The 72,089-nt window shown below is 44.6% G+C and overlaps 4 protein-coding genes and 1 pseudogene across 4 annotated transcripts; 3 read left to right on the top strand and 2 right to left on the bottom strand.

The window, feature by feature from the left end:
* Positions 1 to 7,843: 7,843 nt before the first annotated feature.
* On the bottom strand, positions 7,844 to 8,791 carry LOC135890513 (olfactory receptor 52E2-like). Its single transcript, XM_065417936.1, has one exon. The coding sequence runs from the start codon at positions 8,789 to 8,791 to the stop codon at positions 7,844 to 7,846; it is 948 nt and encodes a 315-aa protein (XP_065274008.1).
* A 9,297-nt stretch (positions 8,792 to 18,088) lies between these two features.
* Positions 18,089 to 19,036, bottom strand: LOC135895166 (olfactory receptor 52E4-like). Its single transcript, XM_065423237.1, has one exon. The coding sequence runs from the start codon at positions 19,034 to 19,036 to the stop codon at positions 18,089 to 18,091; it is 948 nt and encodes a 315-aa protein (XP_065279309.1).
* A 12,749-nt stretch (positions 19,037 to 31,785) lies between these two features.
* On the top strand, positions 31,786 to 32,784 carry LOC135887432 (olfactory receptor 52E4-like). The gene has a single exon (XM_065415199.1). The coding sequence runs from the start codon at positions 31,786 to 31,788 to the stop codon at positions 32,782 to 32,784; it is 999 nt and encodes a 332-aa protein (XP_065271271.1).
* Positions 32,785 to 53,852: 21,068 nt separating this feature from the next.
* On the top strand, positions 53,853 to 54,800 carry LOC135892997 (olfactory receptor 52E2-like). Its single transcript, XM_065420785.1, has one exon. The coding sequence runs from the start codon at positions 53,853 to 53,855 to the stop codon at positions 54,798 to 54,800; it is 948 nt and encodes a 315-aa protein (XP_065276857.1).
* A 13,396-nt stretch (positions 54,801 to 68,196) lies between these two features.
* Positions 68,197 to 69,143, top strand: LOC135874001 (olfactory receptor 52E2-like; annotated as a pseudogene).
* The last annotated feature ends 2,946 nt before the right edge of the window (positions 69,144 to 72,089 follow it).

Here is a 72,089-nt window from a genome sequence, read left to right as displayed (position 1 = left end):
AGTTGGATTAGAGATAGGTTTGCTTGTTTTATTTTATTTTGCTTGGTAACTTACTTTGTTTTGTCTGTTTCTAATTGAAACCAATTAAATCCTACTTTCTGTATTTAATAAAATTACTTTTTACTTATTAATTAACCCAGAGTATGTGTTAATACCTGGTCATAAACAGAGAGTTAAGGGTTAATGCCTCTTTTACCTGTAAAGGGTTAAAAAGTTCACCTAGCTTAGCTGACACCTGACCAGAGGAACCAATGGGGGGATAAGATGTTTCAAAAGGAAGGAGGGAAGCTTCCTTTGTTTAGTATCAGAGGGGTAGCCGTGTTAGTCTGAATCTGTAAAAAGCAACAGAGGGTCCTGTGGCACCTTTAAGACTAACAGAAGTGACGATGGCAGGAAAGCAGGGTGAGAAGTAGTCTTGGCACACCGGGTGGCAGCTCCCAAGGGAGGTTCTGTGATCCAACCCATCACAGTTATTATACCACGGCTTGCGTTAGAAAAGTTTGGTTTGCATCTGAAGAAGTGAGGTTCTTACCCACGAAAGCTTATGCTCCCAATACTTCTGTTAGTCTTAAAGGTGCCACAGGACCCTCTGTTGCTTTTTCCTTTGTTTAGTTTCAGTTTAAGTTTTGACCGGAGTGGGAAAGCTCCAGAATTCAGCCTCTTATCTAGTAGTGAGTATTAGTGAAGGAAATAAATAGGTTTATGTTTATTTCTTTGTAACTTGTCTTGGGCATTACGGAATAATCAAATTCGGTATTTTTTGTGTAACTAAGTTTTAGCCCAGGGGAACATCCTCTGTGTTTTGTATCTGTTATCTGTGAGATCAGCTTTTATGCTATCTCCCAGAGGGTTTCTTTTACCTTTCTTTTCTTTAATTAAAAGCCTTTTTTTTAAGAACCTGATTGATTTTTCCTTGTTTTTAGATCCAAGGGAGTTGGATCTGGACTCACCAGGGATTGGTGGGGGAAAGGAGGGGGGATGGTAAAATTCTCCTTGTGTTAAGATCCAAGGGTTTGGATCGGTGTTCACCAGGAAATTGGTGAAGAAGTCTCTCAAAGCTACCCAGGGAAAGGAATTAGAACATGGGAGTGGTGGCAGCAAAACCAGATGTAACCTGTAATTCAGTTTAGGGGTTCACATGCAGGTTCCCAATAGCTGTACTCTAAAGTCCAGAGTGGGGGTGAAACCTATGACACCTGGGTTGGCAAAGAGCTGTGCATATCTCTCTATCAGTGTTATAGAGGGCGAACAATTTATGAGTTTACCCCGTATAAGCCTTATACAGGGTAAAATGGATTAATTTGGGTTTAGACCCCATTGGGAGTTGGGCATCTCAGTGTTGAAGACAAGAACACTTGTGTTAGCTGCTTTCAGTCAAGCCTACAGCTGTTAAGGGACGTGATTCAGACCTGGGTCTGGGTTTGCAGTGGGATAGCAAGTCTGGCTCAAACCAGGCAGGGCACTAAAGTCCCAGGCTGCCAGGGCAGGAAAGCAGGGTGAGAAGTAGTCTTGGCACACCGGGTGGCAGCTCCCAAGGGAGGTTCTGTGATCCAACCCATCACAGTTATTATACCACGGCTTGTGTTAGAAAAGTTTGGTTTGTTCAATTCCAGTTGTGCCTTTCAAATCCTTCCTAAACCTTAACATGTATTTAACTACTGGTTTTCCTTTCCTTTCCCCCCAGTAGGGATCTCAGACTAAGGCCTGGTCTACACTAGTCGGTTATTTCAGAATTAGCTGAGTTAATTCGAAAAAAAATGATTCCATCCACATGACCAAACCGTTTTTTTCCATTTCAAGGGCTCTTTAATCTGATTTCTGTACTCCACTTCGGCAAGTGGAGTAGCGCTTAAATCGAGATCGCAATCCCAGGTTAAAGGTATTGTGGACGCAATTCGACATTATTGGCCTCTGGGAGCTATCCCAGAATGCTCCCTTGTGACCGCTCTGGACAACACTCTCAACTCGGATGCACTAGCCCGGTGGGCAGGAAAACCACCGGGAACTTTTGAATTTCATTTCCTGTTTGGTCACCATCAGCACAGGTGACCATCAGCACAGTCCACCATCACAGGGGACCATGCAGAGTCCACCATCACAAGAGATCACACAGTCCCAGATTCACAGACAATCTCCAGCATGGTCCGAATGGGAGGTACTAGATTTCATCACATGCTGGGGAGACGAGTCTGTTATGGCAGAACTACATTCCAAAAAAAGGAAGGGCAAATACGTACACTAAAGTCTCCAGAGCCATGACGGAAAGAGGCTATTCCAGGGACACAGACCAGTGTCATACAAAAGTCACGGAGCTCAGGCAAGAGTACCAAAAAGCCAGGGAGGCGAGTGGGCGCTCTGGGTCACAGTCCCGTACATTCCGCTTCTACCATGAGCTGCATGCAATTATGGGTGGTGACGCCACCACTACCCCTCCACTGTCCGTGGACTACTGCAAGGGGGAAGTTGCACAAAGGGAGGAGGAAGAATCATTGGAGGATGAAGAGGAGGAGGAGGAGGGAGGAGGACAGTGCACAGGCGGCAAGTGGGGAATCCTTTTTCCCTCCTAGCCAGGAACTATTCTTAACACTGGAGCCAATAGCCTCCCCCCACTCCCAAGGCGGGCTCCCGGACCATGCCCCTGGAGAAGGAACTTCTGGTGAGTGAGGGGGGGGGCGGGAGGGAAACCCAGCCACGCTGGGCTGTTTGCGTTAAGTTTAAAGGGCTCATCCCTGCTCACAGCCTCATCGGAGCCATGCGGTGGGTGCGGGCTGTGTATGTGTGTGTGTTCTGTGAAGCGATCATCCCAGAGAGCCCGCAGGCCCTCCTTTTATATGGCAAGCCCACCAGGCATTGCTTGCTATGGGAAAGGGGGCCCAGCAGTTTGAAAGCATTGAAATGAATGTAGAAGAAGCAGAACCCCATGAGCCCCTAGGCTGCCTGCAAGCTGAATTCTGTTGCCCGCCCGTGTGTGATGGCTTACTCACACCAAAGTGGCAGGCACTTCAGTATAAGAGGCAAAATGCTAACTTGTACAGAAAGAACATGTGCTGTGTACTATGAATTGCCAGTTTCACTGAGAAGGAGTGTCCCCTTTGTTCTCTGAAATGTATCTTTTAAAATACTACCCTCCCTTTTTCTCCTCCCGCAGGTGCAAATGTTTCAACGTGACCCCTATCTACTCCGTCCCAGAGGCTGGTCCAGATTAGAAGGCAGAAAGAACTCGGGATGACATGTTCGCCGAGCTCATGCAATCCTCCCGCACTGATAGGGCCCAGCTGAGTGCGTGGAGGCAAACAATTGCGGAGTCCCATAAAGCATTACAGGAACACGAAGAGAGGAGGGACGTGCACGTTTAGAGCAGGCAGGATGCTATGGTCAAGCTGACATGCTCCGCAATATGGTGGATCTAATGCGGGAAAGGCAGCAAGACCACAGACTGCCGCTGCAGCCCCTGTATAACCGCCCTCCATCCTCCCCAATTTCCATAGTCTCCTCACCCAGATGCCCAGGAACACGAGGGGGGGAGGCTATGGGGACCCACACACTCAACCCCAGAGCATCGCCCAAGCAGCACAAAGCTGGCATATGCGAACCTTTGGTTTGGTTTCTGGACTTGTCCTTCCCTCCTCCTCCACCCCACTAACCCAATACCCCCCCCCCCCCACTCACCTGTCTACCTTCTAATTTCTCTCAATGTGTTGTACAACAAATAATAAAGAACGGTATTTAAACAATTTTGACTTTATTTCCTTTCATATACATAGGGGGCAGGTAACTTCAAGAGAAACAAACACAACTGTCACACCGTACCCTGGCCAGTCATGAAACTGGCTTTCAAAGCTTCCCTGCTGTGCAGCACGCCCTGCTGTGCTCTTCTAATTGCCCTGTTGTCTGGCTGTGCAAAATTGGCCACCAGGCGAGTTGCCTCAACCTCCCACCCTCTCATAAACGTATCTCCCTTACTCTCACAGATATTGTGGAGCACACAACAAGCAGCAATTACAATTGGAATATTGGTTGTGCTGAGATCTAACCGAGTCAGTAAACTGTGCCAGCGCACTTTCAAACATCCAAATTCACATTCTACCACCATTCTGCACTTGCTCGACCTATCGTTGAACAGTTCGTTACTACTGTCCAGGGTGCCTGTGTATGGCTTCATGAGCCATGGCATTAAGGGGTAGGCTGGGTCCCCGAGGATAACTATAGGCATTTCAACATTCCAAACAGTAATTTTCTGGTCTGGGAAGTAAGTCCCCTCCTACAGCTGTTCAAACAGACAAGAGTTCCTGAAGATGCGAGCGTCATGCAGCTTTCCCAGCAATCCCGCGTTGATGTCAGTGAAATGTCCCTTGTGATCCACCAGTCCTTGCAGTACCATGGAAAAGTACCCCTTGCGGTTTATGTACTGGCCGCCCCGGTGTGCTGGGGCCAATATAGGGATATGTGTTCCGTCTATCACCCCGCCACAGTTAGGGAACCCCAGTGCATTAAAGCCATCCACAGTGGTCTGCACATTTCCCAAAGTCACTACCCTTGATAGCAGCTACTCAATGATTGCATTGGCTACTTGCAGGACAGCAGCCCCTACAGAAGATTTGCCCACTCCAAACTGATTCCCGACTGACCGGTAGCTGTCAGGCGTTTCAAGCTTCCACAGTGCTATGGCCACTCGCTTCTGAACTGTGAGGGCTGCTCTCATTTTGGTATCTTTTTGTGCTTCAGGGCAGGGGACAGCAAGTCACAAAGTTCCATGAAAGTGGCCCTATGCATATGAAAGTTTTGCAGCCACTGGGAATCATACCAGACTTGCAATACTATGCGATCCCACGAGTCTGTGCTTGTTTCCTGGGCCCAGAATCGGCGTTCCACGGCATGAACCTGGCCCAACGCCACCATGATCTCCCAATTGCCACATGCTGTGCATCTAGGAACATCTGTGTCCATGTCCTCATCAGTATAGTAATACACTGTCGTCGCTTCCTCGCCCGGTTTTGGAGGTACTGCACATACTACTGGATAATGCGCGAGGTATTTACAATGGTCAAAACTGCAGCAGAGATCTGAGCGGGCTCCATGCTTCCTATGGCGCCTGCATGGGTAATCCTGGGAAAAGGGTGAGAAACGTAGGAGAGCTGTTCAGTTCAAGATGGCCAATAAAAGGCGGTAAATGGTTGTCTTCTGTAGCTTTCACGGAGGCTGGAAGCTCGCTAGAGCTGCAAGAGCAGGAGAGCAGAGTTTGCGGCGGAAGCTGTGTGGCGCAGTTCACGATGGCCAAAAAATGGTGGGGAATTGTTGCCTTCTGTAGCTTCCACGGGAGCCCAGGACAGACAACATGGAGAAATTAGGTAGCGATGCAAGAGAAGGAGATCAGAGTTTGCGGCAGAAGCTGTGCTGCTCGGTTCACAGTAGCTGAAAAAAGGCAGGAAATGGTTAGAAAAAAGAGTAGATGGAAAGACGAGAGGACATGCGAGGTGGATTCATAGTACCAGGAGACAGGCGGTGCACCGTACTGCACCATCTCCTGGCAGTATGGTGTCTGCTGTAGCTTTCACGGAGGGAGGAGCGAGTGACGACACACACCCAGAAACACCCGCGAGAATGTTTTTGCCCCATCATGCACTGGGAGCTTAACCTAGTATTCCAATAGCTTCCCGCAGTGCACCGCTCCGACATTCTATGCTAGCCTTGGTACTGTGGACGCACTCCGCCGAATTCACCCACTGTAGTGGGGACACACAACACCGAATGTATAAAATTGCTTCAGAAAATTCGAATAGAATAAGTTCGAATTAATTTCGTACTGTAGACGTACCCTAAGATCATCTTTGGGGTCTTGGTATACCAGTGTCCAGTGAGATAAAGATGTAAGCGAACTTCCCGTGCTGGCTAGGCCCCTCTGGAGCTGCTTCCCAAACCCAGGGTATGGCCATGCAAAAAACCCACCTCTTCTTCACCTTGGTCACTGACTAATGTGGAGCAAGAGTACCAGAGACACTCTTTAGATTTTGAACATGTAACTCCTGTGTGTTGCAAAACTGTAATTATAGTGTTACCCACAGGTGTTCTTTTAAACTTCTGTTTACCTTTTAACGCTGTGTAGATCAGCCCTCTTTGTATCTGTGCACATTGTTAACCATTCTGCTTTTCAAACTGGGGATATCTCAATAGAGATATTCATCAATGCCATGAGACACTGTTCCTCAGTTTCCAATTCCATACAGCAGACCAGGTTTATCATAGTTTCCCTTCTGTGATAAGCTTTGAGCCTGTTTACTGGTATTAGCTGAGAAGCAGTATCCCCTAGGGATTCTTGTTTACTACTCCTAGTGTTAGACCTGCAATAGAGGTCTCCCTATGGGATGGGGAGCAAGCAGATTCCAGACACAGTGTTGGTATATAATACTCTAAATGCTTTTTATTGATTATAAAACAAACCTTACTCACTCCACATTCACACCCCAAACATACTATTCCAGGGTCCAAAGGTCTGAATGGTCCTGATGGCCAGTCGAGATTCCCTCTGACCATAACTTCATAAGATGTGGAGACCTGGCGAAAACCACATCTATATCCACATGGGGCTCTGGATCAGTAAACGACTCTGATTTGCGGAAATCATAGGCAACCATTTATAGTCCATTCCGTCGCGTCATTGGTTCTTTGCCTTTGTTTCCTAGGACTTTTACCCACACAATTGCAAAGAGACAATCGTGGGAGGGCTGCCATGGTCCAAGGGGTGCCATTTCCTCCAATTCTTATGCTATTTTATATCAGTACAGATGGTGTTGTGTCCTTTTCTGCCTCAATGACCTATAACATATTAAATGGATATATAAATCACTATATATATAGTGAACTTTTTCCATGGGCATAACCCTGGGTTGGGAAGCAGCTTCAATGAGGGCTAGCCAACATGCAAAGTGCCCTTCAATCCTTACCTATTCAGACTGTTGAATACCAAGTACTCAATGATGACCTTGAACTGAGATCCCTACTGAAGGGGACACAGAGGGGTAAGGAAAACCAGTAACTAAACATATGTAAGGTTCAGGAAGTAGTTGAAAGCCAAAATGCATTTTCAACAATATATATAGTGATTTATATATTAATTTGATATGTTATAGGTCATTGAGGCCTGGTATAAATGACGCATGCTTGAAATGAAGCCACTCAGTGTAGTACACATAGAATGACTCCCCAGTTCATCACATTGACACAGCACAGTAAGGACAGGGAAGGGTTTAATGTGTGTCTGTCTGTCCAGTAGGTGTGTGATGAAGTGGGACTATTCTTAATGTTTCCTCTGAATATTGTAGTGGTGCCTCAGTTTCCCCTATGCATTTCTTAAGTCTCTAGGTGGTGGGATAAAGACCAATATGCATAAATGGCTGCCACTCTCTCTCCTGGCAAATAATGGCCGGAGCCCTTCCCCCCCGCAAGGTGATAGCTAAAGGTGTTGGAGAACAAAGGAATCGGGTGACCTCCTGTCCCAGAAAGGGACAAAGGAAAGGAGGAGGGGCTGGAGGGGAAGTCAGTTTGGAGCTGGCTGGGGACGTGGAGTGGGCACAGACGTGGGTGTCCGTCTGGCTCACTGCACCCCATAATGCACCTGGCAGAGGGGTCCCATTCTCTGTACCTACAAGCTCTGTTTTAGACCGTGTTCCTGTCGTCTAAATAAACCTTCTGTTTCACTGGCTGGCTGAGAGTCATGGTGAATCGCAGGATGCCGGGGGTGCAGGGTCTTGTCTCCCCCAACGCTCCATAACAAAGACCCAGCACCATGGACCAGCCAGCTCTGCACAGAGCTCAATCTGAGAGCCAGAGGACAAGGAGAAAATATTTAGGTTCCTTTATGAGTAAGGAGCTGGAGCAGCCTGCCCCAGATCTGTTTGGTCCTCACCCCATAAATGATGGGGTGTAGCATGGGGGGAACCAGCTGGTACACACTGGTAATGAGAATGAGGAAATGCCTTGGCAGATTGTGGCCAAACCGCTGAATGAGAGAGGAGAAAAAGTCTGGGATGTACAAAGCTGAGATGGCACAAAGATGAGAGATGCAGGTCCCAAAAGTTTTGAGCCGGGCATCCTTTGTGGGGAGGCGGAAGATGGCCCGGAGGATCAGAGTATAGGACACGGCGATAAAAAACACATCCATTCCGATCACAGAGAGAAGATCAAACAGGCCATAGTAACTACTGATACTGATGTCAGCGCAGGCCAGCTTCACCACAGCTATATGCCCACAATAGAAGTGGGGGATGATGTTGGTTCTGCAATATGGCCATTGCCTCGCCAGGAAGGGATAGGGTAATGCGAGTATGCCACTGCGCAGCACCACGGCCAGGCCTATCTTGGCCACAACAGAGTTTGTCAGGGTGGTGGAATATCTCAGAGGATTGCAGATGGCCACATAGCGATCAAAAGCCATGGCCACAAGGATTCCAGACTCCATCCCTGAGAAGGAGAGAACGAAGTACATCTGGGTGAGGCAGGCACTGAAACTGATCTCCCTGGAATTGAACCAGAAGATGCTCAGCATTTTCGGTATGGTGGATGTGGACATGACCAGGTCGCTGACGGCCAGCATGCAGAGGAAATAGAACATGGGTCCGTGGAGGCTCGACTCCCTCTTCACGATGAACAGGATGGTGAAGTTCCCTAACACAGCTATGGCGTACATAGCACAGAAGGGAATGGAGATCCAGATATGGGCTGCCTCTAGGCCAGGAATGCCAAGTAGGATGAAGGTTGAGGGGTTGGTGAAGTCGGTTGTGTTAGAATCTGACATGGCATGGGGAAAAAGTGTCCAACTCTGAGGCATAAGGGTGTCTCCTGCATTTACTGTATGCTCCCCTGACTTTCTGTGTGTTCCCAGGACTTTCTGTGTGTTCCGGTGGATGGTCACAGCAGAAATGCCTGAATGGAGAGACAACGTTAATATGAGACACTGCATGCACTAGTGGAGGCTGTTCTCATAGGAGAAGCAGATTGATCATTCTTCACACACTGAAAAATTACATTTTCATAATCCCGAGAAAAGAACTATGAACAATGACCTTACTAAATCCAATTCCATAATTTTATTCTGCTCCCTGCATTAATAATTCCTGCATTTAATGGTGGGGGAAACTTAAGAGGCCCCATCAGGAAACACACGTGTGGATACCGTTTATCCATCATTGTTTTTTAATGTAATGAGAGCAAGGACAGGGAGTCCAATCTTAAGGGCGTTCCCCATTCATCCAGTTGCTCAAAATCAGAGAGGGGAAAAAAACAAACTTTTGCGAATACATGTGCTAAGAGAAACATCCCAACTAGAACATACCTCAGGGAAAAGATCTGAGTGCCATTGATAGCAGCTCAAGAGAAACACATGCTCATTAGCAGCCGTGGACAAAACAAAACAATGTTCAGATCCCTAAGATATGGGACGGAGCATAACATGTTCTGTTTATTTGGTCAGTTTTGGTGACGCAGTCTCTATTAAGGATAGAAAAGTCTGTGACTCTTTAGTTTACGCAAGAGACAAAGATGAGAGCATATGATATAGGAAAGGAAAATAAAAAATGAAGGATTCTAGGACTGGAAGGGACCTCGAGAGGTCATCGAGTCCAGTCCCCTGCCTTCATGGCAGGACCAAATACTGTCTAGACCATCCCTGATAGACATTTATCTAACCTACTCTTAAATATCTCCAGAGATGGAGATTCCACAACCTCCCTAGGCAATTTATTTCAGTGTTTAACCACCCTGACAGTTAGGAACTTTTTCCTAATGTCCAACCTAAACCTCCCTTGCTGCAGTTTAAGCCCATTGCTTCTTGTTCTATCCTCAGAGGCTAAGGTGAACAAGTTTTCTCCCTCCCCCTTATGACACCCTTTTAGATACCTGAAAACTGCTATCATGTCCCCTCGCAGTCTTCTCTTTCCAAACTAAACAAAACCAATTATTTCAGCCTTCCTTCATAGGTCATGTTCTCAAGACCTTTAATGATTCTTGTTGCTCTTCTCTGGACCCTCTCCAATTTCTCCACATCATTCTTGAAATGCGGTGCCCATAAATGGACACAATACTCCAGTTGAGGCCTAACCAGAGCAGAGTAGAGCGGAAGAATGACTTCTCGTGTCTTGCTCACAACACACCTGGTAATACATCCCAGAATCATGTTTGCTTTTTTTGCAACAGCATCACTGTTGACTCATATTTAGCTTCTGGTCAACTATAACCCCTAGATCCCTTTCTGCCGTACTCCTTCCTAGACAGTCTCTTCCCATTCTGTATCTGTGAAACTGATTTTTCCTTCCTAAGTGGAGCACTTTGCATTTGTCTTTGTTAAACTTCATCCTGTTTACCTCAGACCATTTCTCCAATTTGTCCAGATCATTTTGAATTATGACCCTGTCCTCCAAAGCAGTTGCAATTCCTCTCAGTTTGGTATCATCTGCAAACTTAATATGCGTACTTTCTATGCAAATATCTAAGTCATTAATGAAGATATTGATCAGAGCCGGTCCCAAAACAGACCCCTGCGGAACCCCACTTGTTATGCCTTTCCAGCAGATTTGGGAACCATTAATAACAATTCTCTGAGTATGGTTATCCAGCCAGTTATGCACCCACCTTATAGTAGCCCCATCTAAATTGTATTTGCCTAGTTTATCGATAAGAATATCATGCGAGACCATATCAAATGCCTTACTAAAGTCTAGGTATATCACATACACAGCTTCTCCCTTATCCACAAGACTCGTTATCCTTATGATATAGGAAAGGAAAATAAAAAATAAAACTGGATTACATTCAGATGGACAGTTCCCAACCAGTACTATCGATAGACACTTAGTGCTCCAAAAGGACTAATTCCCCAGAGGTGAGGGAAATAGCCAGCAAAACTGATTGTGAGGAAAAATTTAGACAGAAAAATATGAATGAATATGGGTAGTGCTTTGATAATATTTTATTAGATATTGAAAACCTAATGATTCCAGAATCAACAAAGTGAACAACTTTGGGTAAAAACTCAGTTTACTGGTAAAGTGAAGAAGCAATTAGAGGCAGGGAAGCAATATGTAACAAAGAGGAAAAAGGGAAAATAGATAACAAGAATAGAAATCGGAAGTAAGGAAAATTGATAGGGAACGTTAAGGCATCAGGGAAAACTCCTTGTTTGGCAGGGTTATGGATTTCAAAAAGGGGCTTTTTGAACAAATGAAATCCTAGAAAAGTTTTATGTCAAATCCTTTGTTAAAATTAAAGAATTAAAAAAAAAGGGAAAGGTTTATTTATAAAAGAATTGACAAGATTAAGAAACGATGGAAAAGCTGGTATGAGATTAGTTAAAAAAAATCTAGAAATGTAAGTAATGATAGTCACCAACAGGGTTTAAGCAAAGCAGATCTTGTCAAATAAAACTCATTTCATCTTTTTATGAGAGTACACATTGGTTGATCAAGGGTACACATTTGGTGGATGAAGGGAACAACGCAGATGTAAACAATCTTGATTTCTCAAAGGCATTTGATTTAGTAGAGGAAAATATTGAGTTGATGAGTAATGGGCTCTGTAATCTACCAGAGAAAGGCTGAGCAAGAGCGAAGGGCTCGAAGCCAAAGCCAAGCAAATTCCAGGTCGAAATTAGGCCCAAATATTTAGCAGTGAGGGTGATTAACGATTGTTTGTGTCGATTTTCACCAAGAATGTTGGTGGTTTTTGGACACCTAACATAGAGAATGACAAGTGAAAATGGGGTAGGTTCAGATGCTAAAATAGGGAAAGAACGAGTTAAAAGTTACTTGGACAAGTTAGATGTCTTCAAGTCACCAGGGCCTGACAAAATGCATCCTGGAATACTCTTAAGGAACTGACTGAGGAGATATCTGAGCCATTAGCTATTATCTTTGAAAAGTCATGGGAGATTCCGGAAGACTGGAAAAGAGCACGTATAGTGCCTATCTATAAAAAGGGAAATAAGGGAATCCCAGGCAATTACAGACTAGTCAGCTTAATTTATGTATCAGATAAGATTATGGACCAAATAATTATGGAATCAATTTGAAAACATCTAGAAGATAGTAAAGTAATAAGTGATAGTCTGCATGGATTTGTCAAGAACAAATCATGTCAAACCAACCTAATAGCTTTCTTTGACAGTGCAATAAGCCCTTTGGATGGGAAGAAACAGTAAATGTGGTATATGTAGACATTAGTACAGCTTTTGATACAGTCTCACATGACCTTCTCATTAACAAATTAGGGAAATACAAGCTAGATTGAGCTATTATAAGGTGAATTCATAACTGGTTGTAAAACCGCTCCCAGACAGTAGTTATCAATGGGTCACAGTGATGCTGGAAGGGTATAACAAGTGGGGTGTTGCAAGGATCAGTTCTGGGTCCCCTTCTTTTTAATATCTTCATCAACGATTTAGATCATGACATAGAGAGTACACTTATTAAATTTGCAGATGATACTAAGTTGGGAGGGGTTGCAAGTATTTGGAGAATCGGATAAACATGCAAAATGATCTGGAAAAACTGGAGAAAAGGATGATTAGGGCTCTTAAAAACACGACCTATGAGGGAAGTATGAAAGAGATAGGCTTGTTTAGTCTGAAAAGGAGAAGACTGAGGGGGGAAATGATAACAGTTTTCAAAAACCTAAAAGGTTTTATTCAAGGAGGGAGAAAAAGTGTTTATCTTAACCTCTGAGAGATGACAAGAAGCAATGGACTAGGAAAAATGTTTCAAAAAAGGCAAATGTAATGTTAGGTTACATTAGCAGAAGTATAGCATGCAAGTCATGGTACATGATAGCATTCCTCTACTAGGTGTGGGCTAGGTCTCAATTGGAGTTATGTGTCCAATTTTGCTCACCAATGTATAGAAAGGATGTAGAGAATCTGGAAAGGATCCATAGACAAGTAACAAATGTTACACAAGGGATGGAATGCAAGCCATATGAGCAAGCCGAGGGAACCAGTATGTTTATTTGGAAAAGAGGAGATTAATGGGGGACATGATAGTGGTCCTCAAATACTTGAAAGGCTGCCATAAAAAGGTGGAGGAAAGTTATTCTGTCTTACCACAGAGGGGCAGGACAAGAGGCAATGGGTTCAAATTCCAGCCTAGCAGATATAAATTAAATTTCAGGAAAATCTACCTAACTTTAAGCACAGAAGGCCAATGGAACAGACTCCCAGGGAAGTCATGGAAGCTCATTCTATGGAGGTTTTCCAAAGATGTGTGAATAGCCATCAGTCTTAGGGCTTGTCTTCACTACCCGCCTGGATCGGCAGGTAGAAATTGATCTCTCGGGGATCGAATTATCGCATCTCGTCAGGATGCGAGAATCAATCCCCGAATTGATGCGCGTACTCCACCAGCGCAGGTAGGAGTAAGCGCCGTCGACGGGGGAGCCGTGGCGGTCGATTTGCCACCGTCCTCGCAGCGGGGTAAGTCGGCTCGGATACGTCAAATTCAGCTACGCTATACACCTAGCTGAATTTGCGTATCTTAAATCGATCCCCTCCAGTGTAGACCTAACCTTAGATGACTAAGACAAAACAAATCCTGCATCTTGTCAGGGGGATAGACAAGCTGTCCTTTGCGTTCCCTTATAACTCCATGGCTCTACCATTCTATGGTGTAAAATCCTAGTGTAGACCGGGCCTTAGTCACACACAAGTCTTTTGGCTCAATGCAGGGCTAACTGAGTGAAATTTAATGGGCCTGTGTTTTACAGGAGGTCAGACTGGATGATCAAATGGTCCCTTCTGACCTTAAACCCTATGGATCTATTGATAAAGAAAGTAGATCAGGCATTTATATTTAACGTGTCTCATAACATGAACACAGGAACATTTAGTTAAATTTAAAGTAGTCTGAACATATAACATCGAGAAAAGGTAATTGCTACCGTAATTCATATTTGCCCTGTAGAACTCCTTGCTACCAATGTTATTGGCATGAAGAGTACAGAAGAATGGGATTCACAAATGGATTGGCCATTGTAGGTGGTGCTGGTGGCATCACCTGTACTTAAGTCTGTCTGACATCTTCCTTTAGAAGACCTCATTTCCAGTTGTTTATAAGTTTGCCAGTTTTTAGTTGTTTGGAGTGAAATTTCCCATGCTGGGTGTCTGCTTTGAGCAGAATTGCTTTTTTTTTTCTTCAGGAATTACAGTTCAGCAGACTTCTCGAATGAAGCTAGGAGAAAATATGTGTTACCCATGTTGAAAAATTCTCATTATTGTTCTAGCGAGGAGCCCTAGCACCTCCAAGTTTCCCAGCAGATAAACGTCAGGTAACAGCCCTTGTCCCTCTGCCCGTTTAACAGACAGAGCCCTGATATGCAAGAGGAGGGAGTGACAGTGTATGTGTATAAGCACACAGCTGGCTCCTGACATCTGTACTCAGCTTTTGCTCCAAGGGGAGTTTTGACTCACTGGGGCCTGAGCAAACCACGGGCCGTGGTCTCAGAATTTGGCCTTGTATTGCACATCTGCTAACATCATTCATCCTGAAGGATTCATTGAGCCACTGAAATGCACCACTTCGGGGCTGGAGTCCATCAGATGGGATGCGCAGGGGTGCACGGAAGAGAGTAACATTTTGGCCAGTGATTCTTTAGCAAACTCATCACTTATGGCAAGGGTCCTCTGATATTTCATGGTTGTGCAGAGCGGAAAGGACCACAGACTTACTATCTCTCCCACCACACCTGCGTTGCACAGGGTTTGTCAATCAGGTGAGCTCCTCAGCAAGAGATGGGTACCTGTGAATTCTGAGATGGAAGTGTCTTCCCTGGGAATCCCCCTCTGTTAGCCGTGTCCCACACCTCTCTCAACCCAGAATGTGCTGCTGCATTCTATGCCGAGAGCCGACACACTGTGTGCACAGTTTATAATATAGCTCTGTGTATTCCCAGTGGGGTTCGCTCAGCCTCTAGAGGAGAAGGGAGGATCTGAGTGTAAACAGGCTGTAGACAAGCATGTCTCCACTTCTGTGCTAATTATCCAACTTTAGGAGTAAACAGTAATTAAGGAACCTTCCCAAAGGGAGATGAGAACTCTTGGGCTCTGTGCTGAGTCAGAGAGGAATTGGCTGCTCTGTACGTTTGTGTGTATATATTTAAAAATTATAGTTGATGAGTAAGAAAACTAGGGATAATGCGTAACTCTCCTGAGGATCTGATATCCTGTAAATTCTCAGGATAGATGGGTAGATAGTAGACAGAGAGATCTGGAGAAAGTTGACTAAGATGAGACAGAAGCAGTTAGTGCAAACACATGGGCTGTCACTAAGGGATCAGAGATCAGTACTTCTCATCAGTAACCATCATCATACTGTGTAGCACCTTTCATTGAGTGATGTTCAAAATACCTAGCAAAAAAAATCACTATGAACCATCCCCATTTCACTGATCGGTAAACTGATGCACGGAGAGACATGACTTGTCCAAGGTCACACAGAGACGGACTGACAGAACACAAGTGTCTTGACTTCCCTTCCATAACCACGGTCTCTCTGTCAGTAAGTGACTACATGACAACAGGGAAATGGAATCATGGTCGTCCAGGGCCTGTTCACTGGGCAAGGGGGGAAACCAATTCCCTAGGGTGCAACCTGGAATAGGAGACGTCCAAGCCCTCTGGCATACCAATCTGGGTCTCCTCTCACACTGTGAGGCTATGACAAGCTGCAATCCTCTTAGGTCTTGCACTTACGTAGCTATACACAGACAGGGACAAACCCAGCTGCAGTTACATGGAAGCTTTCACTAGCCATCCATGAAACAACAATAGAAAGGCTCCAGCCAGTTCCCCCAGCTCCCCGCCCTAGGACTCAAAAGCTGTACTGTCTTGCCCTGGCCAAAAACCTGCCCAGTATAAGTTTATTTCCCAGTCTGCCCCTCCCTCAATTGGAGAGGACAATGCATCAGCCTGAGCAGATTTCCCTTTTACATTTCAAACAACATCCTGTACTAAGTAAAAAAAAATATATAAAACAGATTTATTAACTACAGAAAGATCGATTGTTTAAGTGATTATAAGTAAAAATGCAAAGAACAAAGTTGAAATATGAAAAATAAACAACATCACAATGTAAGTTCTATACAAGAGAAAGGCTTTAAATCAAACAGCGTGTCACCCTGATGGTACAAACAATACAACAATCTTCCATACACAGGCTAGAAATCCCTTCAGCCTGGGACCAAAGCCCCAATTCAGTCCCAGGTTCTAACGTCTTTGGTGTTCAGTTGCTTGGGGAGTGAGGCCAAGTGATGATGTCGCTTCCACATTTTATAGCTTCTGCCATGTAGAGGGAGCTTCATTTTTCCAAGCAAAGGCCCCCAGCACAGTTAGTGGAAAAGTACAGGCACAATATGGAGTCCAGAGTACAGGAGCTGGTCACATGCCCTTGTATGCTTTCAGAACGTTAGGTACAAAAATGATATATGCATACAAATACGGTAATCATATTCAGCAAATCAGACCTTTTCCATTGATATCTTACATGACATATTTTAAATACTTTCTAAAAATCATATTCATAATCATATCACCATGGCAAATGTGGGGGTGACTGGGTGTTGCTTTGGGGCATAGAATGTCACCTCTCCCCTTTGTTACTACAGAAGTGTTATTCACTGACTGATGCAGAAGCAGTGTGTTCAAGGCTCTCTTTACTTTTTCACCATACAACTCCCAAGTGTTGTAATGTTTATCCACAGGTGTTCTAGCAAACTTCTGTGTACCTTTCAACACTTTGCAGATCAGCATAGTGATCGCAAAAGTCAGCAAGTGTGTTTTCTATACAGCATTGTTAAACATTGTGCTTTTCCAACTAGTTGTAACTCAATCCATATATTCATCAACGCCATGAGGTGTTGTGCCTCAGTTTCCCCCTCCAGACAGCAGGCCAGGTTTATTATCATTTCCCTCCTGTGACAAGTTTTGAGCCTGTGAACAGGTGTTCTCTGAGAAGCAATAGCCATGAAAGGCTTCTCGTTGATTACTCCTAGCATATCCAAACGCTTTCTCCCTAAATCATGCCTGCTACACCTTTTCATAGGTTTACCATCAGTACAAAATTTTTATGTCATAAGATTTACCATTACCAACTAACTTTTCATTATGAGATTTAATAATCATAGAATCATAGAATATCAGGGTTGGAAGGGACCTCAGGAGGTCATCCAGTCCAACCCCCTGCTCAAAGCATGACCAATCCCCAACTAAATCATCCCAGCCAGGGCTTTGTCAAGCCTGACCTTAAAAACCTCTAAGGAAGGAGATTCCACCACCTCCCTAGGTAACCCATTCCTGTGCTTCACCACCCTTGTAACTCAATCCATATATTCATCAATGCCATGAGGTGTTGTGCCTCAGTTTCCCCCTCCAGACAGCAGGCCAGGTTTATTATCATTTCCCTCCTGTGAGAAGTTTTGAACCTGTGAACAGGTGTTCTCTGAGAAGCAATAGCCACGTAAGGCTTCTCGTTGATTACTCCTAGCATGTCCTAAAGCTTTCTCCCTGTAAGGAATTTAACCTGGCCGACCCCATTGACATAGGCCTAGCCCAGGCAGACAATTACAGGCCGCAAGCCTGAACCAACCCTAGCACTGTATTACTAACAGTCAGGGTCATGGCCAGAGGAGGGAGGGGGGCAGAAGAAGGTGAATTGGGAAGTCCCAGCAACTACAATAGGTCATTGAGGCAGAAAAGAAAACAACACCAGCGGGACTGATATAAAATTCTGTAAGAATTGGAGGAAATGGCACCCCTTGGACCATGGCGGACCTCCCAGGAATGTCTCTTTGCAATTGTGTGTGTAGAAGTCCTAGGAAACAAAGGCAAAAAAATGATGGCTATTCACACATCTTCATAGAATGAGCTTCCATGACTTCCCTGGGAGTCTGTTGCATTGGCCTCCTGTGCTTAAAGTTAGGTAGATTTTCCTGAAATTTAATTTAAATCTGTTAATTTATATGTAACAAAGACATTGAGGGAAGAGGCCCCAGCAACATGGACCAGCCAGCTCTGCACAGAGCTCAATCTGAGAGCAAGAGCACAAGGAGAAAATATTTAGGTCCCTTTATGAATAAGGAGCTGGAGCAGCCTGCCCCGGATCTGTTTGGTCCTCACCCCGTAAATGATGGGGTGTAGCATGGGGGGCACCAGCTGGTACACACTGGTAATGAGAATAAGGAAATGCCGTGGCACATTGTGGCCAAACCGCTGAATGAGAGAGGAGAAAAAATCTGGGATGTACAAAGCTGAGATGGCACAAAGATGAGAGATGCAGGTCCCAAAAGTTTTGAGCCGGGCATCCTTTGTGGGGAGGCGGAAGATGGCCCGGAGGATCAGAGTATAGGACACGGTGATAAAAAACACATCCATTCCGATCACAGAGAGAAGATCAAACAGACCATAGTAACTACTGATACTGATGTCAGCGCAGGCCAGCTTCACCACAGCTATATGCCCACAATAGAAGTGGGGGATGATGTTGGTTCTGCAATATGGACATTGCCTCGCCAGGAAGGGATAGGGTAATGCGAGTATGCCACTGCGCAGCACCAGGGCCAGGCCTATCTTGGCCACAACAGAGTTTGTCAGGGTGGTGGAATATCTCAGAGGATTGCAGATGGCCACATAGCGATCAAAAGCCATGGCCACAAGGATTCCAGACTCCATCCCTGAGAAGGAGAGAACGAAGTACATCTGAGTGAGGCAAGCACTGAAACTGATCTCCCTGGAATTGAACCAGAAGATGCTCAGCATTTTTGGTAGGGTGGATGTGGACATGACCAGGTCGGTGACGGCCAGCATGCGGAGGAAATAGAACATGGGCCCATGGAGGCTTGGCTCCCTCTTCACGATGAACAGGATGGTGAAGTTCCCCAACACGGCTATGGAGTACACAGTACAAAAGGGAATGGAGATCCAGATATGGGCTGCCTCTAGGCCAGGAATGCCAAGTAGGATGAAGGTGGAGGGGTTGCTGAAGTCAGTTGTGTTAGAATCTGACATGGCATGGGGAGAAAGTGTCCAACTCTGAGACATAAGGGTGTCTCCTGCATATACCGTATGTTCCCCTGGCTTTCTGTGTGTTCCCAGGATCTCGGGTGATGGTCACAGTAGAAATACCTGAACGGAGAGACAACGTTAATATGAGACACTGCATGCACAAGTGGAGGCTGTTCTCATAGGAGAAGCAGATTGATTACTCTTCACACATGGAAAAATTACATTTTCATTATTCTGAGAAAATAACTATGAACAATGACCCTACTAAATCCAAGTCCATAATTTTATTCTGCTCTCTGCATTAATAATTCCTGCCCCTTATGTTGGGGGAAACTTAAGAGGCACCATCAGGAAACACACGTGTGGATACTGTTTATCCCTCATTGTAATGAGAGCCAAGATAAGGAGTCCAATCTTAAGGGAGTTCCCCATTCATCCAGTTGTTCAAAATCAGAGAGGGGAAAAAAACAAACTTTTGCCAAGACATGTGCTGAGAGAAACATCCCAACTAGAAAATATCTCAGGGAAAAGACCTGAGGGCCATTGATGGCAGCTCAAGAGAAACACCTGCTCATTCACAGCAGTGGACAAAACAAAACAATGTTCAGATCCCTAAGATATGGGATGGAGCATAACATGTTTTGGATATTTGGTCAGTTTTGGTCACACAGTCTCTTAAGGATAGAAAAGTCTGGGACTCTTTAGTTAGTTTGCACAAGAGACGAAGAAGGGAGCATATGATATAGGAAAGGAAAATAAAAAATGAAACTGGATTACATTCAGATGGACAGTTCCCAACCAGTACTATCGATAGTGCTGCAAGAGGACTAATTACCCAAAGCTGAGGAAAATTGTCAGCAAAACTGATTGGGAGGAAAAATTTAGACAGAAAAATATGAATGAATATTGGTAGTTCTTTGATAACATTTTGTTAGATAGTGAAAAACTAATGATTCCAGAATCAACAAAGTGAACAACTTTGGGTAAAAACTCAGTTTACTGGTAAAGTGAAGCAGCAATTAGAGGCAGGGAAGCAATATGTAACAAAGAGGAAAAAGGGAAAATAGATAACAAGAATAGAAATCGAAAGTTAAGAAATTTGATAAGGAACATTAAGACATCAGGAAAAACTCCCTGTTTGGTGGGGTTATGGATTACAAAAAGAAGGTTATTATGTATATTAAGAACAAATGAAATTGTACAAAAGTTTTATGTCAATTCCTGTGTTAAATTTAAAGAATTAAAAAATAAAGGGAAAGGTTTATTTATAAAAGAATTGACAAGATTAAGAAACGATGGAAAAGCGGGTATGAGATTAGTTAAAAAAAATCTAGAAATGTAAGTAATGATAGTCACCAACAGGGTTTAAGCAAAGCAGATCTTGTCAAATAAAACTCATTTCATCTTTTTATGAGAGTTCACATTGGTTGATCAAGGGTACACATTTGGTGGATCAAGGGAAAAACACAGATGTAAAGAATCTTGATTTCTCAAAGGCATTTGATTTAGTAGAGGAAATTATTGAGTTGATGAGTAATGGGCTTTGTAATCTACCAGAGAATGGCTGAGCAAGAGCGAAGGGCTCGAAGCCGAAGCCAAGCAAATTGCAGGTCGAAATTAGGGCCAAATATTTAGCAGTGAGGGTGATTAACCATTGTTTATTTTGGTTAAAAACAAAAAGTAAGTTACCAAGCAAAATAAAATAAAACAAGCAAACCTATCTCTAATCAAACTGAATACAGATACAATCCTCACTAGTTCCAGAATGCTCCCTTTTACAGACGAATCTCCTTTTAATCTGGGTCCAGCAATCACTCCCACCCCTTGCAGTCACTGTCCTTTGTTCCAGTTTCTTTCAGGTATCTTTGGGGGTGGAGAAGCTCTCTCTGTAGCCAGCTGAAGACAAAATGGTGGGGTGTCCCCTGGGCTTAAATAGACTTTCTCTTGTGGGTGGAGACCCCCTCCTCTCTCCTATGCCAAATCCAGCAACAAAATGGAGTTCTGGAGTCACCTGGGCAAGTCACATGTCTATGCATGACTGAGTTCCTTACCAGCCAAGCCACATTCCTGGGAAAGCCCCAATTTGGATTGGTGTCTCCAAGTTCATTGTTGGCTTAAGTGTTTCTTGATGGGGCACTTACTGAGAATAATCTTTTCTCAGGAACCCGACCAACTGCTTCACTACAGCCTACTTAGAATCAAACAAGTATATAGCCAATATTCAATACAAAAATGATACCTACATACAAATAGGATTAATAGATTCAGTAGATCATGACCTTTACAGAGATATGTTACATGGCATATGTAGCATAAAACACATCCTAGTTATGTTATATATATACATACATAATCATATTTCCATAAAGCCTTATGGGTGGCACTGTCACAATAACAATACTTGGAAATGCCAACCTGTAATAAAAGATTTCATGTTATTGTTAAATCTCATAATGCAAAGTTAGTTACTAATGGTAAATCTTATGACAAAAAAATTTGGTACTGATGGTAAGCCTATGAAAAGATGTAGCATGCATGATTTTGGGAGAAAGCTTTTGGACATGCTAGGAGTAATCAACAAGAAGCCGTACATGGCTATTGCTTCTCAGAGAACACCTGTTCACAGGCTCAAAGCCTGTCAGAGGAGGGAAATGATAATAAGCCTGGCCTGCTGTCTGGAGGGGGAAACTGAGACAGAACACCTCATGGTGTTGATGAATATATGTATTGAGTTACAACTAGTTGGAAAAGCACAGTGGTTAACAATGCTGTACAGAAAGCACTCTAGCCAACTTTTGATATCACTAGGCTGATCTACAAAGTGTGGAAAGGTACACAGAAAGTTGCAAGAGCGCCTGTGGATAAACATTACAACACTTGGGAGTTGTATGGTGAAAAAGTAAAGAGAGCATTGAGCACACTGCTCCTGCATCAGTCAGTGACTAAGTCTCCAGCAGTAAACTAAGGGGAGAGGTGTGACGTTCTGTCCCCAAAGCAACACCCTGGCAGCCCCATATTTACCATGGTGATATGACTATGATGTGATTTTTATAAAGTATATAAAATATGTGATGTAAGATGTCAATGGAAAAGTTATATTTGCTGAATATGATTAACCTATTTGTATGCATGTATCATTTTTGTACCTAATGTTCTGAAAGCATACAAGGGCATGTGACCAGCTCCTGTGACACTGGACTCCATATTTTGTCTCTTCTTTTCCACTAATTCTGCTGGGGGCTTTTGCTTGGAAAAATGGCAGAAGCTATAAGATGTGGAAGTGACATCGTCACTTGGCCTCACTCCCCAAACAACTCAACACAAAAGAAGTTAGAACCTGGGACTGAACTGCGTCTGTGGTCCCAGGCTGACGGGATTTCTAGCCTGTGCATGGAAGATTGGTGGATTGTTTGTACCATCAGGGTGACACACTGTTTGAAATCAAAGCTTAAACAAAAAAGGGAAATCTGCTCAGGCTGATTCATTGTCCTCTCCACATTGAGGGAGGGGCAGACTGGGAAATAAACGTATACTGGTCAGGCTTTTGGCCAGGGTAAGATGGTACAGCTCTTGGGTGCTAGGCTGGGGAGCAGGGGGGAACTGGCTGGAGTCTATCTATTGTTGTTTCATGGCTGGCTAGTGAAAGCATTCATGTACCTGGAGCTGGGTGTCCCTGTCTGTGTATGGCTGTTTAAGTGCAGGACCTGAGAGGATTGCAACTTGTCACAGCCTCACAGTGTGAGAGGGGGCCCAGATTAGTTTGCCAGAGGGCTCGGCCATCCCCAGTTCCAGGTTACACCCCAGGGAATTCCGTCACCACCCCGCCCCAGTGAACAGGCCCTGCAAGACCGTAAGTCCATTTCCCTGTTCTCATGTGGTCACTTACTGACAGAGACTGTGGTTATAGAAGGGAAGTCAGGACACTTGGTTCTGTCAGTCTGTCTCTATGTGACCTTGAACAAGTCATGTCTCCCCTTGGCTCAGTTTACCGATCAGTGAAATGGGGATGGTTCATAGTGACTTTCCTTTGCTAGGTGTTTTGAAGATCCATCAATGAAAGGTGCTACACAGTATGATGATAGTTACTGATGAGAAGTAAAAAGCAACAGAGGGTCCTGTGGCACCTTTAAGACTAACAGACTTAAAGGTGCCACAGACTAACTTCTGTTAGTCTTAAAGGTGCCACAGGACCCTCTGTTGCTTTTTACAGATTCAGACTAACACGGCTACCCCTCTGATACTTGATGAGAAGTACTGATCTCTGATCCCTTCGCAACAGCCCCATGTGTTTGCTGTAAATGCTTGTGTCTCCTCTTAGTCAACTTTCTCCAGATCTCTCTGTATACTATCTACCCAGCTATCCTGAGAATTAGGCATTATCCCTAATTTTCTTTCTCATGAACTATAATTTTTAAGTAAATACAAACAAACTTACAAAGCAGCCAATTCCTCTCTGATTCAGCACAGAGCCCACGAGTTCTCATCTCCCTTTGGGAAGGTTCCTTAATTACTGTTTACTCCTAAAGCTGGATAATTAGCACAGAAGCAGGGAGTTGCTTGTCTGAAGCCTGTTTACATTCAGATGCTCTCTTCTCCTCTAGAGGGTGAGCGAACCTCACTGGGATTACACAGAGCTATATAATAATAAACTGTGCACACAGTTTGTCGACTCTCGGCGTGGGATGCTGCTGCAGATGCTGGCTTGAGAGAGGGGTGGGTCACGGATACCTCAGGCGGATTCCTAAGGAGGACATTTCTGTCTCAGAATTCACAGGTACCCATCTCTTGCTGAGGAGCTCAACTTTGCAGCATGGGTGTGATGGGACAGAGAGTAAGTCTGTGGTCTTTCTGCTCTGCACAACCATGAAATATCCCAGGGCTCTTGCCATAAGTGATGAGTTTGCTAAAGAATCACTGGCCAAAATGTCACTCTTTTCTGTGCACCCCTGCGCACCCTGCCTGATGGACTCCAGCCCCAAGGTGGTGCATTTCAGTGGCACAGTGAATCCTTCGGGATGAAAGATGTTAGTTGATGTGCAATACAAGGCCAAATTCTGAGACTACGGCCCGTGCTTTGCTCAGGCCCCAGTGAGGCAAAACTCCCCTTGGAGAAAGAACTAAGTACAGATGTCAGGAGCCAACTGTATGTTAGTGCACAGACACTGTCACCCCCTCCTCTTGCATTTCAGGGCTCTGTCTGTTAATGGGGCAGAGGGACAGGGGCTGTTATCTGAATTTTATCTGCTGGAAAGCTTGGAGGTGCTGGGCTCCTCACTAGAACAATAATGAGAATTTTTCAACATGGGTAACACATACTTTCTCCTAACTTCATTCGAGAAGTCGGCTCAACTGTTATGCCTGAAACTTTCAAAAAAAAAACCAATTCTGGTTGAAGCAGATACCCAGCATGGGAAATTTCAGTCCAAACACCAAAAATTTGGCAAACTTATAAGCAACTGAAAATGAGGTCTTCTAATGGAAGGTGTCAGGCAGCTTTAACTACAGGTAATGCCAGCAGTACCACGTACATTGTCCAATCCATTTGTGAATCCCATTCTTCTATGCTCTTTCCTCCAATAATGTTGATAGCAAGGAATTCTACAGGCCAAATATGAATTATGTTTGCAATTATATTTTCTGAATGTTATATGTTCAGACTTTCAATTTAACAAAATGTTCCCTTGTTCATGTTATGAGACACATTAAATTTAAATGCCTGATCTACTTTTTTTAACAATAGATCCATAGGGTTTAAGGTCAGAAGGGACCATTTGATCATCCAGTCTGACCTCCTGTAAAACACAGGCCCATTAAATTTCACTCGGTTACCTCTGGATTGAACTGAAAGACTTGTGTGTGACTAAGGCCTGGTCCACGCTAGGATTTTACATCATAGAATGATAGCACCATAGAGTTATAAGAGAACGCAAAGGACAGCGAGTCTATCCCTCTGACAAGATGCAGGATTTGTTTTGCCTTAGTTATCTAAGACTGATGGCTATTCACATGTTTTTGGAAAGCTTCCGCAGAAGGAGCTTCCATGACTTCCCTGGGAGTCTGATCATTGGCCTCCTGTAGTTAAAGTTAGGAAGATTTTCCTGAAATTTAATTTAAATCTGCTATGCTGGAATTTGAACCCATTGCCTCTTGTCCTATATCTCTGTAGTAAGACAGAATAACTTTCCTCCACCTTTTTATGGCAGCTTTTCAAGTATATGAAGACCACTATCATGTCCCCCATTAATCTCCTCTTTTCCAAATAAACATACTGGTTCCTTCAGCTTGCTCATACGGCTTGCATTCCATCCTTTGCATAACATTTCTTACTTTCCTATGATTACTTTCCAGTTTCTCTACATCCTTTCTATGCATTGGTGAGCAAAACTGGACACATTACTCCAATTGAGACCTAACCCTCACAGAGTAGAGGAATACTATCACATACCGTGACTTACATGTTATACTTCTGCTAATATAACCTAACATTGCATTTCCATTTTTTGAAACAGCAAAAAAATCCACACCCCAGAGATATATAGCTATACAATAGAATCATAGAACTGGAAGGGACCTCAAGAGGTCATCAAGTCCAGTCCCCTGCACTCATGGAAGGACCAGCCCCATCTATAACATCCCTGACAGGTGTTTTTCTAACCTGATGGAGATTCCACAACCTCCCTAGGCAATTTATTCCAGTTCCTAACCACCCTGACAGTTAGGAAGTTTTTACTAATGTCCAACCTAAACCGCCCTTGCTCCAAATTAAGTCCATTGCTTCTTGTCTTCTCATCAGAGGTTAAGAAGAACACCTTTTCTCCCTCCTTGTTACAACTTTTTAGGTATTTGAAAACTGTTATCATGCCCCCCCTCAGTCTTCTCTTTTCCAGATTATACATACACAGTTCTTTCAGTCTTCCCTCATAGGTCATATTTTCAAGATCCCCAATCATCCTTTTCTCCAGATTTCCCAGATCAGTTTTCCAGATCATTTTGAATGTTTATTCGATTCTCCAAAGGACTTGCAACCCCTCCTAACTTGGTAACATCTGCAAACTTAATAAGTGTACTCTCTATGCCATGATCTAAATCGTTGATGAAGACATTGAAAAGAACCAGACCCAGAGCTGATCCCTGCGGAACCCCACTTGTTATGCCCTTTCAGCATCACTGTGAACCATTGATAACTACTCTCTGGGAGCGGTTTTCCAACCAGTTATGCATCCATCTTATAGTAGCTCAATCTAAGTTATATTTCCCTAGTTTCTTAAAGAGAAGGTCATGCAAGGCTGTATCAAAACCCATACTAATGTCTAGATATACCACATCTACTGCTTCCCCCCATCCACAGGGCTTGTTACCCTGTCAAAGAAAGCTATTAGGTTGGTTTGACATGATTTGTTCTTGACAAATCCATGCTGACAATCACTTATCACCTTATTATCTTCTAGATGTTTGCAAATTGACATCTTAATTATTTGCTCCATTATCTTACTTGGTTCAGAAATTAAACTGACTGGTCTGTAATTGCCTGGGTTTCCCTTATTTCCCTTTTTATAGATAGGCACTATATGTGCTCTTTTCCAGTCTTCTGGAATCTCCCCTGTTTTCCATGACTTTTCAAAGATAATAGCTAATGGCTCAGATATAGCCTCAGTCAGTTCCTTCAGAGTATTCTGGGATGCATTTAGTCAGGCCCTGGTGACTTGAAGTCATCTAACTTGTCCAAGTAACTTTTATCTTGTTCTTTCCCTATTTTAGCATCTGAACCTACCCCATTTTCACTGGCATTCTCTATGTTAGGTGTCCAAGCACCACCAACCTTCTTGATGAAAACCGAAACAAAGAAGTCATTAAGCACCTCTGCCATTTCCACATTTTTTGTTATTGGTTTTCCCTCTTCATTTAGTAATGGACCCTACCCTGTCCTTGGACTTCTGCTTGCTTCTAATGTATTTGTAGAATGTTCTCTTGTTACCCTTTCTGTCTCTAGCTAGTTTGATTTCGCTTTGTGTCTTGGCCTTTCTAATATGCCCCTACATACATGTGTTATTTGTTTATATTCCTCCTCTGTATTTTGACCTTGTTTCCACTTTTTGTAAGATCCTTTTTTGTTTTTTAGGATATTCAAGATCTCCTGGATAAGCCACTGTGCTCTCTTGCCATACTTCCTATCTTTCCTACGCAGCTGGATAGTTTGTTCTTGTGCCCATTCTAATCTCTCTGTGAAAAACTGCCAGCTGTCTTCTATTGTTTTTCCCCTTAGACTTGCTTCCCATGAGATCTTATCTACCAACTGCCTGAGTTTGCTAAACTCTGCTTTCTTGAAATCCATTGTCTTTATTTTGCTGTTTTCCCTCCTACCATTCCTTAGAATCGTGAACTCTTTCATTTCATGATCACTTTCCCCCAAGTTGCCTTCCACTTTCAAATTCTCAACCAGTTCCTCCTTATATGTCAAAATCAGGTCTACAACAGCCGCTATCCTAGTAGCTTTCTCCAGCTTCTGGAACAAAAAGTTGTCTCCAATACATTCCAAGAACTTGTTGGATAATCTGTGCCCTGGTGTAGACAGCATGACCTGAATTCTTCCATCGACCTAGCTACTACCTCTCGGGTATTACCTGTGCTGAGGGGAGAACCCTTCCGTCTGTGTAAGTAGTGTCTATATTGAAGTGCTATGGCAGCACCACTGTAGTATTTTAAGTGTAAACCACCCTTCAAGCAGATCTTCCAGTAAAACATCCAGTCTGGATCTGCCAACATGGGGAATTAGAGAATCCAACACTTCCCTTCTCAGTGTGTCCCAGTGGTTAATCGCCCTCAGCGCTAAATATTTGGCCCTAATTTCTAGCTGAAATTTGCCTGCCTTCAGCTTCCAGCGATTGGGTCTTGCTCTGCCTGTCTCTGGGAGATTACAGAGCCCAGTATTACCCATGATTTTCTCCCCATGAAAGTCTCCGCTTGATCAATTTTTTGATAAGTTAAAGAGATACACACCTTCATGTCCAATGATCCGGCTTTTTCTCTATCCTCCAATCATTTTTGTGGCTCTTTTCTGACCCGTCTCCAAGTTTTCAACATCTTTTTTCAAATGTGGACCCCAGAACTGGATACAGTTTGTTTCACCAATGCCATGTGCAGAGGTAAAATCCTTCCCCTGCGCCAACTCCCCACTCCCCTGTTTATGCATCCGAGCACCACATCAGGTGATGCCTGCAAGTCACCAGGGCCTGATGAAATGCATCCTAGAATACTCAAGGAGCTAATAGAGGAGGTATCTGAGCCTCTAGCTATTATCTTTGCAAAATCATGGGAGACGGGAGAGATTCCAGAAGACTGGAAAAGGGCAAATATAGTGCCCATCTATAAAAAGGGAAATAAAAACAACCCAGGAAACTACAGACCAGTTAGTTTAACTTCTGTGCCAGGGAAGATAATGGAGCAAGTAATTAAGGAAATCATCTGCAAACACTTGGAAGGTGGTAAGGTGATAGGGAACAGCCAGCATGGATTTGTAAAGAACAAATCATGTCAAACCAATCTGATAGCTTTCTTCGATAGGATAACGAGTCTTGTGGATAAGAGAGAAGCGGTGGATGTGGTATACCTAGAGTTTAGTAAGGCATTTGATACAGTCTCTCATTATATTCTTATCGATAAACTAGGCAAATACAATTTAGATGGGGCTACTATAAGGTGGGTGCATAACTGGCTGGATAACCATTCTCAGAGAGTAGTTATTAATGGTTCCCAATCTTGCTGGAAAGGTATAACAAGTGGGGTTCTCCTAGGGCCTGTTTTGGGACCGGCTCTGTTCAATTTCTTCATCAACGACTTAGCTATTGGCATAGAAAGTACGCTTATTAAGTTTGCAGATGATACCAAACTGGGAGGGATTGCAACTGCTTTGGAGGATAGGGTCAAAATTCAAAATGATCTGGACAAATTTGAGAAATGGTGTGAGGTAAACAGGATGAAGTTTAATAAAGACAAATGCAAAGTGCTCCACTTAGGAAGGAACAATCAGTTTCACACATACAGAATGGGAAGAGACTGTCTAGGAAGGAGTACGGCAGAAAGGGATCTAGGGGTTATAGTGGACCACAAGCTAAATATGAGTCAACAGTGTGATGCTGTTGCAAAAAAAGCAAATGTGATTCTGGGATGCATTAACAGGTGTGTTGTGAGCAAGACATGAGAAGTCATTCTTCCGCTCTACTCTGCTCTGGTTAGGCCTCAGCTGGACTTTTGTGTCCAGTTTTGGGCACCGCATTTCAAGAAAGATGTGGAGAAATTGGAAAGGGGCCAGAGAAGAGCAACAAGAATGATGAAAGGTCTTGAGAACATGACCTATGAAGGAAGGCTGAAAGAATTGGGTTTGTTTAGTTTGGAAAAGAGAAGACTGAGAGGGGACATGATAGCAGTTTTCAGGTATCTAAAAGGGTGTCATAAGGAAGTGGGAGAGAACTTGTTCATCTTAGCCTCTGAGGATAGAACAAGAAGCAATGGGCTTAAACTGCAGCAAGGGAGGTCTAGGTTGGACATTAGGAAAAAATTCCTAACTGTCAGGGTGGTTAAACACTGGAATAAATTGCCTAGGGAGGTTGTGGAATCTCCATCTCTGGAGATATTTAAGAGTAGGTTAGATAAATGTCTATCAGGGATGGTCTAGACAGTATTTGGTCCTGCCATGCGGGCAGGGGAGTGGACTCGATGACCTCTCGAGGTCCCTTCCAGTCCTAGAATCTATGAACCTATGAATCATCCCTTTAGGCTACAGTGTCGCACTGGGAGTTCACAATGAGTCGGTTGTCCACAATGACCCCTAAACCCTTTTCAAGGTATAATACAGTGCTCTAGCCTGTGGGTCTGTCCTGCATTCCCTGTTCTGAGAGGATCATTTTGCATTTGACTGTATTAAAACATTTTGTTTACATGGACCCCACTTTCCAAACGCTCCAATTTTTGGGGTTCAATCTTTGGGTCATGAACAAATTTTATCTGCAGTAATTTTTTATTTCCTTCCAGATCATTGATGAAAATATTTAATAGCACCAGGCCCAGAACTTATCCCTACAGAACCCCACTAGAAACAGGCCCATTTACTGACGAAGGCCTATTGACAACAGCTTTCTAAGATCCATCAGTTAGCCAACTTTCAGTCCATTTTACATGTTCTCTACTGATATTGTAGGATGTTAATTTTTTTAACTCAACATTTTCCCCTACTAAATCAAATGCCTCTGAGAAATCCAGGTATGTTGCATCTGCACTGTTCCCTTGATCCACCAAATGTGTACCCTTGATCAACCAATGTGTACTCTCATAAAAGGATGAAATCAGGTTTTGCATAAACCCTGTTGGTGAGTGGCATTACTTACATTTCTAGACTTTTTTTGAACTAATCCCATACCAGGTTTTCCATTGTTTTTTAACCTAGTCAATTTTTATATATATAAAAAAAACCTTTCCCTTTATTTTTTAATACTTTATATTTAACACAGGAATTGACATAAAGCTTTTCTAGGATTTCTCTTGTTGTTAATATCCTTAATAACCTCCTTTTTGTGATCCATAGCCCTGACAAACATGGAGTTTTCTCTGATGTCTTAATGTCCCTTGTCAATTTTCATAACTTCCTTATTCTATTCTTATCTATTTTCCCTTTTCCCTCTTTGTTACATATTGCTTCCCCTCTCCCCCGACCCCCAATTGCTGCCTTCACTTTACCACTGAACTGGGTTTTTACCCAAAATTGTTCACTTTGTTGAATATGGAATCATGATTTTTCCGTTATCTAATAAACTGTTATCAAAAAATTATCAATTTTCATTCATATTTTTCGGTCTAAATTTTTCCTCCCAGTCAGTTTTGCTGACAATTTTCCTCAACTTTGGGGAATTAGTCCTCTTGGAGCACTAGGTGTCTATCAATAGTAATGGTTGGGAACTGTCCATTTGAATGTAAATCAGTTTCATTTTTTCCTCTCGTATATCATATTCTCTCTTCTTTGTCTCTTGTGTAACCAAAAGAGTCCCAGACTTTTCTATCTGTTTGCATATGGCAGCCTCCCCCATTCTCAAAGCCTGTCTTGGAAATCCCTTTTATATATGCTATATCCTTAATAGAGACTGGGTGACCAAACCTGATCACATATCCCGAACATGTTATTCTCCATCCCATATCTTAGGGATCTGAACATTGCTTTTGTTTTGTCCACTGCAGCGAATGAGCAGGTGTTTCTCTTGAGCTGCTATCAATGGCGCCCAGGTCTTTTCCCTGAGATATGTTCTAGTTGGGATGCTTCTTTCAGCGCATGTCTGTGCAAAAGTTTGTTTTTTCCCCTCTCTGATTTCGAGCAACTGGATGAATGGGGAACTCCCTTCAATATAGACTCCCTATCCTAGCTTGCATTAAGGAACAATGATGGATAACCAGTATCCACACTTGTGTTTCCTGCTGGTGCCTCTTAAGGTCCCCCCACCAAATAGTGTAGAAAATATTAACTCAGGGAGCACAACAAAAATATGGAATTGTATTTAGTAGGGTCATTGTTCATAGTTATTTTCTCTGAATAATGAAAATGTCATAAATCAGTGTGTGAAGAGTGATCAATCTGCTTCTCCCATGAGAACAGCCTCCACTAGTGCATGTAGTGTCTCATATTAACTTTCTCTCCATTCAGGCATTTCTACTCCGACCATCACCCGAGACCCTGGGAACACACAGAAAGTCAGGGGAACATACGGTAAATGCAGGAGACACCCTTATTCCTTAGAGTTGGACACTTTCTCCACTACGCCATGTCAGATTGGAACACAACCGACTTCACTAACCCCTCCACCTTCATCCTACTTGGCATTCCTGGCCTAGAGGCAGCCCATATCTGGATCTCCATTCCCTTCTGTGCTATGTACGCCATAGCCGTGTTAGGGAACTTCACCATCCTGTTTATCGTGAGGAGGGAGCCGAGCCTTCATAAGCCCATGTTCTATTTCCTCTGTATGCTGGCTGTCACCGACCTGGTCATGTCCACGTCAACCGTACCGAAAATGCTGAGTATCTTCTGGTTTAATTCCAGGGAGATCAGTTTCAGTGCCTGCCTCACGCAAATGTACTTCATTCACTCCTTCTCTGCGATGGAGTCTGGAATCCTTTTGGCCATGGCTTTTGATCGCTACTTGGCCATCTGCAATCCTCTGAGATATTCAATGACTCTGACAAACTCTGTTGTGGCCAAGATAGGCCTGGCCGTGGTGCTGCGAAGTGGCATACTCAGATTACCCTATCCCTTCCTGGCGAGGCGGTGGCCATATTGCAGAACCAACATCATCCCCCACTCCTATTGTGGGCATATGGCTGTGGTGAAGTTGGCCTGCGCTGACATCCGCATCAGTAGTTACTATGGCCTGTTTGATCTTTTCTCTGAGATCGGAATGGATTTATTTTTTATTGCCGTGTCCTATACTCAGATTCTCCGGGCCATCTTCCGCCTCCCCACAAAGGATGCCCGGCTCAAAACTTTTGGGACCTGTATCTCTCATCTTTGTGCCATCTTAGCTTTGTACGTCCCAGATTTATTCTCCTCTCTCATTCAGCGGTTTGGCCAGAATGTGCCACTGCACCTAATTGTTCTCATTGTTAGTGTGTACCTGCTGGTGCCCCCCGTGCTACACCCTATCATTTACGGGATGAGGACCAAACAGATCCGGGGCAGGCTGCTCCAACTCTTTGCTCATAAAGAGACTTAAATGTTTCTCCTTGTGCTCTGACTCTCAGATTGAACTCTGTGCAGAGATGGCTGGTGCATGGTGCTGGGGCCTCTTCCCTGAATCAGTTACTGGACAGACAGAGAGACATTAAACCCTTTCCTGTCCTTACTGTGCTGTGTCAATGTGATGAACTGGGGAGTCAGTCTATGTACACTACACTGGGTTGCCACCTTTCTAATTGCTGGTAGCTGGATCCCTGAAATTGCAATCTTGCCCCATCTCTTCTGTCAAGCTTCAACCCTGCCGTGTGTCTTCTCCCCAAGGCCCTGCCCCTGCCACTTGCTCCTGTCTTCCCCTCCCCTTGTCAGCTGCGACCCAGTCATCTCTAAAACCAATATGTTCTCACATCTTATGGCAAGTCACTTAAGGGACACTGGTTAGTGTTAAAATTTTAATGTTTATTCTCAATTTGTTCCTAACTCTGTGGAGAGAGAGACCCCGTCAGGACTCCTGGGATCTATCTCGGCTCTGGGAGGGGAGTGGGGTATAGTGTGTTACAGCAGGAGGCAGATACATCTGGGGTCTAAATAAGAAGATCAGAATGGCCATACTGGGTAAAACCAATGGTCCATGTAGCCCAGTAGCCTGTCTTCTGACAGTGCCCAGTGCCAGGGGCTTCAGAGGGAATGAACAGAACATGGCACTCACCATGTGATTCCTGTGGAGCAGCTCAGCAAAAGGGGGCAGAAGCCCCGAGCCTGGGCTTCCTCAGCTTCAGTTGGCAGGAGTTCAAGCCTCCAGCCCCAGAAGGAGCCGGAGGGGAGGGGAAGAGCCCCAGGTGGAGTGGCAGAAGAAGCCCTCAACTCAGGCTGCCCCGAGGCCTAGCCACAGGAACAGAGTAGAGGCAGGGGCTGTAGGGGGAGGAGGGGAGAGAAGTCCTACTCATTTTTCTCCCCTCCGTCTTCCATTCTGCTCCCACCCAGGGGTTTTCTCATTTTCCCTGTCCTTGGGCAAACCTCAGGGAGCATTGTTTTGTCTCCCCTCCCTGACCCCTTAGGGGCTGCTTTCCTCCCTTCACCTCCCTTTCCCTTTCTGGAGATAGAGACGGGTTGCATGGCACCACTGGTACATTTGCCACAGCGGTGGTCTGCTCCCTCTTTGCCCATCTTCATGGGCCACAGGGTTGTAACAGGAGCCCAGCCAGAGGATTATTATAGGTCCACAACACCGTCCCACACTGTGCTGTGGGATGAGCTTCACCGTTTTCTGGTGGACACCTGTGGGTTCAAGGGTAAGGTGAAGCTCCCTCTCCAGCATTGGGGAGACTTCCATCTCGTTGTCTGGGCCACAAGGTTTGTTTTGGAGGAGTGGAGGGGAACAGGGAGGGAGGATATCCTGGTCTACCGGTGGGCCCGCCACTTCTGTGACAAGCCTTTCAGGTTGGTCAGCGATTGTTGCATGGCTGGATGGGGATTTCCTGCCCACGAGGATCCTCCTCAGCCCTCAGAATGAACCCAACCATCTTTCAACATTGAACACCAGAGGCTCTAGGGTGGGTCTCCACAGTAGCCAAGTGCTCTCCTTCCTTTGTGATGTAGGGTACCCTGTGGTTTGCCTGCAGGAAACCCACATGGATCCAGCCGCCGAGACTAGTTGGCGGCTGGAGTGGGGGGACCGGGTATATTTTGGACACCTCAGCACTCAATTGGCTGGGGTGGCCACCCTATTCTCCCCCAACCTACACCCTGAGATGCTGGGAGTTGCCGAGGTCATGCCAGGTCGCCTTCTGCACCTCCAGGCCTGGGTGGACGGACTGACATTGAATCTGTTCAATGTCTACCCCCCAAATGCAGACCCGGAGTGGGTGTGTTTCTATCAACAGGTGTCTGCCTTCCTTGGCACTTTGGATCCTCACTAGTGCCTGGGCCTAGGTGGGGATGGAAATTCCATCTTTGAGTACCAGAATCGTTCAGGGATCAAGAGCAGCGAGGTTGCTGCAGGCATCCTCAGAGAGATCATCAATCATCACTCCCTGGTAAACATCTGGGACGATCAATATCCGGATGACAATTCCACCTTTATCTATGTCCAGGTGGAAGTCGATCGGTTGCACCACTCCTGATTGGACCGCATGTATGTATTTTGTTTCCATCTTGCTCCGGGTCACTCCTCCAGCATTTAACCGGCCCAGTTCTCGGCCCACCATTTAGTGGCCATGATGGCCTCTTTCATCTTGGAGCTCACCTTGGGCTCTTCACCCTTCAGACCCCTCTGCGCATACTTCAGGAGATGGTGGCCACTGTATTGCCTACAGCTTGCGTTTTCCTTGAACAGGTCCTACAAGAGGGTGCTCCCCACCCATCCCTCTCCCCAGGACCTCTTGAATTCTTGATTGGGCTCCTGTCCCATGAGTCCCCCCGGCCCCCACCCTTTCATAACCCGAGCCAGCTGCACACCCTGCAGCTGGTTCATTTCTGAATTCCACCAAGGGAACAACTTTACATGCTCATGCTCCACATGCTTCACTTTCTCAGATGCCCTGATATCAAGTGGTGGACCTAGTACCACCTTCGGATGGTGAAGAACCCCGGTGGGCCAGAAATTACTCCACCCTGGTCCCACGGCCCACTGGGGATATCGGTTGGTGGCTCCTTCATGGAGCCATGAGCACAGACATGTATGTGGCACAGTTCCCCCCCATTCCAGATGCCTGCCCATTTTGCAGCATGAGGCAGACCCTGGCGGATGCCTATCTAGAATGCGCAAGGTTACAGCCCCTATTCCAATTCCTCCACAACTTCAACAGGAGGTTCTGGCTGCACTTTTCCCCACACCTTTTCATATATGCTACCTGCTTTAGCTCAACAAACAGGATGTGGCCTGCAGGTCCCTCGTGTTACAGGTGAAATATACTCTAATATAAATCTGTAAACTTATTAATAAAACAAATAATCAAACCCATAAGGAAATAAGAAACTTATAAGAAAAGACATGTAGGCAACCAACTGGAGTAGACTATAGGCTACCACAGCTGCAGGCTTCCACCGCGAAGTCAAGTGTGATGATTATTGAAAATCTTGTTCATCATATAATAAAGTTCTACCAAGCCCAAAGGATTTTACGTATCACCACCCAGGTGAATGAATATTTCAGATATTACCCAAATACTCACTTAGAGCCAATTCTTATTAACTGATTTAAGATTAATTAAAAAAAAGAGAGTATTGGTTAAAAGATAATTATGCACAGAGACATGTTTAGAGTTTTTAAGTCAGTTTCATAGTAGAGATGGCTGGCTTCAGAGTTTCACAGAGTTCTTTCAGAATTAGTCAAGAGATTATAGTCCAGCGTTGAAATATTCATTATCAGGGTGGTCTAGGGTATAATTGTCATAGACTGCAAAAGTCCACATTCCTGACCAGCCCTTGTACAGAACAGGCAACTTGGCTGTAGGCAAGGTTAAAGAGTTTGACATGAAGCATTGAATTGTCACCAGAGCCTGTGGATTGATGAGTTTGGGGTCCAGTAGGGATTGGTGGATAGTCAACACTTGTGCTCCAGTGTCCCTCCACGTGATAACCTTCTTTCCACCCACTCTCAAGGTTTTCCTTCGCTCCGAGGGTATGAGAGAGGCATCTGGGCCTGGGGAACTTTGGTGTGATTGTGGTGTAATGAACTGTAATTGGTTGGGGTTCTTGGGACAGTGGGCCTTTATATGTCCCAGTTCATTACATTTAAAACATCCCCCTGCTAAGGTATCACCGGGACGAGGTGGGTTGATGGAGACTGGTGTGGTGGGACGATAAGGGGTTTGGGTTTTACCTTGGGATGTAGGTGGGGCCTTGGGCTGCCCCCAGTGGTAGGGTGTGGTTTGAGGGTTCCCCTTCTGATCTTCGCTCATACTGCAACCTGGGTTGTTCCTCTGTGCTCCCTCCACCCATTTTGTGTTGATTTTCCCCGCCTCGCTGGTGGCCTGGGACTGCTCATATTGATCAGTGTAAGAAGCAAGACTTTCGACTGAGTCCATGTTCTTATCCCACAACCACTGTTTAATATGATCCTTGGTCATATTCATGAATTGTTCCTGAGTCATCAAATCAATCATTCCTTCAAAGGCAGTTACACCCCTGCCGTCAACCCATTTCTGTAACAGATCCTTTATCAGGTGTGCATAAGCCATATTACTTAGTCCAAGCCCTCTCTGTGACTCTGTAAGTGTCAGGTGTAACTTGAATTTGTTTTAAAACCAAATCCTTAAATTTACCATAGTCAGAAGCCTCCCCAATAGGCATCTTGTTGAATATGTCCAGAGCTCTTCCAGTCAATTTTGCTACCAATGTGGTCATCTTTTGATCTTCAGGAATGGTATGGAGGGTGCACAGTCTCTCAAAGGTGAGGAAATATTCAGCAATATCACTGGATTCAGTGTACTGTGGACATAGTCGCTCCCACCCGTGGACTTTTGGTAGAGGATGGTTAGGATTAGGTGGTGCATTTGCCTGAATATTTGCTAACTCCAGTGCCTGCTGTCTTTCTTTTTCTTTCTCCTCCATCTCTTTTTGTTTCTCCTCCATAGCTCTTTTGTGGGCATCCTCTTTGGCTTTTTCTTCTTTTTCCCTCTCCTCCATAGCTCTTTTGTGTGCAGTCTCAGCCCTGGCCATCTGTCTGTCATGTTCCTTTTTGTTCTCCTCAGCCTGGAATTTGGCTAATTCTAGGTCCTGTTGCATAGTATTTTCTCCTTTGCCTGACATTTTCCCCCTGTTCTACCTTAGCTATCTGAGGGGGGGGGGGGCAGCTTGGAATGTTTGGTTACTGTAATGTGACTGTTTAGAAAAAAAAAGTAAAACACATTTTTGTGACTTGTCTTGGCAATATGTTAATGACCCTTCAGTGATCACAGCTGGAGATTCCCTTCTAACAAAAAGCCCTCTGTTAGAAGCTCTTATCTGTTTGCTTTCAGGGTATCTGCTTCCCCAGCATTTCAACACAGGGGAAAAAATCTGGCTTTTGGTTCCTTTAAAATCCCTCATCGCTGCTCACCATGTCATAGGTTTCACCCCCACTCTGAACTTTAGGGTACAGACGTGGGGACCTGCATGTTAACCCCTAAGCTCAATTAACAGCTTAGATCTGGTCTGGCTGCCACCACCCAAATGATTTATGAGTTATTTGGGAAACTCTGTCTTCCCCCCCAAAACCTTTCCCTCCCTGGGTAGCCTTGAGAGACTCCTCCACCAATTCCCTGGTGAACACCGATCCAAATCCGTTGGATCTTAAAACAAGGAAAAATCAATCAGGTTCTTAAAAATAAGACTTTTAATTAAAGAAAAGAAAGGTAAAAGAAAACCCTCTGGGAGAGATTAGCATACCAGCTACTGTCACAGAAAACAGATTCAAAACACAGAGGATGTTCCCCTGGGCAAAAACTTAGTTACACAAATGAATACCCAATTTGATTATTCCTCTAATTGCACAAAAAAAGTTACAAAACAAAATAAACATAAACCTATTTATTCCGTTCAGTAATACTCACTACTTGATAAGAGGCTGAATTCTGGAGCTTTCCCACTCCGGTCAAAAGTGAAACTGACCCAGACAAAGGGAACTTCCCTCCTTCCTTTTGAAACATTTTGTCCCCCCATTGGTTCCTCTGGCCAGGTGTCATCTAGGCTAGGTGAACTACTTAACCCTTTACAGGTAAAAGAGGCATTAACCCTTAACTATCTGTTTATGACAGAAGGAGATTCCACCACCTCCCTAGGTAACCCATTCCAGTGGTTCACCACCCTCCTAGTGAAATAGTGTTTCCTAATATCCAAACTAGACCTCCCCCACTGCAACTTGGGACCATTAGTCCTTGTTCTGTCATCTGCTACCACTGAGAACAGTCTAGATCCATCCTCTTTAGAACCCCCTTTCAGGTAGTTGAAAGCAGCTATCAAATCCCCCCTCATTCTTCTCTTCTGCAGACTAAACAATCCCAGTTCCCTCAGCCTCTCCTCCTAAGTCATGTGTTCCAGCACTCTAATAATTTTTGTTGCCCTCTGTTGGACTCTTTCCAATTTTTCCACATCCTTCTTGTAGTGTGGGGCCCAAAACTGGCCACAGTACTCCAGATGAGGCCTCAACCAATGCTGAATAGAGGGGAATGATCATGTCCCTCGATCTGCTGGCAATGCCCGTACTTATAAAGCCCCAAATGCCATTAGCCTTCTTGGCAACAAGGGCACACTGTCGACTCATATCCAGCTTCTTGTCCACTGTAACCCCCAGGTCCTTTTCTGCAGAACTGCTGTCTAGCCATTCAGTCCCTAGTCTGTAGCAGTGCATGGGATTCTTCCATCCTAAGTTCAGGACTCTTCACTTGTCCTTGTTGAACCTCATCAGCTTTCTTTTGGCCCAATCCTCTAATTTGTCTAGGTCCCTCTGTATCCTATCCCTACCCCCCAGCGTATCTACCACTCCTCCCAGTTTAGTGTTGTCTGCAAACTTGCTGAGGGTGCAATCCACGCCATCCTCCAGATCATTAATGAAGATATTGAACAAAACCGGCTCCAGGACCGACCCTTGGGGCACTCCGCTTGATACTGGCTGCCAACTAGACATGGAGCCATTGATCACTACATGTTGAGCCCGACAACCTAGCCAGCTTTCTATCCACCTTATAGTTCATGCATCCAGCCCATACATCTTTAACTTGCCAGCAAGAATACAGTGGGATACAGTATGAAAAGCTTTGCTAAAGTCAAGGAATAACACATCCACTGCTTTCCCCTCATCCGCAGAGCCAGTTATCTCGTCATAGAAGGCAATTAGGTTAGTCAGGCATGACTTGCCCTTGGTGAATCCATGCTGACTGTTCCTGATCACTTTCCTCTCCTCTAAGTGTTTCAGAATTGATTTCTTGAGGACCTGCTCCATGATTTTTCCAGGGGCTGAGGTGAGGCTGACTGGCCTGTAGTTCCCCGGATCCTCCTCCTTCCCTTTTTTAAAGATGGGCACTACATTAGCCTTTTCCCAGTCATCCAGGACCTCCCCCGATCACCATGACTTTTCAAAGATAATGGCCAATGGCTCTGCAATCACATCCGCCAACTCCTTTAGCACCCTCGGATGCAGTGCATCTGGCCCCATGGACTTGTGCTCATCCAGCTTTTCTAAATAGTCCCAAACCACTTCTTTCTCCGCAGAAGGCTGGTCACCTCCTACCCATGCTGTGCTGCCCAGTGCAGCAGTCTGGGAGCTGAACTTGTTGGTGAAGACAGAGGCAAAAAAGCATGGAGTACATTAGCTTTTTCCACATCCTCTGTGACTGGGTTGCCTCCCTCATTCAGTAAGGGGCCCACATTTTCCTTGACTTTCTTCGTGTTGCTAACATACCTGAAGAAACCCTTCTTGTTACTCTTAACATCTCTTGCTAGCTGCAACTCCAAGTGTGATTTGTCCTTCCTGATTTCACTCCTGCATGCCTGAGCGATATTTTTATACTCCTCCCTGGTCATTTGTTCAATCTTCCACTTCTTGTAAGCTTCTTTTTTGCGTTTAAGATCAGCAAGGATTTCACTGTTAAGCCAAGCTGGTTGCCTGCCATACTTACTATTCTTTCTACACATCGGGATGGTTTGTTCCTGTGACCTCAATAAGGATTCTTTAAAATACAGCCAGCTCTCCTGGACTCCTTTGCCCATCATGTTATTCTCCCAGGGGATCCTGCCCATCAGTTCCCTCAGGGAGCCAAGTCTGCTTTTCTGAAGTCCAGGGTCCATATTCTGCTGCTCTCCATTCTTCCTTGTGTCAGGATCCTGAACTCGACCATCTCATGGTCACTGCCTCCCAGGTTCCCATCCACTTTTGCATCTCCTACTAATTCTTCCCAGTTTGTGAGCAGCAGGTCAAGAAGAGCTCTGTCCCTAGTTGGTTCCTCCATCACTTGCTCCAGGAAATTGTCCCCTACACTTTCCAAAAATTTCCTGGATTGTCTGTGCCCCGCTGTATTATTCTCCCAGCAGATATCAGGGTGATTAAAGTCTTCCATGAGAACCAGTGCCTGTGATCTAGTAACTTCTGTTAGTTGCCGGAAGAAAGCCTCGTCCACCTCATCCCCCTGGTCTGGTGGTCTATAGCAGACTCCCACCATGACATCACTTTTGTTGTTCACATTTCTAAACTTAATCCATAGACACTCAGATTTTTCTGCAGTTTCATATGGGAGCTCTGAGCAGTTATACTGCTCTCTTACATACAATGCAACTCCCCCAAATTTTCTGTCCTTCCTGACAGTATATATCCATCCATGACAGTAATCCAGTCTTGTGAGTTATCCTGCCAAGTCTCTGTTATTCCAATCACATCATAGTTCCTTGACTACGCCAGGACTTCCAGTTCTTCCTGCTTGTTTCCCAGCCTTCTTGCATTTGTGTCTACGCACTTAAGATAACTCAAGGATTGTCCTGCTTTCTCAGTATGAGACAGAAGTCCTCCCCTCTTGCGTTCTCCTGCTCATGCTTCCTCCTGGTATCCCATTTCCCCACTTTTCTCAGGGCTTTGGTCTCCTTCCCCCGGTGAACCTAGTTTAAAGCCCTCCTCACTAGCTTAGCCAGCCTGCTTGCGAAGATGCCCTTCCCTCTCTTTGTTAGGTAGAGCCCATCTCTGCCTAGCAATCCTTCTTCTTGGAACACCATCCCATGGTCAAAGATTCCAAAGCCTTCTCTCCGACACCACCTCCGTAGCATTCATTGACTTCTGTGATTCAATGGTCTCTACCTGGGCCTTTTCCCTGCACAGGGAGGATGCACGAGAACACCACTTGCACCTCAAACTCCTTTATCCTTCTTCCAAGAGCCACATAGTCTGCAGTGACCTGCTCAAGGTCATTCTTGGCAGTATCATTGGTGCCCACGTGGAGAAGCAGGAAGGGGTAGCCATCCGATGGCTTGATGAGTCTCGGCAGTCTCTCCTTCACATCGTGAATCCTAGCTCCGGGCAAGCAACACAGTCCTCAGTTTTCCCAGTTGGGACAGCAGATAGATGACTCAGTCCCCTGAGGAGGGAGTCCCCGACCACCACCACCCACTTCCTTCTCTTGGAAGTGGTGGTCGTGGAACCCCCATCCCTAGGACCATGCATCTTATGTCTTCCAATCAGTGGAGTCTCCTTCTGCTCCCTTCCCTCACATGTATCATCTAGTCCACTCTCCACATTAGTACCTGTGGAGAGAACATGGAAACGATTGCTCACCTGTATCTCCATTGCTAGTACATAGACCCTCCTCTTTCTTCTTCTGGAGGTCACATGCTGCCAAATTTCTTCACTGTCCTTATATCGCCACTGCGCAGCCTGTTCTGATTCTTCAGAATGTTATGCCCGTAGGAGCATATCCTGATGTCTGTCCAGGAAATCTTCATTTTCTCTTATGCAACACAGGGTTGATACTTTTTTCTCCAGACCTTGAACCTTCTCATCCAATATGGAGACCAGCTTGCACTTTGTACAGACAAAGTCGCTTCTGTCCTGTGGAAGAAAGACAAACATGGCACAACCTGTGCAGGTTACAACAGCAGAATGCTCACTTTCCCAATTTCCTTCCTTCCAAGAGCTTCCTCAGCTGTTGCAGTAACTACTCAGAGACACCTGCAAGATGACAGACTCAGTGGGCTCCCCCCAGGCGAACTCACAGTCAAACTCGCTCTGTTCAACTCTCCGCTCTTCACCAGACAGCTGGTTCGCTGCTGACTGCCTTTTTATAACAGACAGGCCCCCTCAAGGCCCACCTGGAACAAAGCACTCCCAATTCACACTTTTCAAACAATCAAGCACTTGGTTAAACTGACAAACTGTCCCCACAACAGACACTTATATACTCACCAACACAGCCCCCCTAATGCAGCACTTAGCGTACCTCCATATCCATAGTACCTCCACATCCATAATAACACCACAGCTTTTATCAGAGGTATGCATTTCCAAGTGTTTTTATTATACAATGCCTTGTGTTAGGACAGCTTAGTTTCTTCAGTACCCATTGTGTCTTTCAACTCCTTCCTAAACCTTAACATGTGTTTAACTACAGGTTTTCCTTACCTTTCCCCTCAGTGTCCCCTTCAGTAGGGATCTCAATCTAAGATCATCTTTGGGGTCTTGGTATGCCAGGGTCCAGTGAGATAAAGATGTAAGGGGACTTCCCGTGTTGGCTAGGCCCCTGTGGAGCTGCTTCCCAACCCCAGGGTATGGCTGTGCAAAAAATCCACACTTTCTTCACCTTGGTCACTGACTAATGTGGATCAAGAGTGCCGAAGACACTCTTTAGTTTTTGAACATGTAACTCCCGAGTGTTGCAAAACATTGCAATTGTAGTGTTGCCCACAGGTGTTCTTGTAAAGTTCTGTGTAGATCAGCCCTGTGAACAAAAGTCAGAAAATGTGTCTTCTCTGGGTCACTAGAAAAAACTCTCTTTGTATCTGTGAAGCATTGTTAACCATTCTGCAATGCCATGAGGCATTGTGCCTCAGTTTCCAATTGCATACAGCAGACCAGGTTTATCATAATTTCTCTGCTGTGACAAGCTTTGAGCCTGTTTGCAGGTATGAATTGAGAAGTTAGAGCTCCTAGTGTTAGACCCGCAATAGAGGTTTCCCTATGGGATAGGGAGCAGGTCGATTCCGGACACAGTGTTGGTATATAATACTCTAAATGCTCTTTATTGATTACAAAACAAACCTTACTCACTCCACATTCACACCCCAAACATACTATTCCAGAGTCCAAAGGGCAGAATGGTCCTGTCGAGATTCCTTCCGATCATAAGATCATAAGATGCAGGGAGCTGGCGAAAACCGCATCTATATCCACACGGGGGTCTGGATCAATAAACGACTCCGATGTGCAGAAATCATAGGCAACCATTTATAGTCCATTCCATCATGTCATCAGTCCTTTGCCTTTGTTTCCTAGGACTTCTACCCACACAATAAGAAAGAGACAATCCTGGGTGTGCCACTGCTTCCCAACCCAGGTTATGCACATGGAAAAAATCCACTCCCACTCCCTTGGGATTTCCCTGTGATTCCCACTCCAAGCACTTTTCCTAGAGGGTTGTGATGGTGATCTGTGCTCTCTGGACAAAGTGTTGTGCCTTCTCCCAGCAGCACTTTCATAGCTGCTTTCTGTGTCTTACAAGCCCAGGGAATTTCCTCCTCCGCTCTGTCAGGTGGGTCATTAGCATTTTCACAGACAACCATTTATTCAGTTGGATCCACATCCTGTCTTAAAGCTGGCGGGAGAGGTAGATATGGTGGGGGGTAGGGATAGGGTCCAGAGTGACCTAGACAAATTGACAGGTTTCAGAGTAGAAGCCGTGTTAGTCTGTATCCGCAAAAATAACAGGAGTACTTGTGGCACCATAGAGACTATTAAATTTATTTGAGCATAAGCTTTCGTGGGCTACAGCCCACTTCTTCGGATGCATAGAATGGAACATATAGTAAGGAGATATATATACTGTGTCCTGCACTTAGGACAGAAGAATCCCATGCACTGTTAGAGATTAGGGACCGAATGGCTAGGCATCAGTGCTGCAGAAAGGGACCTAGGGGTTACAGTGGATTAGAAGAGGGATATGAGTCAACAGTGTGCCCTTGTTGCCAAGAAGGCTAATGGCATTTTGGGCTGTATAAGTAGGGGCATTGCCAGCAGATCGAGGGACGTGATCGTTCCCCTCTATTTGATATTGGTGAGGCCTCATCTGGAGTACTGTGTCCAGTTTTGGGCCCCACACGACAAGGATGTGGAAAAATTGGAAAGAGTACAATGGATGGGAACAAAAATGATTAGGGGGCTGCAGCAGATGACTTATGAGGAGAGGCTGAGGGAACTGGGATTGTTTAGTCTGCAGAAGAGAAGAATGAGGGGGGATTTGATAGCTGCTTTCAACTACCTGAAAGGGGGTTCCAAAGAGGATAGGTCGAGACTGTTCTCAGTGGTAGTAGATGACAGAACAAGGAGCAATGATCTCAAGTTGCAGTGGGGGAGGTTTAGGTTGGATATTAGGAAAAACTTTTTCTCTAGAAGGGTGGTGAAGCACAGGAATGGGTTACCTAGGGAGGTAGTGGAATCTCCTTCCTTAGAGGTTTTTAAGGTCAGGCTTGACAAAGCTCAGGCTGGGATGATTTAGTTGGGGATTGGTCATGCTTTGAGCAGGAGGTTGGACTGGATGACCTCCTGAGGTCCCTTCCAACCCTGATATTCTATGATTCTATGATTATTAAATCTCATAATGAAAAGTTAGTTGGTAATGGTAAATCTTATGACATAAAAATTTTGTACTGACGGTAAACCTATGAAAAGGTGTAGCAGGCATGATTTAGGGAGAAAGCGTTTGGATATGCTAGGAGTAATCAACAAGAAGCCTTTCATGGCTATTGCTTCTCAGAGAACACCTGTTCAAAGGCTCAAAACTTGTCACAGGAGGGAAATGATAATAAACCTGGCCTGCTGTCTGGAGGGGGAAACTGAGGCACAACACCTCATGGTGTTGATGAATATATGGATTGAGTTACAACTAGTTGGAAAAGCACAATGTTTAACAATGCTGTATAGAAAACACACTTGCTGACTTTTGCGATCACTAGGCTGATCTACAAAGTGTTGAAAGGTACACAGAAGTTTGCTAGAACACCTGTGGATAAACATTACAACACTTGGGAGTTGTATGGTGAAAAAGTAAAGAGAGCCTTGAACACACTGCTTCTGCATCAGTCAGTGAATAACACTTCTGCAGTAACAAAGGGGAGAGGTGACATTCTGTGCCCCAAAGCAACACCCAGTCACCCCCATATTTGCCATGGTGTATGATTATGTATATGATTTTTAGAAAGTATTTAAAATATGTCATATAAGATATCAATGGAAAAGGTCTGATTTGCTGAATATGATTACCGTATTTGTATGCATATATTGTTTTTGTACCTAAAGTTCTGAGAGCATACAAGGGCATGTGACCAGCTCCTGTACTCTGGACTCCATATTGTGTCTGTACTTTTCCACTAACTGTGCTGGGGGCCTTTGCTTGGAAATATGAAGCTCCCTCTACATGGCAGAAGCTATAAAATGTGGAAGCAACATCGTCACTTGGACTCACTCCCCAAGCAACTGAACACGAAAGACGTTAGAACCTGGGACTGAACTGGGGCTGTGGTCCCAGGCTGACGGGATTTCTAGCCTATGTATGGAAGATTGGTGGATTGTTTGTACCATCAGGGTGAGACACTGTTTGATTCAAAGCCTGTCTAATGTATAGAACTTAGATTGTGATGTTGTATATTTCTCAGATTTCAACTTTGTTCTTTACACTATTACATATAATCTCATAAACAATCAATCTTTCTGTAATTAATAAAGCTGTTTTATATTGTTTACCTTACTACAGGATGTTGTTTGAAACGTAAAAGGGAAATCTGCTCAGGCTGTTGTATTGTCCTCTCCACATTGAGGGAGGGGCAGACTGGGAAATAAACGTATACTGGTCAGGCTTTTAGCCAGGGCCAGATGGTACAGCTCTTGGATGATAGGCTGGGGAGCAGGGGGGAACTGGCTGGAGTCTATCTATTGTTGTTTCATGGCTGGCTAGTGAAATCATTCATGTAACTGCAGCTGGGTGTGTCCCTGTCTGTGTATGGCTGTTTAAGTGCAGGACCTGAGAGGATTGCAGCTTGTCACAGCCTCACAGTGTGAGAGGGGGCCCAGATTAGTTTGCCAGAGGGCTCGGCCATCCCCAGTTCCAGGTTACACCCCAGGGAATTCCGTCACCACCCCGCCCCAGTGAACAGGCCCTGCAAGACCGTAAGTCCATTTCCCTGTTGTCATGTGGTCACTTACTGACAGAGAGACCGTGGTTATAGAAGGGAAGTCAGGACACTTGGTTCTGTCAGTCTGTCTCTATGTGACCTTGAACAAGTTATGTCTCCCCTTATCTCAGTTTACCGATCAGTGAAATGGGGATGGTTCATAGTGACTTTCCTTTGCTAGATGTTTTGAAGTTCACTCAGTGAAAGGTGCTACACAGTATGATGATAGTTACTGATGAGAAGTACTGATCTCTGATCCCTTAGTGACAGCCCCATGTGTTTGCTGTAAGTGCTTGTGTGTCCTCTTAGACAACTTTCTCCAGATCTCTCTGTCTACTATCTACCCATCTATCCTGAGAATTTACAGGATATCAGGTCCTCAGGAGAATTAGGCATTATCCCTAGTTTTCTTACTCATCAACTATAATTATTAAATATATATACAGAAACGTACAGAGCAGCCAATTCCTCCCTGACTCAGCACAGAGCCCAAGAGTTCTCATCTCCCTTTGGGAAGGTTCCTTAATTACTGTTTACTCTAAAGCTGGATAATTAGCACAGAAGCGGAGAGTTGCTTGTCTACAGCCTGTTTACACTCAGACACTTCCTTCTTCTCTAGAGGCTGAGCGAACCCCACTGGGATTGCACAGAGCTATATTATAAACTGTACAAACCCCTGTGTCTGCTCTCAGCGTGCGATGCTGCTGCAGATGCTGGGGTGAGAGAGGTGTGGGACACAGCTACCTGAGGAAGATTCCCAGGGAAGACGCTTCCTTCTCAGAATTCACAGGTACCCATCTCTAGCTGAGGAGCTCACCTGATTGACAAACCCAGTACAACGTGGGTGTGGTGGTATAGAGAATAAATCTATGGTGTTCTCCGCTCTGCACAACCATGAAACATGCCAGGGCCCTTGCCATAAGTTGTGAGTTTGCTAAAGAATCACTGGCCAAAATGTCACTCTTTTCTGTGCACCTGTGCGCATCCCACCTGATACCCTCCAGCCCCAAGGTGGTGCATTTCAGTGGCTCAATGAATCCTTCAGGATGAAAGATGTTAGTAAATGTGCAATACAAGGCCAAATTCTGAGACCATGACCCATACTTTTCTCAGGACCCATTGATGCAAAACTCCCCTTGGAGCAAGAACTGAGTACAGACATCAGGAGCCAACTGTGTGTTAATGAACAGACACTGTCACACTCTCCTCTTGCATTTCAGGGCTCTGTCTGTTAATGGGGCACAGGGACAGGGGCTGTTACCTGACTTTTATCTGCTGGAAACCTTGGTAGTGCTAGGGTTCCTCACCAGAACAATAATGAGATTTTTTAAAAACATGGTTAACACATACTTTCTTCTAGCTTCATTCAAGAAGTCGGCTGAACTGTTATGCCTGAAACTTTCAAAAAAACAATTCTGATTGAAGCAGATACCCAGCATGGGAAATTTCAGTCTAAACACCTAAAAATTGGCAAACTTATAAGCAACTGGAAATTAGGTCTTCTAATGGAAGGCGTCAGACAGACTTAAGTACAGGTGATGCCACCAGTACCACCTACAATGGCCAATCCATTTGTGAATCCCATTCTTCTATGCTCTTCGCTCCAATAATATTGGTAGCAAGGAGTTCTACTGGCCAAATATGATTTACATTAGCAATTACCTTTTCTCAAGGTTATATGTTCAGACTTTCAATTTAACTAAATGTTCCCTTGTTCATGTTATGAGACACATTAAATAGAAATGCCGGATCTACTTTCTTTATCAATAGATCCATAGGGTTTAAGGTCAGAAGCGACCATTTGATCATCCAGTTTGACCTCCTGTAAAATACAGGCCCATTAAATTTCACTCAGTTAGCCCTGCATTGAGCCGAAAGACTTGTGTGTGACTAAGGCCCGGTCTACACTAAGATTTTACATCATAGAATGATAGCGCCATAGAGTTATAAGGGAACGCAACGGACAGCTAGTCTATCCCCCTAACAAGATGCAGGATTTGTTTTGTCTTAATCATCTAAAACTGATGGCTATTCACACATTGTCAAGGCTGTATCCCCACTTTGAACTTTAGGGTACAAATGTAGGGGCCTGCATGAAAACTTCTAAGCTTATCTACCAGCTTAGCTCTGGTCCGCTGCCACCATCTTAAGAATTCCCTCCCTGGGAAGCCTTGAGAAACCTTTCACCAATTCCCTGGTGAATACAGATCCAAACTCCTTGGATCTTAAACAAGGAGAAATTGACCCTTCCCCCCTCCTTCCTTTCACCAACTCCTGGTGAATACAGATCCAAACCCCCTTTGGATCTTAAAACAAGGAGAAATCAATCAGGTTCTTAAAAAGAAGGCTTTTAATTAAAGCAAAAGGTAAAAATCATCTCTGCAAAATCAGTATGGAAAATAACTTTACAGGGTAATCAAACTTAAAGAGCTCAGAGGAATCCCCTCTGTCTTAGGTTCAAAGTATAGCAAACAAGATAAGCACTCTGGTAAAAGGTACATTTACAAGTTGAGAAAACAAAGTAAATCTAAGACGCCTTGCCTGGCTTTTACTTACAATTTTGAAATAAGAGAGACTTGTTTAGAAAGATGGGGAGAACCTGGATTGATGTCTGGTCCCTCTCAGTCCCAAGAGCGAACAACCCCTTAAACAAAGGAGACACACAAAAGCCTTTCCCCCCCCAAGATTTGAAAGTATCTTGTCCCCTTATTGGTCCTTGGGGTCAGGTGTCAGCCAGGTTACCCGAGCTTCTTAACCCTTTACAGGTAAAAGGATTTGGAGTCTCTGGCTAGGAGGGATTCCATAGCACTGTACACAGGAGAGCTGTCACCCTTCCCTTTATAGTTATGACACACATCTTCATAGAATGAGCTTCCATGACTTCCCTGGGAGTCTGTTGCATTGGCCTCCTGTGCTTAAAGTTAGGTAGATTTTCCTGATTTAAATCTGCTAGGCTGGAATTTGAACCCATTGCCTCTTGTCCTGCCCCTTTGTGGTAAGACAGAATAACTTTCCTCCACCTTTTTATGGCAGCCTTTCAAGTATTTGAGGACCACTATCATGTCCCCCATTAATCTCCTCTTTTCCAAATAAACATACTGGTTCCCTCGGCTTGCTCATATGGCTTGCATTCCATCCCTTGTGTAACATTTGTTACTTGCTATGGATCCTTTCCAGGTTCTCTATATCCTTTCTATACATTGGTGAGCAAAATTGGACACATAACTCCAATTGAGACCTAGCCCACACCTAGTAGAGGAATGCTATCATGTACCATGACTTGCATGCTATACTTCTGCTAATGTAACCTAACATTACATTTGCCTTTTTTGAAACATTTTTCCTAGTCCATTGCTTCTTGTCATCTCTCAGAGGTTAAGATAAACACTTTTTCTCCCTCCTTGAATAAAACCTTTTAGGTTTTTGAAAACTGTTATCATTTCCCCCCTCAGTCTTCTCCTTTTCAGACTAAACAAGCCTATCTCTTTCATACTTCCCTCATAGGTCGTGTTTTTAAGAGCCCTAATCATCCTTTTCTCCAGTTTTTCCAGATCATTTTGCATGTTTATCCGATTCTCCAAATACTTGCAACCCCTCCCAACTTAGTATCATCTGCAAATTTAATAAGTGTACTCTCTATGTCATGATCTAAATCGTTGATGAAGATATTAAAAAGAAGGGGACCCAGAACTGATCCTTGCAACACCCCACTTGTTATACCCTTCCAGCATCACTGTGACCCATTGATAACTACTGCCTGGGAGCGGTTTTACAACCAGTTATGCATTCACCTTATAATATCTCAATCTAGCTTGTATTTCCCTAATTTGTTAATGAGAAGGTCATGTGAGACTGTATCAAAAGCTGTACTAATGTCTACATATACCACATTTACTGTTTCTTCCCATCCAAAGGGCTTATTGCACTGTCAAAGAAAGCTATGAGGTTGGTTTGACATGATTTGTTCTTGACAAATCCATGCAGACTATCACTTATTACTTTACTATCTTCTAGATGTTTTCAAATTGATTCCATAATTATTTGGTCCATAATCTTATCTGATACATAAATTAAGCTGACTAGTCTGTAATTGCCTGGGATTCCCTTATTTCCCTTTTTATAGATAGGCACTATACGTGCTCTTTTCCAGTCTTCCGGAATCTCCCATGACTTTTCAAAGATCATAGCTAATGGCTCAGATATCTCCTCAGTCAGTTCCTTAAGAGTATTCCAGGATGCATTTTGTCAGGCCCTGGTGACTTGAAGACATCTAACTTGTCCAAGTAACTTTTAACTCATTCTTTCCCTATTTTAGCATCTGAACCTACCCCATTTTCACTTGTCATTCTCTATGTTAGGTGTCCAAAAACCACCAACATTCTTGGTGAAAATCGACACAAACAATCGTTAATCACCCTCACTGCTAAATATTTGGGCCTAATTTCGACCTGGAATTTGCTTGGCTTCGGCTTCGAGCCCTTCGCTCTTGCTCAGCCTTTCTCTGGTAGATTACAAAGCCCATTACTCATCAACTCAATATTTTCCTCTACTAAATCAAATGCCTTTGAGAAATCAAGATTGTTTACATCTGCGTTGTTCCCTTCATCCACCAAATGTGTACCCTTGATCAACCAATGTGTACTCTCATAAAAAGATGAAATGAGTTTTATTTGACAAGATCTGCTTTGCTTAAACCCTGTTGGTGACTATCATTACTTACATTTCTAGATTTTTCTTAACTAATCTCATACCAGCTTTTCCATTGTTTCTTAATCTTGTCAATTCTTTTATAAATAAACCTTTCCCTTTTTTTTAATTCTTTAATTTTAACAAAGGATTTGACATAAAACTTTTCTAGGATTTCATTTGTTCAAAAAGCCCCTTTTTGAAATCCATAACCCTTCCAAACAAGGAGTTTTCCCTGATGCCTTAACGTTCCTTATCAATTTTCCTTACTTCCGATTTCTATTCTTGCTAGCTATTTTCCCTTTTTCCCCTTTGTTACATATTGCTTCCCTGCCTCTAATTGCTGCTTCACTTTACCAGTAAACTGAGTTTTTACCCAAAGTTGTTCACTTTGTTGATTCTGGAATCATTAGGTTTTCAATATCTAATAAAATGTTATCAAAGCACTACCCATATTCATTCATATTTTTCTGTCTAAATTTTTCCTCACAATCAGTTTTGCTGACTATTTTCCTCACCTCTGGGGAATTAGTCCTTTTGGAGCACTAAGTGTCTATCGATAGTACTGGTTGGGAACTGTCCATCTGAATGTAATCCAGTTTTATTTTTTATTTTGCTTTCCTATATCATAAGGATAACGAGTCCTGTGGATAAGGGAGAAGCTGTGTATGTGATATACCTAGACTTTAGTAAGGCATTTGATATGGTCTCGCATGATATTCTTATCGATAAACTAGGCAAATACAATTTAGATGGGGCTACTATAAGGTGGGTGCATAACTGGCTGGATAACCATACTCAGAGAATTGTTATTAATGGTTCCCAAATCTGCTGGAAAGGCATAACAAGTGGGGTTCCGCAGGGGTCTGTTTTGGGACCGGCTCTGTTCAATATCTTCATTAACAACTTAGATATTTGCATAGAAAGTACGCTTATTAAGTTTGCAGATGATACCAAAATGGGAGGAATTGCAACTGCTTTGGAGGACAGGGTCATAATTCAAAATGATCTGGACAAATTGGAGAAATGGTCTGAGTTAAACAGGATGAAGTTTAACAAAGACAAATGCAAAGTGCTCCACTTAGGAAGGAAAAATCAGTTTCACAGATACAGAATGGGAAGAGACTGTCTAGGAAGGAGTACGGCAGAAAGGGATCTAAGGGTTATAGTTGACCACAAGCTAAATATGAGTCAACAGTGATGCTGTTGCAAAAAAAGCAAACATGATTCTGGGATGTATTACCAGGTGTGTTGTGAGCAAGACACGAGAAGTCATTCTTCCGCTCTACTCTGCGCTGGTTAGGCCTCAACTGGAGTATTGTGTCCATTTATGGGCACCGCATTTCAAGAATGATGTGGAGAAATTGGAGAGGGTCCAGAGAAGAGCAACAAGAATGATTAAAGGTCTTGAGAACATGACCTATGAAGGAAGGCTGAAATAATTGGTTTTGTTTAGTTTGGAAAGAGAAGACTGTGAGGGGACATGATAGCAGTTCTCAGGTATCTAAAAGGGTGTCATAAGGGGGAGGGAGAAAACTTGTTCACCTTAGCCTCTAAGGATAGAACAAGAAGCAATGGGCTTAAACTGCAGCAAGGGAGGTTTAGGTTGGACATTAGGAAAAAGTTCCTCACTGTCAGGGTGGTTAAACAGTGGAATAAATTGCCTAGGGAGGTTGTGGAATCTCCATCTCTGGAGATATTTAAGAGTAGGTTAGATAAATGTCTATCAGGGATGGTCTAGACAGTATTTGGTCCTGCCATGAAGGCAGGGGACTGGACTCGATGACCTCTCGAGGTCCCTTCCAGTCCTAGAATCCTTCATTTTTTATTTTCCTTTCCTATATCATATGCTCTCATCTTTGTCTCTTGTGTAAACTAAAGAGTCACAGACTTCTCTATCCTTAATAGAGACTGTGTCACCAAAACTGACCAAATAAACAGAACATGTTATGCTCCGTCCCATATCTTAGGGATCTGAACATTGTTTTGTTTTGTCCACGGCTGCTAATGAGCAGGTGTTTTTCTTGAGCTGCTATCAATGGCACTCAGATCTTTTCCCTGAGGTATGTTCTAGTTGGGATGTTTCTCTTAGCACATGTATTCGCAAACGTTTGTTTTTTTCCCCTCTCTGATTTTGAGCAACTGGATGAATGGGGAACGCCCTTAAGATTGGACTCCCTGTCCTTGCTCTCATTACATTAAAAAACAATGATGGATAAACGGTATCCACACGTGTGTTTCCTGATGGGGCCTCTTAAGTTTCCCCCACCATTAAGTGCAGGAATTATTAATGCAGGGAGCAGAATAAAATTATGGAATTGGATTTAGTAGGGTCATTGTTCATAGTTCTTTTCTCAGGATAATGAAAATGTAATTTTTCAGTGTGTGAAGAGTGATCAATCTGCTTCTCCTATGAGAACAGCCTCCACTAGTGCATGCAGTGTCTCATATTAACGTTGTCTCTCCATTCAGGCATTTCTGCTGCGACCATCCACCGGAACACACAGAAAGTCAGGGGAGCATACAGTAAATGCAGGAGACACCCTTATGCCTCAGAGTTGGACACTTTTTCCCCATGCCATGTCAGATTCTAACACAACCGACTTCACCAACCCCTCAACCTTCATCCTACTTGGCATTCCTGGCCTAGAGGCAGCCCATATCTGGATCTCCATTCTCTTCTGTGCTATGTACGCCATAGCTGTGTTAGGGAACTTCACCATCCTGTTCATCGTGAAGAGGGAGTCGAGCCTCCACGGACCCATGTTCTATTTCCTCTGCATGCTGGCTGTCAGCGACCTGGTCATGTCCACATCCACCATACCGAAAATGCTGAGCATCTTCTGGTTCAATTCCAGGGAGATCAGTTTCAGTGCCTGCCTCACCCAGATGTACTTAGTTCACTCCTCCTCAGTAATGGAATCTGGAATCCTCGTGGCCATGGCTTTTGATCGCTATGTGGCCATCTGCAATCCTCTGAGATATTCCACCACCCTGACAAACTCTGTTGTGGCCAAGATAGGCCTGGCCGTGGTGCTGCGCAGTGGCATAATCACATTACCCTATCCCTTCCTGGCGAGGCAATGGCCATACTGCAGAACCAACATCATCCCCCACTTCTATTGTGGGCATATAGCTGTGGTGAAGTTGGCCTGCGCTGACATCAGTATCAGTAGTTACTATGGCCTGTTTGATCTTCTCTCTGTGATTGGAATGGACGTGTTTTTTATCACCGTGTCCTATACTCTGATCCTCCGGGCCATCTTCCGCCTCCCCATAAAGGATGCCCGGCTCAAAACTTTTGGGACCTGCATCTCTCATCTTTGTGCCATCTCAGCTTTGTACATCCCAGACTTTTTCTCCTCTCTCATTCAGCGGTTTGGCCACAATGTGCCAAGGCATTTCCTCATTCTTATTACCAGTGTGTACCACCTCGTGCCCCCCATGCTACACCCCATCATTTATGGGGTGAGGACCAAACAGATCCGGGGCAGGCTGCTCCAGCTCCTTACTCATAAAGGAACCTAAATATTTTCTCCTTGTGCTCTGGCTCTCAGATTGAGCTCTGTGCAGAGCTGGCTGGTCCATGGTGCTGGGTCTTTGTTATGGAGCGTTGGGGGAGACAAGACCCTGCACCCCCGGCATCCTGCGATTCACCATGACTCTCAGCCAGCCAGTGAAACAGAAGGTTTATTTAGACGACAGGAACATGGTCTAAAACAGAGCTTGTAGGTACAGAGAATGGGACCCCTCTGCCAGGTCCATTTTGGGGTGCAGTTAGCCAGACGGACACCCACGTCTGTGCCCACTCCACGTCCCCAGCCAGCTCCAAACTGACTTCCCCTCCAGCCCCTCCTCCTTTCCTTTGTCCCTTTCTGGGACAGGAGGTCACCCGATTCCTTTGTTCTCCAACACCTTTAGCTATCACCTTGCGGGGGGGAAGGGCCCCGGCCATTAGTTGCCAGGAGAGATAGTGGCAGCCATTTATGCATATTGGTCTTTATCCCACCACCTAGAGATTTAAGAAATGCATAGGGGAAACTGAGGCACCACTACAATATTCAGAGGAAACATTAAGAATAGTCCCACTTCATCACACACCTACTGGACAGACAGACACACATTAAACCCTTCCCTATCTTTACTGTGCTGTGTCAATGTGATGAACTGGGGAGTCATTCTATGTGTACTACACTGAGTGGCTTCATTTCAAGCATGCGTCATTTATACCAGGCCTCAATGACCTATAAAATATCAAATTAATATATAAATCACTATATATATTGTTGAAAATGCATTTTGGCTTTCAACTACTTCCTGAACCTTACATATGTTTAGTTACTGGTTTTCCTTACCCCTCTGTGTCCCCTTCAGTAGGGATCTCAGTTCAAGGTCATCATTGAGTACTCGGTATTCAATGGTCTGAATAGGTAAGGATTGAAGGGCACTTTGCATGTTGGCTAGCCCTCATTGAAGCTGCTTCCCAACCCAGGGTTATGCCCATGGAAAAAGTTCACTATATATATAGTGATTTATATATCCATTTAATATGTTATAGGTCATTGAGGCAGAAAAGGACACAACACCATCTGTACTGATATAAAATAGCGTAAGAATTGGAGGAAATGGCACCCCTTGGACCATGGCAGCCCTCCCACGATTGTCTCTTTGCAATTGTGTGGGTAAAAGTCCTAGGAAACAAAGGCAAATAACCGATGACGCGACGGAATGGACTGTAAATGGTTGCCTATGATTTCCGCAAATCAGAGTCGTTTACTGATCCAGAGCCCCATGTGGATATAGATGTGGTTTTCGCCAGGTCTCCACATCTTATGAAGTTATGGTCAGAAGGAATCTCGACTGGCCATCGGGACCATTCAGACCTTTGGACTCTGGAATAGTATGTTTGGGGTGTGAATGTGGAGTGAGTAAGGTTTGTTTTATAATCAATAAAAAGCATTTAGAGTATTATATACCAACACTGTGTCTGGAATCTGCTTGCTCCCCATCCCATAGGGAGACCTCTATTGCAGGTCTAACACTAGGAGTAGTAAACAAGAATCCCTAGGGGATACTGCTTCTCAGCTAATACCAGTAAACAGGCTCAAAGCTTATCACAGAAGGGAAACTATGATAAACCTGGTCTGCTGTATGGAATTGGAAACTGAGGAACAGTGTCTCATGGCATTGATGAATATCTCTATTGAGATATCCCCAGTTTGAAAAGCAGAATGGTTAACAATGTGCACAGATACAAAGAGGGCTGATCTACACAGCGTTAAAAGGTAAACAGAAGTTTAAAAGAACACCTGTGGGTAACACTATAATTACAGTTTTGCAACACACAGGAGTTACATGTTCAAAATCTAAAGAGTGTCTCTGGTACTCTTGCTCCACATTAGTCAGTGACCAAGGTGAAGAAGAGGTGGGTTTTTTGCATGGCCATACCCTGGGTATGGGAAGCAGCTCCAGAGGGGCCTAGCCAGCACGGGAAGTTCGCTTACATCTTTATCTCACTGGACACTGGTATACCAAGACCCCAAAGATGATCTTAGGGTACGTCTACAGTACGAAATTAATTCGAACTTATTCTATTCGAATTTTCTGAAGCAATTTTATACATTCGGTGTTGTGTGTCCCCACTAAAGTGCGTGAATTCGGCGGAGTGCGTCCACAGTACCAAGGCTAGCATAGAATGTTGGAGCGGTGCACTGTGGGAAGCTATTGGAATACTAGGTTAAGCTCCCAGTGCATGATGGGGCAAAAACATTCTCGCGGGTGTTTCTGGGTGTGTGTCGTCACTCGCTCCTCCCTCCGTGAAAGCTACAGCAGACACCATACTGCCAGGAGATGGTGCAGAACGGTGCACCGCCTGTCTCCTGGTACTATGAATCCACCTCGCATGTCCTCTCGTCTTTCCATCTACTCTTTTTTCTAACCATTTCCTGCCTTTTTTCAGCTACTGTGAACCGAGCAGCACAGCTTCTGCCGCAAACTCTGATCTCCTTCTCTTGCATCGCTACCTAATTTCTCCATGTTGTCTGTCCTGGGCTCCCGTGGAAGCTACAGAAGGCAACAATTCCCCACCATTTTTTGGCCATCGTGAACTGCGCCACACAGCTTCCGCCGCAAACTCTGCTCTCCTGCTCTTGCAGCTCTAGCGAGCTTCCAGCCTCCGTGAAAGCTACAGAAGACAACCATTTACCGCCTTTTATTGGCCATCTTGAACTGAACAGCTCTCCTACGTTTCTCACCCTTTTTCCAGGATTACCCATGCAGGCGCCATAGGAAGCATGGAGCCCGCTCAGATCTCTGCTGCAGTTTTGACCATTGTAAATACCTCGCGCATTATCCAGTAGTATGTGCAGTACCTCCAAAACCGGGCGAGGAAGCGACGACAGTGTATTACTATACTGATGAGGACATGGACACAGATGTTCCTAGATGCACAGCATGTGGCAATTGGGAGATCACGGTGGCGTTGGGCCAGGTTCATGCCGTGGAATGCCGATTCTGGGCCCAGGAAACAAGCACAGACTCGTGGGATCGCATAGTATTGCAAGTCTGGTATGATTCCCAGTGGCTGCAAAACTTTCATATGCATAGGGCCACTTTCATGGAACTTTGTGACTTGCTGTCCCCTGCCCTGAAGCACAAAAAGATACCAAAATGAGAGCAGCCCTCACAGTTCAGAAGCGAGTGTCCATAGCGCTGTGGAAGCTTGCAACGCCCGACAGCTACCGGTCAGTCAGGAATCAGTTTGGAGTAGGCAAATCTTCTGTAGGGGCTGCTGTCCTGCAAGTAGCCAATGCAATCATTGAGTAGCTGCTATCAAGGGTAGTGACTTTGGGAAATGTGCAGACCACTGTGGATGGCTTTAATGCGCTGGGGTTCCCTAACTGTGGCGGGGCGATAGACGGAACACATATCCCTATATTGGCCCCAGCACACCGGGGCGGCCAGTACGTAAACCGCAAGGGGTACTTTTCCATGGTACTGCAAGGACTGGTGGATCACAAGGGACATTTCACTGACATCAACGCGGGATTGCTGGGAAAGGTGCATGACGCTCGCATCTTCAGGAACTCTGGTTTGTTTGAACAGCTGTAGGAAGGGACTTACTTCCCAGACCAGAAAATTACTGTTTGGAATGTTGAAATGCCTATAGTTATCCTCGGGGACCCAGCCTACCCCTTAATGCCATGGCTCATGAAGCCATACAGAGGCACCCTGGACAGTAGTAACGAACTGTTCAACGATAGGTCGAGCAAGTGCAGAATGGTGGTAGAATGTGAATTTGGATGTTTGAAAGTGCGCTGGCACAGTTTACTGACTCGGTTAGATCTCAGCACAACCAATATTCCAATTGTAATTGCTGCTTGTTGTGTGCTCCACAATATCTGTGAGAGTAAGGGAGATACGTTTATGAGGGGGTGGGAGGTTGAGGCAACTCGCCTGGTGGCCAATTTTGCACAGCCAGACAACAGGGCAATTAGAAGAGCACAGCAGGGCGCGCTGCACAGCAGGGAAGCTTTGAAAGCCAGTTTCATGACTGGCCAGGGTACGGTGTGACAGTTGTGTTTGTTTCTCTTGAAGTTACCTGCCCCCTATGTATATGAAAGGAAATAAAGTCAAAATTGTTTAAATACCGTTCTTTATTATTTGTTGTACAACACATTGAGAGAAATTAGAAGGTAGACAGGTGAGTGGGGGGGGGGGGGTATTGGGTTAGTGGGGTGGAGGAGGAGGGAAGGACAAGTCCAGAAACCAAACCAAAGGTTCGCATATGCCAGCTTTGTGCTGCTTGGGCGATGCTCTGGGGTTGAGTGTGTGGGTCCCCATAGCCTCCCCCCCTCGTGTTCCTGGGCATCTGGGTGAGGAGACTATGGAAATTGGGGAGGATGGAGGGCGGTTATACAGGGGCTGCAGCGGCAGTCTGTGGTCTTGCTGCCTTTCCCGCATTAGATCCACCATATAGCGGAGCATGTCAGCTTGACCATAGCATCCTGCCTGCTCTAATCGTGCACGTCCCTCCTCTCTTCGTGTTCCTGTAATGCTTTATGGGACTCCGCAATTGTTTGCCTCCACGCATTCAGCTGGGCCCTATCAGTGCGGGAGGATTGCATGAGCTCGGCGAACATGTCATCCCGAGTTCTTTCTGCCTTCTAATCTGGACCAGCCTCTGGGACGGAGTAGATAGGGGCCACGTTGAAACATTTGCACCTGCGGGAGGAGAAAAAGGGAGGGTAGTATTTTAAAAGATACATTTCAGAGAACAAAGGGGACACTCCTTCTCAGTGAAACTGGCAATTCATAGTACACAGCACATGTTCTTTCTGTACAAGTTAGCATTTTGCCTCTTATACTGAAGTGCCTGGCACTTTGGTGTGAGTAAGCCATCACACACGGGCGGGCAACAGAATTCAGCTTGCAGGCAGTCTAGCGGCACGCAGGGTTCTGCTTCTTCTACCTTCATTTAAATGCTTTCAAACTGCTGGGCCCCCTTTCCCATAGAAAGCAATGCCTGGTTGGCTTGCCATATAAAAGGAGGGCCTGCGGGATCTCTGGGATGATCGCTTCACAGAACACACACACACACACAGCGCGCACACACCACGTGGCTCCGATGAGGCTGTGAGCAGGGATGAGCCCTTTAAACTAAATGCAAACAGCCCAGCGCGGCTCGGTTCCCCTCTCCCCCCCCGCCCACCGCTTGGTTCTGATCAGGCTCTCACACACCAAAAGTTCCTTCTCCAGGGGCATGGTCCGGGAGCCCTCCTTGGGAGTGGGGGAGGCTATTGGCGCCAGCGTTAAGAATAGTTCCTGGCTAGGAGGGAAAACAGATTCCCCACTTGCCACCTGTGCACTGTCCTCCTCCTCCTCCTCCTCTTCATCCTCCAATGACTCTTCCTCCTTCCTCCGTGCAATTCCCCCCTTGCAGAAGTCCACGGACAGTGGTGGGGTAGTGGTGGCGTCACCCCCCATGATAGCATGCAGCTCATGGTAGAAGCGGAATGTATGGGACTGTGACCCAGAGCGCCCATTCGCCTCCCTGGCATTTTGGTACACTTGCCTGAGCTCCTCGATTTTTGTACGACGGTGTTCTGTGTCCCTGGAGTAGCCTCTTTCCGTCATGGCCCTGGAGACTTTAGTGGACGTATTTGTGTTCCATTTTTTGGAACATAGTTCTGCCATAACAGACTTGTCTCCCCAGCATGCGATGAGATCCAGTACCTCCCATTCAGACCATGCTGGGGCTCGTCTGCAAATCCGGAACTGCGTGATCTCTTATGATGGTGGACTCTGCATGGTCCCCTGTGATGGTGGACTGTGCTGATGGTCACCTGTGCTGATGGTGACCATACAGGAAATGAAATTCAAAAGTTCCCGGGGCTTTTCCTCCCCACCTGGCAAGTGCATTGGAGTTGAGAGTGTTGTCCAGAGCGGTCACAAGGGAGCATTCTGGGATAGCTCCCGAAGGCCAATAAGGTCGAATCGAGTCCACAATACCTTTAACCCGGGATTGTGATCTCGATTTAAGCACTACTCCACTTGCCAAGGTGGAGTACAGAAATCAGATTAAAGAGCCCTTGAAATGGAAAAAAAGGTTTGGTCGTGTGGACAGAATCTTTTTTTTTTTTCAAATAAACTCGGCTAATTCCAAAATAACCGACTAGTGTAGACCAGGCCGTAGACTGAGATCCCTACTGAAGGAGACACTGAGGGGAAAGGAAAGGAAAACCAGCAGTTAAATACATGTTAAGGTTTAGGAAGGAGTTGAAAGACACAACGGGTATTGAACAAACCAAACTTTTCTAACACAAGCTGTGGTATAATAATTGGGATGGGTTGGATCACAGAACCCCCCTTGGGAGCTACCACCCAATGTGCCAAGACTACTTCTGCCCCTGCTTTCCTGCCCTGGCAGCCTGGGACTTCAGTACCCTACCTGGTTTGAGCCAGACTTGCAAACCCTCTGCAAACCCAGACCCAGGTCTGAATCACATCCCTTAACAGCTGTAGGCTTGACTGAAAGCAGCTAACACAAGTGTTCTTGTCTTCAACACTGAGATGCCCATCTCCCAATGGAGTCTAAATGCAAATTAATCTGGTTTACCCTGTATAAGGCTTATACAGGGTAAACTCATAAATTGTTCGCCCTCTATAACACTGATAGAGAGATATGCACAGCTCTTTGCCAACCCAGGTATTAACACATACTCTAGATTAATTAATAAGTAAAAAGTAATTTTATTAAATACAGAAAGTAGGATTTAAGTGGTTTCAAGTAGTAACAGACAAAAAAAGTAAGTCACCAAGCAAAATAAAATAAAACACGCAAACCTATGTCTAATCAAACTGAATATAGATAAGATCCTCACAAGTTCCAGAATGCTCCCTTTTACAGATTGATCTCCCTTTAGCCTGGGTCCAGCAATCACTCCCACCCCTTGCAGTCACTGTCCTTTGTTCCAGTTTCTTTCAAGTATCTTTGGGGGTGGGGAGGCTCTTTCTTTAGCCAGCTGAAGACAAAATGGAGGGGGTCTCCCCTTGGCTTAAATAGACTTTCTCTTGTGAGTGGAGACTCCCTCCTCTCTCATATGCAAAGTCCAGCTCCAAGATGGAGTTCTGGAGTCACCTGGGCAAGTCACATGTCTATGCATGAGTGAGTTCCTTACCAGCCAAGCCACATTCCTGGGAAAGCCCAGATGTGGATTGGTGTCTCCAAGTTCCTTGTTGGCTTAAGTGTTTCTTGATGGGGCACTTACTGAGAATAATGTTTTCTTAGGAAGCTGACCGACTGCTTCAAAACAGCCTACTTAGAATTAAACAAGTATGCAGCCAATATTCAATACAAAAATGATACATGCATACAGATAGGATCAATAGATTCACTAGATCATGACCTTTACAGAGATATATTACATGGCATATGTATAAAACACATCCTAGTTATGTTATATATATATATATATACACATACATAATCATATTTCCATAAAGCCTTATGGGTGGCACTGTCACAATAACAATACTTGGAAATGCCTACCTGTGATAAAAGATTTCGTGTCATTGTTAAATCTCATAATGCAAAGTTAGTTGCTAATGGCAAATCTTATGACAAAAACATTTGGTTCTGATGGTAAACCTATGAAAAGGTGTAGCAGGCATGATTTTGGGAGAAAGCTTTTGGACATGCTAGGAGTAATCAACAAGAAGCCGTACATGGCTATTGCTTTTCAGCTAACACCCGTTCACAGGCTCAAAGCCTGTCACAGGAGGGAAATGATAATAAACCTGGCCTGCTGTCTGGAGGGGGAAACTGAGGCAGAACACCTCATGGCGTTGATGAATATATGTATTGAGTTACAACTAGTTGGAAAAACACAATGTATAACAATACTGCACAGAAAGCACACTAGCCAACTTTTGATATCACTAGGCTGATCTACAAAGTGTGGAAAGGTACACAGAAGGTTGCAAGAGCGCCTGTGGATAAACATTACAACACTTGGGAGTTGTATGGTGTAAAAGTAAAGAGAGCATTGAGCACACTGCTTCTGCATCAGTCAGTGACTAACTCTCCTGCAGTAAACTAAGGGGAGGGGTGTGATGTTCTGTCCCCAAAGCAACACCCTGGAACCCCCATATTTACCTTGGTGATATGATTATGATGTGATTTTTACAAAGTATATAAAATATGTCATGTAAGAGAAAAGTTATGATTTGCTGAATATGATTAACCTATTTGTATGCATGTATCATTTTTGTTCCTAACGTTCTGAGAGCATACAAGGGCATGTGACCAGCTCCTGTGACTCTGGACTCCATATTGTATTTGTACTTTTCCACTACCTGTGCTGGGGGCTTTTGCTTGGAAAAATGATGCTCCCTCTACACGGCAGAAGCTATAAAATGTGGAAGTGACATCATCAGTTGGCCTCACTCCCCCCACAACTCAACACCAAAGACGTTAGAACCTGGGACTGAACTGGGGCTTTGTTCCCAGGCTGACGGGATTTCTAGCCTATGTATGGAAGATTGGTGGATTGTTTGTACCATCAGGGTGAGACACTGTTTGATTCAAAACCTAAATGAAAAAGAGAAATCTTCTCAGGCTGTTGTATTGTTAATAAATCTGTTTTATATTTTTTTTACTTAGTACAGGATGTTGTTTGAAATGTAAAAGGGAAATCTGCTCAGGCTGATGTATTGTCCTCTCCACATTGAGGGAGGGGCAGACTGGGAAATAAACGTATACTGATCAGGCTTTTGGCCAGGGTAAGATGGTACAGCTCTTGGGTCCTAGGGCGGGGAGCTGGGGGGAACTGGCTGGAGCCTCTCTATTGTTGTTTCATGGATGGCTAGTGAAATCATTCATGTAACTGCAGTTGGGTGTGTCCCTGTCTGTGTAAAGCTGTGTAAGTGCAAGACCTGATATTATTGCAGCTTGTCACAGCCTCACAGTGTGAGGGGGCACAGATTGGTATGCCAGAGGGCTCGGCTGTCCCCAATTCCAGGTTGCACCCCAGGGAATTCTGTCACCATCCCACCCAGTGACCAGGCCCCGCAAGACCATATTTCCATTTCCCTGTTGTCATGTGGTCACTTACTGACAGAGAGACTGTGGTTATGGAAGGGAAATCAGGACACTTAGGTTCTGTCAGTCCATGTCTCAGTGACCTTGGAAAAGTCATGTCTCCCCGTGCCTCAGTTTACTGATCAGTGAAATGGGGATGGTTCATAGTGACATTCCTTTGCTAGCTTTTGAAGATCCATCAATGAAACTTGCTACACAATGTAATGATACTTACTGATGAGAAGCACTGATCTCTGATCCCTTAGTGGAAGCCCCACATGTTTGCTGTAAGTGCTTGTGTCTCCTCTTAGTCAAGTTTCTCCAGATCTCTCTGTCTACTATCTACCCATCTATCCCGAGAATTAGGCATTATTTCTAATTTTCTTTCTCATCAATTATAATTTTTAAATACATACACACAAACGTACAGAGCAGCCAATTCCTCTCTGACTCAGCACACAGCACAAGAGTTCTCATCTCCTTTTGGGTTCCTTAATTGCTGTTTACTCCTAAAGTTGGATAATTTGCACAGAAGCAGATAGTTGCTTGTCTACAGCCTGTTCACACGCAGATCCTCCTTTCTTCTCTAGAGGCTGAGCGAACCCCACTGGGATTACACAGAGCTATATTATAAACTGTGCACACAGTTTGTTGGCTCTTGGCGTTGGAAGATGCTGCAAATATTGGGTTGAGAGAGGTGTGGGTCACGGATACCTGAGGGGGATTCCTAGGGAGGACACTTCCATCTCAGAATTCACAGGTACCCATTTCTTGCTGAGGAGTTCACCTGGTCGACAAACCCTATGCAACGTTTGTGTGGTGGGATAGAGAGTATGTCTGTGGTCCTTCTGCTCTGCACAATCATGACACATCCGAGGGCCCTTGCCGTATGTGCTGAGTTTGCTAAAGAATCACTGGCCAAAATGTCACTCTTTTCTGTGTACCCCTGTGCATCCCGCCTGATGGCCTCCAGCCCCAAAGAGGTGCATTTCAGTGGCTCAATGAATCCTTCAGGATGAAAGATGTTAGTAGATGTGCAATACAAGGCCAAATTCTGAGACCACGGCCCGTGCTTTGCTCAGGCCCCAGTGAGGCAAAACTCCCCTTGGAGTAAGAACTGAGTAGAGACATCAGGAGCCAACTGTGTGTTAATGCACAGACACTGTCACACCCTCCTCTTGCATTTCAGGGCTCTGTCTGGCTTACATTACATCCCTTGGATAACATCTGTTACTTGCCTATGGATCCTTTCCAGGTTGTCTACATCCTTTCTGTTAATTGGTGTGCAAAATTGGACACATAACTCCAATTGAGACCTAGCCCACACCGAGTAGTAGTACCATGACTTGCATGTTATACTTTTGCTAATATAACCTAACATTGCATTTGCCTTTTTTGAAACATTTTTCCTCGTGTCCAACCTAAACTGCCCTTGCTACAGTTTAAGTCCATTGCTTCTTGTCTTCTGTTCAGAGGTTAAGGAGAACAGTTTTTCTCCCTCCTTATAACAACCTTTTCGGTATTTGAACATTATTATCATGTCCCCCCTCAGTCTTCTCTTATTCAGACTAAACAAACCTAGATCTTTCAATCTTCCCTTATAGGTTGTGTTTTCAAACCCCCTAATCATCCTTTTCTCCAGTTTTTCCAGATCATTTTGAATGTTTATCCGATTCTCAAAAAGCTTGCAATCCCTCCCAACTTAGTATCATGTGCAAACTTAATAAGTGTACTCTCTATGCCATCATCTAAATCGTTGATGAAGACATTTAAAAGAACTGGACCCAGAATTGATCCCTACAGAACCCCACTTGTTATGCCCTTTCAGCATCACTGTGAACCATTGATAACTACTCTCTGGGAGCGGTTTTTCAGTTATGCATCCACCTTATAGTAGCTCCATGTAGGTTGTATTTCCCTAGTTTAATAATGAGATCATGCAAGACGGTATCAAAAGTTCTACTAATGATATACCACATCTACTGCTTCCCTCCATCAACAGGGCTTGTTATCCTGTCAAAGAAAACTATCAGGTTGGTCTGACATGATTTGTTTTTGACTAATCCATGCTTCCTATCACTTATCACTTTATAATCTTCCAGATGCTTGCAAATTGATTCCATAATTATTTGCTTCATTATCTTACCTCATATAGAAGTTAAGCTGACTTGTATGTAATTGCGTGGGTTTCCCTTCTTTCTCTCTTTATAGATAGGCACTATGTGTGCTCTTTTCCAATCTTCTGGAATCTCCCCTGTCTCCCATCACTTTTCAAAGATAAGAGCTAATGGCTCAGATATCTCCTCAGTCAGTTCCTTCAGAGTACTCTTGGATGCATTTCATCAGGCCCTGGTGACTTGAAGATATCTAACTTGTCCAAGTAACTTTTAACTTGTTCTTTCCCTATTTTAGCATCTGAACCTACCCCATTTTCACTGGCATTCTCTATGTTAGGTGTCCAAACACCACAAACTATCCTGGTGAAAACCGAAATAAACAATGGTTAATCACCCTCACTGCTAAATATTTGGCCTTAATTTCGAGCTGGAATTTGCCTGGCTTCAGATTCCAGCCCCGCGGACTTGCTTAGCCTTTCTCTGGTAGATTACAGAGCCCATTATTACCCATGATTTTCTCCCCATGAAAGTCTCCGCTTGATCATCTTTTTGATAAGTTAAAGAGATATACACCCTCAAGTCTAACGATCCAGTTTTTTCTCTATCCTCCAAAAATTTTTGTGGCTCTTTTCTTCACCCTCTCCAAGTTTTCAACATCTTTTTTCCATGTGGACACCAGAACTGGATGCAGTTTGTTTCACCAATCCCATGTGCAGAGGTAAAATCCTTCCCTTGCTCCAACTCACCAACTCAATATTTTCCACTACTAAATCAAATGCCTCTAAGAAATCAAGGTACATTGCATATGCATTGTTCCCTTGATCCTTCAGATGTGTACCCTTGATCAAATAATGTGTACTCTCAAAAAAAGGATGAAATCAGGTTTATTTGAGAAGATATCTTTTTTTTTATAAACCCTGTTGGTGATTGGCATTACTTACATTTCTAGACTTTTTAAATTAATTCCATACCAGCTTTTCCATTCTTTCTTAACCTTATCAATTCTTTTATTTAAAAAAAAAAACACTTTCCCTTTATTTTTAATACTTTACATTTAACACAGGAATTGACATAAATCTTTTCTAGGATTTCATTTGTTCTTAATATACTTAATAACCTCCTCTTTGTGATCCATAGCCCTGCCAAACATGGAGTTTTCTCTGATGTCTTAATGTTATTTGTCAATTTTCTTAACTTTTTTATTCTTGGCTCGCTATTTTCCCTTTTTCCTCCTTGTTACATATTGCTTCCCTCCCCGTAATTGCTGCCTTCACTTTACCACTAAACTGAGTTTTTACCCAAAGTTGTTCACTTTGTTGACTGTGGAATCATAAGTTTTCTGCTATCAAATAAACTGTTATAAAAGAATTACCAATATTCATTCATATTTTTCTCTCTAAATTCCATTGCGCCCCCCCCCCCCCCCAATCAGTTCTGCTAACAATTTTCCTCAACTTTGGGGAATTACTCCTCTTGGATCACTAAGTGTCTATCAATAATACTGGTTGGGAACTGTCCATTTGAATGTAAATAAGTTTCAATTTTATTTTCCTGTTCTATATCATATGCTCTCATCGTTGTCTCTTGTGTAAACTAAAGAGTCCCAGACTTTTCTGTCCTTAATAGAGACTGGGTGACCAAAACTGACCACATATGCAGAACATGTTATTCTCCATCCCATATCTTAGGGAGCTGAACATTGTTTTGTTTTGTCCACTGCTGAACAGGTGTTTCTCTTGAGGTGTTATCAATGGCGCTCAGGTCTTTTCCTTGAGGTATGTTCTACTTGGGATGTTTCTCCCAGCACATCTTTGAAATTTTTTTTTTTTTTGCCCAGCCTCTCATTGCATTAAGGAACAATGATGGATATCCAGTTTCCTGATGGTGCCTCTTAAGGTTCCCCCACCACAAAGTGTATGAATTATTAATGCAGGAAGCAGAATAAATTTATGGAATTGGATTTAGTAGGGTCATTGTTCATAGTTATTTTCTCAGAATAATGAAAATGTCATTTTTCAGTGTGTGAAGAGTGATCAATCTGCTTCTCCCATGAGAACAGTCTCCACTAGTACATGTAGTGTCTCATATTAACGTTGTCTCTCCATTCAGGCATTTGTACTGCGACCATCACCTGAGATCCTAGAAACACACGGAAAGTCAGGGGAGCATACGCTAAATGCAGGAGACACTCTAATGCGTCAGAGTTGGACATTTTCTCCCCTTCACCATGTCGGATTCTAACACAACCGACTTCACCAACCCCTCCACCTTCATCCTACTTGGGATTCCTGGCCTAGAGGCAGCCCATATCTGGATCTCCATTCCCTTCTGTGCTATATACTCCATAGCCATGTTGGGGAACTTCACCATCCTGTTCATCGTGAAGAGGGAGCCCAGCCTCCACGGACCCATGTTCTATTTCCTCTGCATGCTGGCCATCAGTGACCTGGTCATGTCCACATCCACCGTACCCAAAATGCTGAGCATCTTCTGGTTGAATTTGAGGGAGATCAGTTTCAGTGTCTGTCTCACCCAGATGTATTTCGTTCACTCCTCTCAAAGATGGAGTCTGGAATCCTCATGGCCATGGCTTTTGATCGCTATGTGGCCATCTGCAATCCTCTGAGATATTCCACGATCCTGAAAAACTCTGTGGTGGCCAAGATAGGTCTGGCCGTGGTGCTGCGTAGTTGCATAATCACATTACCCTATCCCTTCCTGGCCAGGCGGTGGCCATATTGCAGAACCAACATGATCCCCCACTTCTATTGTGCGCATATAGCTGTGGTGAAGCTGGCCTGTGCTGACATCCGCATCAGTAGTTACTATGGCCTGTTTAATCTTATATCTGTTAGCGGAATGGATTTATTTTTTATCGCCATGTCCTATACTCTAATCCTCCGGGCCATCTTCCTCCTCCCCACAAAGGATGCCCGGCTCAAAACTTTTGGGACCTGCATCTCTCATCTTTGTGCCATCTCAGCTTTATACATCCCAGATTTATTCTCCTCTCTCATTCAGCGGTTTGGCCACAATGTGCCACTGCACTTCCTTATTCTCATTACCAGTGTGTACCAGCTGGTGCCTCCCATGTTACACCCCATCATTTATGGGTTGAGGACCAAACAGATCCGGGGCAGGCTGCTCCAGCTCCTTACTCATAAAGAGAACTAAATGTTTTCTCCTGTTGCTCTGGCTCTGAGATTGAGATCTGTGCAGAGCTGGCTGGTCCATGTTGCTGGGGCCTCTTCCCTGAATCACTTACTGGACAGACAGAGAGACATTTAACCCTTTCCTATCCTTAATGTGCTGTGTCAATGTGATGAACTGGGGAATCAGTCTTTGTACACTACATTGGGTTGCCACATTTCTAATTGATCTTACCGGGGTGCCTGAAATTGCAATCTTGTACCATCTCTTTTGTCAAGCCTCGATCCTGCTGTGTGTCTTCTCCCCAAGGTGCTGCCCCTGTCACTTGCTCCTGTCTCCCCTCCCTAGTCAGCTGCGACCCAGTCATCTCTAAAATAATTATGATCTCACATCTTATGGGAAGTCACTTAAGGGGCACAGATTCCTGTTAAAATTTAAATGTTTATTCTTAATTTGTTACTAACACTGTGGAGAGAGAGACCCTGGCAGGACTCCTGGGATCTATTGCAGCTCTGGGAGGGGAGTGGGGTATAGTGGGTTAGAGCAGGAGTCAGATACATCTGGAATCTAAATAAGAGACCAGAATGGCCATACTGGGTAAAACCAATGGTCAATGTAGCCCGGTAGCCTGTCTTCTGACAGTGCCCAGTGCCAGGGGCTTCAGAGGGAATGAACAGAACATGGCAATCAGGATGTGATTCATTTGGAGTAGCTCGGCAGAAGGGGGCAGAAGCCCCAAACCTGGGCTGCCTCAGCTTCATCTGGCAGGAGTTCAAGCCTTTTGCCCCAGTAGGCGCCGCTGGGGGAGGGGAAGAGCCCGGGCTGCCTGGGTGGAATGGCAGAATAAGCCCTCAATTCAGGCTGGCCCGAGCCATAGCTGCAGCCACAGAGTGGAGGCAGGAGCTGTGGGGGGAGAGGGGGAGAGAAGTCCTACTCATTTTTGTCCTCTCCATCTTCCGTACTACTGCCGTCCAGGGAATGTCTCCTTTCCCCTGTCCTTGGATGAACCTTCCCTCCAGCTCCCTTTCCCTTTCGGGAAATATAGATGGGTTGCGCAGCTCCACCAGTACAGTCCCCAAACCGGTGCTCTGCTCTCCCTTTGCCCATCTCTGTGGGCCACAGAGTCATAACAGGGGCCCAGCCAGAGGATAATCATAAGTCCATGACACCGTCCGCCACTTTGCTGCTGGATGAGCCTCATCGTTTCTGTTGGACACCTGTGATTTCACGGGTAAGGTGAAGCTCCCTCTCCAGCATTGCGGAGACTTCTATCTCATCTTCTGGGCTATAATGGCTGTTTGGAGGAGTTGGGGGGAAACGGGAGGCAGGACATCCTGGTCTACCAGTGGGCCTGCAACTTCTGTGACAAGCCTTTCAGGTTGGTCAGTGATTGTTTCAAGGCTGGCTGGGGATCCTCCTGCCCATGAGGATCCTCCTCAGCCCTCAGAATGAACCCAACCATCTTTTAACATTGAACAACAGAGGCTCCTTGGTGGTTCTCCATGTTGCCAGGTGCTCTCCTTTCTTTGTGACGTAGGGTACTATCAGGGTTCCCTCCCCACTCTGAACTCTGGGGTAAAGATGTGGGGACCGGCATGAAATACCCCCTAAATTTATATTCCACCAGTTTAGGTAAAAAACTTTCCCAAGGTGCAAATTCCTTTCCTTGTCCTTCGATGGTATTGCTGCCACCATCAAGTGATTTAAACAAACATTCAGGGAGAGGCCACTTGGAGCCCTACCCACCCCAAAATATCCCCCCAAACCTCTTCACCTCCTTTCCTGGGGAGGCTTGAGAATAATATACCAACCATTTGCCTTTAATAAAAGAACAGACCAGACCCTTTATGTTTAGGACTCTAAAATCACGTAAAAGAAGAAATTTACTATAAAGAAAAAAATAAAAGAAGTAACTCTGTAAAATTAGGACAGAAAATAATTTTACAGGGTAATAAAAATATTTTAAACACAGGAGATTCCCCTGTAGGCTCAACTTTAAAGTTACAAAAGCAGGAATATACCTCCCTCTTAGAATAAGGAAAATTCGCAAGCTAAAAGAAAAGATAATCTAATGCATTTCCTTGCTATTACTTACCATTTCTGTAATTTTATATGTGTCATTTCAGTAGAAGCTAGGTTACCTGCTTGGTCTCTCTCTTTGTCCTGAGAGGGAACAAATCAAAGAGCACAAAGAACCTCCCCCCACCCCTGATTTGAAAGTATCTTCTTTCCCCATTGGTCTTTCTGGTCAGGTGCCAACTAGGGTAATTGAACTGATTAACCCCTTACAGGTTACGGAGGGATTTCAAGCTACCCTTAGCTATATGTTTATGACAGGTACTCTGTGGTTTGCCTGCAGGAAACCCACATGTATCCAGCTGCCAAGACTAGTTGGCAGCAGAAGTTGGGGGACAGGTTATATTTTAGACACATCAGCACTTATTTGGCTGGTGTGGCCACCCTGTTCTCCCCCGACCTACAGCCTGAGATGCTGCGAGTTGCCGAGGTCATGCCAGGTCACCTGCCTCACCTCCAGGTCAGTTTGGAGGGGCTGACATTGAATATATTCCATTTCTATCCCCTGAATGCAGACCCAGAGTGGGTGTGTTTCTATCAAGAGGCATCTGATTTACTCCACACTTTGGATCTTCACTAGTGTCTGGGCCTCGGTGGGGATTTTAATACCATCTTTGATGACCAGAATCCTCAGGGATCGAGAGCAGCCAGGCTGCTGCACGAATCCTCAGAGAGATCGTCAGTCATCACTCACTGGTGGACGTCTGACATGACCAACACACGGATGACAATTCCACCTTTTCCTATGTAAAGTGCGCCCTTGTTGCCAAGAAGGTTAACAGCATTTTGGGCTGTATAAGAAGGGACATTGCCAGCAGATCGAGGGATGTGATCGTTCCCTTCTATTCGACATTGGTGAGGTCTCATCTGGAGTACTGTGTCCAGTTTCGGGCC

The sequence above is a fragment of the Emys orbicularis genome, chromosome 1 (assembly GCF_028017835.1).
Source record: "Emys orbicularis isolate rEmyOrb1 chromosome 1, rEmyOrb1.hap1, whole genome shotgun sequence".
Lineage (NCBI taxonomy): Eukaryota > Metazoa > Chordata > Testudines > Emydidae > Emys > Emys orbicularis.
This window is presented reverse-complemented; position numbering and strand designations above follow the sequence as displayed.

Coding starts and splice junctions, on each gene's coding strand:
- LOC135892997 (XM_065420785.1), top strand. CDS start 53,853: ATGTCAGATTCTAACACAACCGACTTCACCAACCCCTCAACCTTCATC.
- LOC135895166 (XM_065423237.1), bottom strand. CDS start 19,036: ATGTCAGATTCTAACACAACTGACTTCAGCAACCCCTCCACCTTCATC.
- LOC135890513 (XM_065417936.1), bottom strand. CDS start 8,791: ATGTCAGATTCTAACACAACCGACTTCACCAACCCCTCAACCTTCATC.
- LOC135887432 (XM_065415199.1), top strand. CDS start 31,786: ATGCAGGAGACACCCTTATTCCTTAGAGTTGGACACTTTCTCCACTAC.